Source organism: Suncus etruscus, chromosome 10 (assembly GCF_024139225.1).
Source record: "Suncus etruscus isolate mSunEtr1 chromosome 10, mSunEtr1.pri.cur, whole genome shotgun sequence".
Classification (NCBI taxonomy): Eukaryota; Metazoa; Chordata; class Mammalia; order Eulipotyphla; family Soricidae; genus Suncus; species Suncus etruscus.
The window spans coordinates 16690416-16762504 of NC_064857.1; the positions used below are offsets into that span (position 1 = coordinate 16690416).

Genomic DNA, 72089 nt, shown 5'->3' on the forward strand with positions numbered 1-72089 from the left:
GGTTTTTCAGGCCACACCCGTTTGATGCTCAGGGGTTACTCCTGGCTAAGCGCTCAGAAATTGCCCCTGCCGTGGTGGGACCATATGGGACCTTGGCTAGCGCTTGCAAGGCACCTTACCTCTAGTGGCACCTCGCCGGCCCCATACTTTCTTATTACCAAACATGGGCTGTGCTGGGGAGACTGAGGTGAGAAAAGAATATCTGGATAGTGAATGGTGGTATTAGTAGTATATGATACAACTATTCACCCAGGATATCAGGACTAAAGCTGGGCGAAGTATGAACTACGGTCCTTTGTGATATCTCCTTGACCCAAAGAGGTCACTTTAATGACTTCACTGTAATGAACTCAATGTTCCTCTGTATCTTTTAGTCCAAAATCTGGTAAGAGTTCATGGTCTAAAATCTGCATGCATGGCCTTTATATTATCTGACGATATATATACAATTGAACTTTCCATTCTAGCTTTTACATGCCCACGATATGTAGTGAAAGGGGATAAAAAGCCCAGCAAGACATTTTTCATAAAATGGAGCCATCTGTAAATTTTGCTTTTGTATCACATCCAATGATGCTCAGGAGTTACTCCTGAAACACTGAGCTCAGAAGACCATATGCGATGCTAGATATAGAGCCCAGATTGGGCTTGTGCAAAGCAGCTGCTTTACCTGCTGTACTATTTGCTCTGGCTCCACACCCCTAAATAATATTTTACCAATGTTATTATTAAGCAGAAAAAAAAAGGCAGAAACATCTGAAATAGAATATTTGGTTAATCAATACTTCTTTAAATCAAAACAAGTCAGATTCAGTATGCCCGGACACCCAAATATTTAAGAAAAGTATTGTCAGGCAGTCTTTTATTAGCAGATTCCCAATGACTGGAGAGTCAGATTCTGTTCTGAAACAAAATCATTTCACCTGAATATTAAGAACTGCCTTTTAAAACTGAGGCAGGTGGTCCCAATCTCTTGGAACTGTAGAAATATATCTTTCAATCAAATGTTACAACCTTAAACACTAGGCATTTACAAATGAGCAGCACTCTAAATTTCCCAGACTACAAACAAATTTAGAATTTCTCCTTTGTCCCATTAATAATAATAAAAAAAAAAGCCAAAAAACTTGTTTTGGGCCGGCACTAGCACAGAGGGTAGGGCATTAGCCTTACACTTGGCCAAGCAGGGTTCTATCCCCGACATCCAGTATGGTCCCCTGAGTACCGCCAGGAATGATCCCTGGACGTAAAGCTGAGAGAGTAACCCCTGAGCATTGCCAGTATGGCTCAAAAACAAACAAAAACTTAATTTTAAATCACCATTTCTCTCTAATTTTTATAGGCAGGGAAATTCACATTATGCATTCATTTGAATCACTGGTCAATTGATAATCACTGGTAATAATTGGAATGGGAAAAAAACTAACAACTAACAAAAATTAAACACATTTCAAAGTCAAAATTTAAACTAAAAATCAACAAATCTATTAATAATCTAGTCAGATTTGTTAACCTTATCTAATATGTTTTATCTTCAAAGAGGAAGAAAAATTCTGAAATGTTTCCTAAAATCTGTAAAGAATCCTAAAAGCATTAGAAATTAACATGAATACACATACTGAAGCAGTTCTCTAAGCATTACTAGGAGGTAGTTTGTGAGGCTTTTACTTCACATAAAAAAAAAAACAACAAACATTATTCCATAATTCAAAAATGTAACCCTCAAATACAAATATATTTGATATGTTAAAGCCCAAGTTTATAAAAATATTCCCCTAACCCAACTGGACTAAATTAAATGATAATGATTTATAATTAAAGAAATCTGAAATCACTCAACAAAACTCACAAAGCCAGAAGCAGTTTAGTGCTCACAAGTTTATATTTTTAGATTGGATAGATTCGTGTGTATTTTCTAAATACACAAACAAACAAGTTTGGAAGTTTACATACATGTCTTAGGACATTTATACTAGGCAGGTAAAATTACATTTAAAAAAATTGGTCTTCGTAAAAGATCTTCCCAAAGAGCTTTTACAAACAGCAGGCAGAAGAAAATGTTCTTTTATGTTTACAGTGTTTAAAATGCTGATTTCTCCAATTTCATAATGGCCTTGACCATCCCTCTTCTACTCAACCCCAAAAATTATGTTCCAATAGCCAGGGCACTCCAACTTAAGAACCCAATGTAACAAAATTTAGGGACTAGAAAACATTTAAAGTGTGCTTATCCCTAAAACATCTTCAGTTATCTAGAATTCTTGAACTTCACTCAGAAGCAGGGATACAGCAGAGAAATACTAAAGTGACTAAGAAAAAAACTTGTTAGTTTTAAGCACATGTATTAGGTACCATAGTTAAGTTTAAGGATCTGGGTGACTGAACGGCACAAAAACAGGTTCACACCTAGTTCTTCAGGTTAAAAACCATCCTTTTAAAAATGAAAATGCCACAGCCAATAAATAAATAGCATGTGCTACACTGAGGTTGAGTGTCTTACTACAGTCAAATAACAAAACGGCTGCTTTATCGGAAGGCAGGAGTAGTGAGAATATTACTTGAGGAAGGAAGAGACACTTGATTTCCAAACAGCAGTGTCAGAGATAAAAGTCTTCAGATTGCTTTAAAAACCAAATATAAAATTTGTTTAATGAGGCAGCAATAAAGTCCCCTTTATAAAAAACTTGGGCTTCAGAATCAGGTCTAGTCAAAACCCAGCTACCTGGGTTAACAGGCAAGTTGAATTAGGCAAATTTCTTAGAGCCTTTCCTCATCTCAGAGGTAGAGGCAATAGCACCTAAACTTATAAAGGATTAGATCAAATAAAACTCAATGGCACATGTAGCCAGCCAGCCCTCCCACCCCGCCTAAAAGTAGTTTGGGTATCATACACAAAAATAAATCTAAACTCAGAGCTATGTTGACAAAAATCCTAAAAATATAAATAAAACTTTTTAAAATCTAATCTTCCATCACTTTCTCCCATATAGCATTCCAGTTACCTTCAGATATTTTAGTTATTAATATAATGGATAAACCTTGGCCTTTCATTTTCTATTCTCTCCTATTCCTCCTCTTTTCTATTCCTTCCTTTCCTCTTGGTCCCAACTAAATCAGGTGTACTAGATCCTATTATGTACCAGATACTGTTCTTAGCACTTTATAGATATTAACTCATTCACATGTCTTCTCCATCAGAATGACCACCAAAATCAGTTCGTTTCCTCCACCCAAAATCCAAAACTACTTAATTCCGATTCCCCTTTCAATGTTTCTTTCTGGAAAGAAAAAAAACCCTCTAGCTCTTTTTTTTTTAAATTTGGCAAAACCTTTAGTGAACATGAAACAATGAGGACCATAACCAAGTGGGATCCATATAGAACTCATTGTTCTTTGAAAACTCTTAAGAACATCTTTTCTGGATTTGAGAAAGTCTTACTAGAGATTGAACAGGAAAGAAACTTTATACCGTAATTCTGTAATTTCGCTTCTATCAAATGCAAACTCTAAAATTTCTGATTTAAAATATAAGTTAAAAGACAAAACTTCGGCAAATATCGAACACATAATTCTGCCAGAGCTCCACAGACAAAATTATGACCATAGTTTATCTCTGAGACCAACTTCCTGAAATTGTAATGTAAGTCAGAAAAAGAATATGCTTAAAAAAATAGAAACATCCAGTAGCATACCTTAGTACTAAAACTATTTTTAAAAAAAGATCTAAAGGGAAAGGCAGTCCCTTGAGATCATGAAACAAAATAAGTTAGGCAGTCAGCAAGTAGAAAATCTGTCAATTCTGTTTCTGGTAAAATGTTTAAAGAAATTTTTATATAGGCTGAGGCTAATATATTTCAAGAGTACAAACATTTTTCCTTTGGATTACCTTTCTAAAAGCAAACAAAGGTATATTTCAGTTGACTAAAAATATAGCCAAAATATGTCACAATACAACATAAAAAGGTAACGGACACTTATAGAATATTTTAAATTAACAGTAACAAACCATCTACATCGGACCTTCTTTCCAACTAAAACCAAAACAGAAGCACAACAATCCTGTAGTGTACCAAGTGTGTATTTCAATTTACTGTATGCAATCTAACAAAAATTTGGTCATAATTTACCAGGTATACATAAATGATTTAAGCAATAAAGGAAAATTCAGCTTCAGAATTAAGTTCTTGAGGAAAAGCAAAAAATACAATAAGAATGAAGTCCAGTTTCTATGCAATAAGTGAACTGTAGTCTAATAAAGCAGATTTAGGTGATTTTCAGATATATATCTTCTCTCTTTAATATATATTTATATATAGACAGATCTACCAATTGTAAACTATGGTTTATTTTAAAGGAGGGGGATAAATGGGATGAAAGAAATCTTTATACTATACTTACATATTCACAAAGCAGAACATTTTACGTTTAAAATACTTTCATTCATAGTATCTTTGTCCAGCTAATTTCTACTTTGGACCCCACCAGAATAACATTTTATTCATTTGTCTAGAACATTCAGAAGATGTACTCTTCAGTCTTTAGAGACAAACAAACAGAAACAACCCAATAATCAACCTAAAACTTCATGTCTGTTTTACAGTTTTGTAGAGACAACTATAATCTTTTGGTGACAAAAAATGGGCCTAACCATGTAACTGTAATTTATCCTTGATTTATCCAAAGCAGAAATATTGTCTAACATTTAACCATCAGTCTATGGAGAAAGCTTATCTCTTAAGAAAAAACTTTCAAATATCAAATCTGATCAGATGGAGCACCAAGAGGACTAGGTTCAGAATACTTTGCAATCTTTCCCCTCATGACTAGAAGAATTTAGTTATTTGATATACAGTAGGAAAATACTCAATTTTATTTTTTAAAAAACTGAAAATGTCTTCAATCATATGTAATACACAACGTATTCCTCATAAATGTTGTGCACGTTAATATTAAATGTGTTCGATAATCAGCTATTCATGTCTTCAAATTACAGAAATTTAACAATTTCAACTTAATGTATCAATAATTTTTAAGTCCTGAATAATAAATTGTAAAGCTTCTCAGCACTTGAAGATTTTTGCAGATTGTTTTATCATGCCTAGCAGGGTGATTCACCTATCTATCATGGTGCAGCAATTTTAGGGAACTGAAAAATAACGGATCATAATTCCAAAACACTCAATATCCCATTAAGTATGAAACAAAAGAGAATGTTATTTTTGTGTTAATTTTAATGATAAAAAGGGCACAGGAATAAAAACCTGATATTTCACTTATATTGCAAAACAAGCTAATCAAACTGGACATGAAGGATAAATTATAAAACAATTTTTTTACTACGATTCCTATTGACTTTTTTCAATTATATTTCTGCTTTTTCAAATAGGACTGAGGTATAGTACACTGGCAAAAATAAAGAGGCAAACGAGAATAGTGCCAAAGTAACAGATACCCAAAACTGAATACCGTTTCAGAAAAGGTCATACTGTAACCATTTTTCAAAGCAGAGCAGCAGGAGAAAGTTACTTCTAAATCATAATCATTTTAGTGGTATTTGTCAACTTCACCATGGCAACTTTGCAACGTCATTCTTCATTTGTGAAGTAGTAAAATTCATGTCAAAAAAGGAAAGGGGGAATGGAGGAAGTCAGTTCATTCCAATAAATTACCTCTCCAGTTCTTATTAATATGCCCACCAGTACAAACTGAGAAATAATACCGAAGACTAGAAGGAGACTTGGTTTTAAGTTATATAGTAAATTAAAATGGAAAACCCAGAAAATTGAACCAAAGGGGTTGAAAAAGGCCCCTCACTGAAAATCTGTATTAAAAAAATAAAATTAATAAAAATAAAAATAGAAACAAAACTCTACTAGTACAAACTAGCCTGAGTGGTTTGATGGACATAGTGATTAGGTCACTGTACTCCATAAATGGATTTTTCTTCATTCATGTTAAAAGTGGCACATGAATTTAAGTTCTTTAAGATTGGGTACTGCTTTATAAGACTCAAACAGTAACTGTATAACCTATAAATAAAAAATACGTTTACTTTGATAACTGACTGAAGATGTGGGACTCCATGTAATCCAACCACGAGGTTGTTTGCTGTACAGTCTGTGCAAATATAAAAAAAATTTTTTTTGCTATAAGGCTTTGACCCTACAGTTTTCACAGCAACATTACTACCATCCAGCATGTACCATATTTTGCAAGCCTTCAAGTTCAACAATTCAAATTGTCGATTTATATTAAGTCCAAATGCAGCATCCTTGAGGAGTAGTATAGTAGGTCAGTTAGTTAATCATCTAGAGACATACAAACATCTCCTGATTCATCCCATCGAGATGGATCATTCTGCTCTTCTCCATCATCAACCAGCTCTTCATCAGCTTCTCCTACTTCATTCTCCTCATATTCTTCATCCCGAGGGAAATCTGTATCCTGTCCCTGATCTACACCTTCTTGCCCTCCTGGTTGTGATTTATCTGCACAGTCTACACAAACACCATAACGTCGAGATCCATGTCTTATTCCAACACTGGCTGCTAACATGAAGATCTTCTTACACACCATACATTTGTATTTTTTATCCTTTTTATGCACCTGGTTGAGGGGAAAAATCTAATATAAGGATACTAGAGAAAATATCATGTGCACGAGCCATTCAAATCACTTATTGAAATTAAAAACATAAGGGGCCAGGCCAGAGTAATACAATAGTAGAGTAGGCAAGGCTTGTTGCCTTGCATGTGACCAACCCAAGTTTTAATCCCCAGCATCCACCACTCAGAGCCAGGAGTACCCCTGAACAGGACTGGGTGTGGCCCACCCATTGTCCCCCACCCTCCCCTCAACTGGGCCAAAAACATACATAAATTCAACATTGGCTCTTTGTTTCATTACATTCCTTACTTTAAGCAAGTTATTTACTAATCAACCTTCCTGAAATTATATGCATTTAAAAATAACTTTCACTGACAAAAATAATTTCCCAAGAACGGTTCAATTTAATGTTACTTACCAAGGAATGTCTTTTCACATGTTCTCTGCGAGTAAACAGCTTTCCACAAATATCACAGCTAAATGATCTAACTCCCGTATGAATGAGCAAATGCCTTTTTAGTGTTCGTCTGTATTTGGCTACATAGCTACAATGCGGGCATTTTAACTTGTTCATGATTAGAGATGATTCACCTTTGAGAAACATATATACAAAAGGCACTTATTATACATTAAAAACATTTACATTAAATGCTTGCTTAGACCAAAGAAAGGGGATTCTTGTATGGGTACAAAAATTTAAAAACAAACAAGCACAAAACACTCAAATATTACAGCTTCTTAAAAATTCTGTAGGCTGTGGACTGGAGAGAGAGAGTGGATAGGTTGCTTGTTATTAGCAAGACAAATCAGATCAGGAGTTGCAGAGTGACAATACTGGTTTGCTCTGAACCCCTTCCCTATGTGATCCAAGTTTAGCATCAGGAGTAAACCCTGGGCAGACTCCTACCCACCTCAGACAAACAACAAAAAGAACTCTGTAGGGCTCAGAAATAGCTATAAGAGAAGACATGGTTTGCATGCACATGCACAAGGCCCAGAAGCTTAAATCTAGGCTGTTTAATCTAGGACTGTAATAGTCCTTCAAAGTACCACTGGCTGTAGCCAAGTAGTCCCTGAAGAACATCGGGGAGCCACCCAACTCAGTAAACATTTTTTAGAAACAGAGATGTAGGTTTATGGTGGAGCACACACTGGGCCAGATTTCAGACAAAGTACACACACATACATAAATTTTGCAAATGTTTAGTTGTCTTAAACTTGCCATTTTCCCAAGTTTCCTGTTTTGGCCAAGATTCAGGCAGTAATCCATACTTGAAATCGTTGGAAGCACCTGCCATCAATCCAAACTTGAAATCACTTGAAGTACCTCCTAGTAATCCAAATTTAAAATCACTTGAAGGGCCAGGCATGAGGCTAAACTTGAAATCATGTGAAGTACCTAATCAATTGAAAAATGACAGAATTAATGCTGGTAATAAAGATTTGTAACAATTCAATATCAGGAAAAGAGCAAAATACATCTAAATGTATTGTATTACCTGTGCATGAAGGCCAAATGAAGCTGCCTTTATAAATATTGGCTTTCAAGCATATTCATAATAGAAAGGTATCTAAGGTTGCTATGTCTAAGTATTCTATTACTTAAGACTATCTTCAAAGCCCAGTTATAGAAAAATAGTCTATTTTCAGAACAATTAGCTAAGAAATTAGTTGGCATAAAAGACAGTGTGCAAAAATAGAATAAATTGAATATAAAAAGAAGCTGGAGTTGGAGAGACAATCTTGCATGCAAGTCATCCCAAAAATTCAGTCCCTGGTACTACATGTGGTCCTGAGTTCAACAAGGTATAATTCAAAGCACAGAACAGTGTTCTTCCCTGTCCCAATAAAAGAAAACTACGTATTAGATTATTTTCTATTATTGTCTAACTTGTTTGTTGTTTCAGATGTAATGGGACAACAAGAAATGCCTGTTGGGGTTCAAAATTCCTTATAATTCCATCTTGCACGTAGCTCACTTGGGTTTGATCTCTGGCATCCCAAAGCACCACCTGGAGTAATCCTGAGTGGAGAGCCAGAGGTAACCTGGTATCATTGGGTATGTCTCCAAAACAAAAAAATAACAATTTTTAAAGGAAAATCAAAGTATAATTGGAATGGTAGTGTCTCTCTAAAGATAGTGTCTCTTTCCCTCTCCCTCCCCACTCTTGTTCTCTCTCCCATTCCCCACTCCCCCCAATAAGCTCAGTGCTTACTCTTGGAGGGCTTGAGAAACCCAGGTTGGCCATATGCTAGGCAAATGTCCTACCCACTATACTAATATGCAGCCCCCTGTCTAAAGATTTGCCTGAAAATGTATAATAAAAATGGGAGTTTAATTATTTAACAAATGTAAAACTTTTTTCATATGGTACTGGAGGTTCACATATAATAACAGAACACTTGTGTGTATTTGTTACTCAAATATATTGTGTTTCTTGAAATACTTGGAAAAACATCCAAAATTATATAGTATTCTTTATATTCTGTTTTTCTAGATATCCTACAGTAATTCTTTCACAGTATTGCTTTCTATTTACTCAAATGTAAGTAACACTGACCCTAACTGTTCTGCGACCCTACACACTACAACATCACTCCCCTGCCCCCAATCCACATCAACTTTTAAAGTTTTAAGGTTTAGGTCTGTGAATGAAGCTCTCAAAGGAATAGCACTTGCCTCACAGGTATGTGAGAGATCCCCGGGCTTGTGGGTTTGTGCCAGAGAATTTCAAAGCTACAGAAATTGCAACAAGTATCCAGATCACTCTGTGCATCTTGAACAAATGTTAATTTTGAAGGTCAGGGACAAAAAGATCATAGTAATCCAGGTTCATGCACTAACTCTCCCATGAAGTGCACATGTGCAGAGTAAAACAATAAAACCAACCACTTATTCATCCTTAAATAAAGGATGTAACTTCTGGAATTTTGCAAAGTGCCTTTGTTATTCAAAATATTAAAATTTTCGGATTATATAATCCAAGTTTCTAAAGTTGTTTAGCTAACAAGTTAGTAAGACAATCCCTAGAAACTTGCCACATTTAAGGGAACAAATAGAAAGTTCCCCTCAGTTGCATCAAAGCCACTACCATCTCTTTTATATTATGTTACTCCTGTCCCCTGTCCTCCACCTCTTTTCCCCTTCCTGTCTGTTATCACCCAATTTGGGGAACATAGATATAAACAACAGCACAAATTAGAAGTTCCCAACTGTTCTCAAAACACTTCTTGATTCAGTTTTTTTAGCCTTTGTGTAATCAAGATTTATATGCAGCATTTAGTTTGGCTCCTCAAATCTAGTGGTTCCTTTTTTATGCCTCTAACATTTTAGAGCCAAGACTAGTTAGATTAAATGAGAAAACTGCAACAGATGTTCTATTCCATGGCAGCTCATGCATCATGTCAAGAGGCACACTGTTTCCTGGATTAATACTTAATCACTTTGTTATGGTAATGTTCATCAGATCTCAAATTTATTGTAAAAATGTCTTCATTTAAAACATTTTCTGGGGTTAACTAAGTTCTGTGACAATAAATGCTTTGAATGCTATCCTTGCCTGGTGTACAATCCAAAGCACCAACAAATAAAAATCCCCAAATTTCTACAGGCATAAATAGCCATACTGTTATTTTACATCAAAGCTAAATATTATTATTAAACATTCTGATAATTACCATCTCATTCTGTCTATACTAGACAGGAAATGAGAAGAACTAATTACTTGATACTTAACAGTTAAAGAAATAGGAGCCGGAGAGATAGCAGGAGGTAAGGCGTTTGCCTTTCATGCAGAAGGTTGGTGATTCGAATCCCAGCATCCCATGTGGTTCCCAGAGCCTGCCAGGAGCGATTTCTGAGCATAGAGCCAGGAGTAACCCCTGAGCGCTGCCGGGTGTGACCCCCAAAAACCAAACCAAGAAACAAAAAACAAACAAAAAAAGAAATAAACCTCTAAATGAGTCACTTCAAGGAACCTGTTTGTTTTCAATAAGCGTTTTTAAACATCGTTACCAGATTAAAAGTGTGCATATAGTCAATCTCCCAAGGCCAAGGGAAAGAAATCACAATAGATCATCATGTACAGTGAGTACCCAATACTCAAATGCTCTTAATATGTTCTTGTTAGAGTACCTACCAGCATCACCTCCATCCTGACCAGAGCTGGCTTCCGCCAATAAATTTGTATTCACATTCCTCTCACAATCTGGTCCTGAGAGTAGAGCACCATCCAGATCTGAAAAGGAGATGAACAATCGGTCACATAACAGTCAACACAAAGTGTCACTCTTAAATTGTTTCTGATAAAGAATGATGAAAAGGTAGTTGCCTCCTTTTAGGACTGGATAGGAATGATCATTAGATCCAGGGTCAGTTGAGTGCTCTCCCTCTACCTGTCACAGGTGATCTTGAACATATCGTTCTGTATGCATCTATCATTTGACTCAAAATGAATCTAACATCATTTCATTATTATTAGCTATATTCCCTCAAACATTAAAAGTCTCTGAACACACAAAAAAAATTTTGACGCCATTTTTTAAATGTCAGTTTTTAATAGAAAACCAACCTCATCTACTTCCCATTAAGTTTCATCTTTAAGATCCCTGGTTCTGGACTGTTTATGATTTCTAACACTTGGGGCAAAACAAAATAAACTAGTTTTAAGTTTAAACAAGCATCACTTCTTCAAAAATATTTATGGTAAGTAAACAGAAACTATTTCTAGATTGGAGGAACAACAAAGCTTGGTAATAGACAATATAGATGGTTATGAGTTAGAAAATGCAACTGGTTTCACAGGAATATAAAGTTTGTGGAAAGTTTATTAATAATAGAGTAATGGACCTAAGAAAGAGAAAGTTTACATTTTGAAGAGGAAACGATAGGTATGAAAGTTAAATCTTAAAGATCTGGATAAATTGCTTTGCCAATCCCAGCTTTCCAACCATTTAACAGTTATTTTGCTTCTAATAGTAGTGGTATTCTCAAAGTGTCCTCCTTAACAAGGAGTAACAAGCTTTGTTAGTTTGGTAGAAATATTAATTCTCATGCCCATCTCTGACCTAATAAGGAATCAGATACTTCAAAGGTAGTTCCCAGAACTTTACTAACAAATTTCTAGATAATTCAGATGCTTAATAAAGATAGAGAATTGTTTGTTTATAAAAATAGGAAAGAGTTTAATGACCAAATAAACATTTTTGGCTCTCTGCCTGGCATACTGGCAAACATAGTTTTAACTATTTTTCCCCATGTAAGTTTCTAGGTAGGGTTGATGACAGTTCACTGGGTTTCCTGCTCACTTGCTTTCCTTCGCCAACAGGAGTATGAATGATCCCTGAGCATCACTGGTGTGGCCCAAAAACTAGATAGAAAAAAAACCTGCTAAAATACTTTTAAGTTGAAAATCTGAGAGATCTGGTATAAAAAGTTAGACAGGGGGCCAGAGTGGTGGCGCAAGCAGTAGGGCGTTTGTCTTGCACGCCCTAACCTAGGAGAGACCGTGGTTCGATCCCCCGGTGTCCCATATGGTCCCCCAAGCTAGGATTTCTGAGCGCAAAGCTCAGTAATCCCTGAGCATCACCGTGCATGGCCCAAAAAGCAAAAAAAGCAACAAAAAAAAAAAGTTAGATTGAAGTTTAAATCAGGAATAAAAATGTAAGCTGGCAGTATATACATAGCAAATAAAGCCAAAGAAATAAATAGATGAGACCATGAGGTTAAAAGGCAATGTTCAAGAATATTGAGGTACGCTATCTCACTTCAAATAGAAATGACATAAAGCCTTTCAAGAAAAAAGTCCTAAAGAAAAGATTAACAATGCTGCCAAGAACTCATCATAAGAACTGAAATACATGTTGCTTTCAATTTATGTCAATGAATATTGAATATCTAGGAAGTCACTGATGGTCTGATCTTAGTGACAAGGACATGTTGGTATCAGTAAGGCAAGCAGAGTGACTTTGATGTGAACAGATGATGATAATAAATTAAACTTTACCCTGTTCCCTCAAAATCTAAGTTTTTCAGAGCTGTTCTAAGGTGAAAGTAATAAATGATAAACAACAGTGATAGGAAGTCATAAAGAGAAAAAAGAACAAATTACTGAAAAGAGAAAAACTAATTTTTTAATGAAATTGCTTTAGTAGTCTGGAATCCAGAAACTTGTTTGGGATACCTAAAAGAAACACGGCAAAGAATCAGTCAGTACATACAGAAATTTGAGGTATGGCAATAAGCATTTTTTCTCTTGCTTAGAGTAGTAAAAATAAAGTGAAGTGCTTGCCTGTAGTTAAAGGTTTTTCAATCTTTTTATACCCCAAGAATTCACTTTGGTCCAATAGTAGAAAAACCACTAACCTAAAAGCAAATGGCTTGGAATTCTTTACAATGAACAAGAGTATGGATAGTAAGGCTATTTATATTGATTACAGCATACACTTTTGTTTGAGCCATAGCTCTGCATTGTAGCCCCAACATAGCTACGGAGCTATGGACCCTGGTAACTAGCTGAGAGTTACTTCAGGACACCACCCAAGTGTAGCCCAAAGACTGAAGTTTACTCACCAATAAAGTTTCTCAGTATTAAAAAAATAAAGCTCCAGAGTGGTAGCACAGTGAAAGGCTGTGCCTTGCACATGGCCGATCTAGAACCGACCAAGTTCGATCCCTGGCGTCCCATATGGTCCCCCAAGCCAGAAGTTGATTCCTGAGCACAGAGCCAGTAGTAAGCCCTGAGTATCACCAAGTGTGGCTCCAAAACCAAAAACTAAACCAAAACAAAACAAAACCAAAAGGCCATTTCTTTATAAGTGTGTTCAGAGGGCATTTAAAATTCAATAAAATGGGCTAATACAGTTTTCTATTTAGATAACTTTCTATAAATATTAGCTTTCTCTCCCAACTAGCTCCACAAAGACATGCTAGATCTATTATCAATCCTCTGGAGTATTGGAATTTGTGATCTAGCAATGTGATCCAAGTCCTGCAGCCAATCTTCAAGAACAACAAAATGATAGCCATGTAACAGATAACCTCTTATGAAAGGCATTTCTGATCAATCGCTTGGCATTTGACATCAAAAGCAATTTTAAAAATAGGTCATCTCATCCAATTTAGCCAATTTTCATAAATACAACTTATTTTAGGAATAAATATCTCAACTAAACAATTCTTAATAAACCTTTAATACTTGAAAGTATTAAACTACTAGTAATAAAATTTTAACATTATGCTGATGTGAATGGGATAGAGGCTGGGTAGCAAATTTATTTGGTGCAGAAATGAATTTTGATTTACTAGGAAGAGCACTTAAGTTATTTTTCACTCTAAAATCATAGAATTAAGTTAAATTAGCGTATATTTGTGATATTCTTATACTTTATCTTTAATCTTCTACCTTATTTAATTTCCGCATAAAGGACTGAGAAGATCTCTTTGAAAACACCAAGTGAACTTTGTAGAGAACTATTAGTGTTTTACGGGATAGCAGCCAAGTAATACCTTTCCAATGACCAGTTTTAAACGACAAAAAGCCCAGCCAATTTATATCTACATCCTCTCCAATCAACAGGTAACAACAAAATTGTACCTGGGGTGGTCAATAAAAACAATGTATGCAGTGAGGTTAAGTCCTTTTGTAACTACTATTCTATTTCACTCCACTACATGAAAAATATATTTATCTTCAACCTAAACTATTAGGAAACTAAGGTTGTCAGCAGCTGAAATGCTTACTGTACTGTATAGCCTACAGACAAGTTAAGCAATTTTTAAAAAATACACTCTGGGGCCGGAGTATTGGCGCAACCAGTAAGGCATCTGCCTTGCATGTGCTAGCCTAGGACGAACCGTGGTTCGATCCCCCAGTGTCTCATATTGTCCCCCAAATCAGGAACAATTTCTGAGCACATAGCCAGGAGTAACCCCTGAGCATCACCGGATATGCCCCCCAAAAAAGAGTGCACTCTGCAATGCTAAAAAAGGAGAGTGCATAAGTATATTTATTAAACCACCTATGTAATTTCACTTCACGGAGTTTTGCTGAATAGGGGGCCAGAAAAAACAATAGGGCTGAATGTGGTGGTTTCGTATCCCACTACTCAACTGTGTTCAAATCCCCTATCCCTTTTGCATAACCCACAGTCACTCCTAAACAAAGATTCCATAACAGCCCTTGAGCAGGACAGGGTGTGACTCTGAACAAAATATTTTTCTAAATAAACTCTTACCTCCATTTTATTAATACTCATTTTTTTTTAAAACATGGAACACTTCACGAATTTGCGTGTCAACCTTGCACAGGGGCCATGCTAATCTCTGTATCATTCCAATTTTAGTATATTGCTGACAAAGTGAGCACTAATACTCATTATTAATAAAAATTCAAAAATCTTATGTGGGAGCTGGAATTATAGTACTGTGGGTACTATGCTTGTCTTGCACAATAAGGATCAGGCTAGATTCCTGGTACCCCATTTGTTCCCCTGAAACTACCAGGAGTGATTCTGGAGTGCATAGTCAGGAGTCACTTCTGAGCACTGCTGGGTATAGACTCCAAAATAAAGCAAAACAAAAAACCCCAAAACCTTAAGTGTATCCAGAATATTAGCTATAATCCTTGACACATTTTGAGAAGAGGGAATGGGCGAGTGGAGGGCTGGAGTCACCACACTCAGTTATGCTCAAGAAGCCAGAGAATACACAAATACTCTACTAGAGCCAAATGCTCTACCAGACCCACACCCACAGCCTTTATACTAATACATTTCACCTTTTAAAAGCAACCCCTTCTTTAATATTTATTTTTATAATTCTGGCCAGCCATATATTGGCATTTCTAAGTAAAATCTTATTTATAAATTGGAAGAATCTAATTAACAAACAATGGCAAAAAATTCATTTTCTACAGGTTGGAGAGAGAGCTCAACTTTTGCATGCTGGAAGCCTGAATTCAATCCCAGCACTGTGTGGCCCCTAAACCAAAACAAACAGAAGAGCTCATTCTCTACCCAAAATATTGTGTAACAAGCCGATTTCTTCACATGGAAATAGCGATATTTACCCACTTCACAAAGTTACTTTGAAATAACAATGTAAGTAAAGATATATCATAAAGTGCAATCTACATTTGATGTTTTAAAGTGAGACTAATCTTGGTTCTTGGGTTACAGGTTTCTCGTGGGCCACAATGAATCATCAGCCTTGACAATCACCTTGTATGTATAGCCCTCCAAGTTAAGGGTTACAAGAAAAATATGCTGGTGGTGATTGCCTGACCATTTGCTTCTGGGACCCAAATTCCAAATGAGGCAGGTGCATATTCAGATTTTCTTGCACAGTAATCCAGGTTTTCTGACAGAGTGATTCAGATTTTCTTTAACAGATATTCTAAAGTAAAATATAATGCGGAGGTCTTTGAAATATCTAATGCTCATTGGTACAAAAATTCTTTGAGAGACTTAAGGCAAGTTTCCTTTTCATGTAAATATATAACCATCATTAGAGTTCCTCTTTGACTGTTGAGGGGTCGGCTCCATTGTTATCTGCTAAAGTTTTTTTCTGATTATGGTGTGACACTAGTGATGCAGAGTACTACTACTTATTGGTCTATGCTCTGGGGATCATGAAGTGCCTGGGATCAAACCCTAACCCCACATTTTAAAGTATGTACTTAGCCCACTGAGCTTCCCATTACATCGTTCAGATGTTCGTAAAAGAAAAATAAAGATTAAATTTTTATTTATTATTAAATATGCTATTGTTGTTTATTTTGAGGCCATACCAGTGGTGCTTCTGCACTTTATAATTTGGCGTGAGTTATGGGGACTATATGGAATATCGAGATCGAATCTGGGTTATAGCCCCATACAAGGCAAGCACCCTACTTGCTTGTTCTGACCGCAACATTAAATTTTTACTTAAGAACCTCTCACTGTTGGAGTCTAAAATAAAATTCACAATTACCATTTCAACCTCAACCTGCATGGCCCCTTTCAATTTTTTAAACCTTTATTTCAATTCTTAGTCATCTTGTAGCCAATGCTCTACCAGCGGGCCCTCCGTACAACATTTTGTGGCCCTGCCCTAGAGGAATCTTTCTTTGTTTTGTTTTGTTTTGTTTTAGTTGTTGGGATCACATCCCCCAATGTTCAAAGCTTACTATTGACTTTGCACTCAAGGATCACCCCGACTTTGCCTTCTGCGGCCCCCAGGTAAATTGAGTTTGAGACCCCTGGTAGACCATACCCAGCAGTGCTCAGGGCTTACTTCTGGATTCTGCAGTTAGTGGGGCCTTCTCTATAAATCATTCAACTGTACTACAGTAGCTAGTTATAAACTTCCCAGTGCATTTCCTGCTATATTTCCTAACATGAAGTGGCAATATTTCTGCTCTAGTCATTTTATTGCTTCAGATAATACAAAAGTCAAATTAAGGAACCCCTCAATTAAAAGTGAATTAGTTTACTAGGAATTTAAATTAAAACTACCAATTCCCCATTTGATATAGGAAGGTTATCTTTGAGTCCAAGAAATAATGTTTTGTGATAACTTTTCTGGAGAGAAAAGCTTTGGATTATTGCCATTTCTGGTCATCAAGAAAAACTTTTGAATTTAGAAATCACTCCTGACAGGGTATGAGGGAGAATCCTGGTCCTGCATAACTGAATCCATTTCAGCAATGTGTAAAGCAAGTGGCCAATCTCCTACGTATGTGGGAGTAGCTGTACAAGTCCCCAAACACCATTAAGTTGGCTAGGATAATCCCTTGCACTAAAAAATGTCAGCCCGGTTAGCAAAGCCAGTGCAGCACCCTCAGTACTACTTGGATGGCCACTTCATCCCCTGTAAAATTAATAAGGAGTTGCAGCCTGCAAAAGGGCAGCTACAATTTTTAAGAAATTTTACAAATTTTACAATTTTACAAAATTTAAGAAATTCTATGGTTTAGATTAGAAGCTATGGTTTAGACAACTTAATATCCTTAGCAAGCTTAATCATAAAAATATAGAATTATGGGCCCGGAGAGATAGCACAGTGGTGTTTGCCTTGCAAGCAGCCGATCCAGGCCCAAAGGTGGTTGGTTCGAATCCCGGTGTCCCATATGGTCCTGGTCCCCCCTGCCTGCCAGGAACTATTTCTGAGCAGACAGCCAGGAGTAACCCCTGAGCATTGCCGGGTGTGGCCCAAAAATCAAAAAAAAAAAAAAAAAATTACGATTATGGGGCCGGAGAGATTGCACAGTGGTGTTTGCCTTGCAAGCAGCCGATCTAAGGACCTAAGGTGGTTGGTTCGAATTCCGGCCATCCCATATGGTCTCCCGTGCCTGCCAGGAGCTATTTCTGAGCAGATACCTAGGAGTAACCCCTGAGCACCACCGGGTATGGCCCCAAAAACAAACAAAAAAAACTATATATATATATATATATATATATAGTGTGTGTGTATATATATATATACACACACATACATATATATATACACATACACACTCGATTATTCTTTTTTTTTTTTTTTTTTTTTTTTTTTTTGGTCACACCTGGCAGTGCTCAGGGGTTCCGCCTGGCTCCATGCTCAGAAATCGCTCCTGGCAGGCACGGGGGACCATATGGGATGCCGGGATTCGAACCGATGACCTTCTGCATGAAAGGCAAACACCTTACCTCCATGCCATCTCTCCGGCCCCTCGATTATTCTTAAGCTTATTTCTATTAGTTGTTTCAAAAAAAAAAATCAAGTGTCAAGCTTAAACTACTACTTACAATACTTGCCTCCCCCCCCCCTTTTTTTTGGTTTTGGGCAACACCCAGTGATACTCAGGGGTTATTCCTGGCTATGTGCTCAGAAATCGCTCCTGGCTTGGGGGGACCATATGGGACGCCAGGGGGGAATCGAACCACAACCTGTCCTTGGCTAGCGCAGGCAAGGCAGACACCTTACCACTTGTACTACCACTCTGGGCATACAATACTTGCTTTTAAAGTTAAGTATTCTCTTTGGGCTAGAGTAAGTGGATAAAATGCTTGCCCTTTACAAGCAGTTCACCTGGGTTTGATTCTCAGCACCCCAACCAAAACAAAAACCACATTTTAATCTGTTTCTCATCCTGGATAATGAGCTTCAATCAAATAGATCAATGATGAGAAGATTGAGAATGCCTGGAATCTCAGAGAATGACCAATCCAGAGACCATAATTCTGCTTCAACTGCCAACACTTTGAGTATGAAAGCATAAACTCATTTGTAAGAGCTAATAACAACAACAACAACAACAACAACAAACAAACAAAATAACACAAAAAAGAGCTAGTAACAGCTATGATCCAGTGAAGTTTAGGGCAGCATTCTATACTCAGCCATCTCTGTAATTAAGTATCTGTAATAAAGCCCATTATTCACATTTAAGTAATCAAATTTAAAATACATAGTTTTTGCTAAGTTCCAGGTTTCAGAGCCAAAATTATCAAGAATAAACTTGAGGGGCCGGAGAGATAGCACAGCGGTAAAGCATTTGCCTTGCCTGTAGAAGGACAGTGGTTTAAATCCCGGCATCCCATATGGTCCCCGTTCCCCCCCCCCCCCCAGCCTTTCAGGAGCGATTTCTGAGCATAGAGCCAGGAATAACCCTGAGCACTGCTGGGTGTGACCCAAAAACCAAAAACCAAAAAAAAAAAAAAAAGAATAAACTCGGACTAAGGTAAAAGTGGCAGAAATTAGTTTTTAAAAGCCTAACCTCTTTGCTTATAGAAAGGGGGGAAGTCCATAGATTATTTCAATATATTTTGGAGGTTATATAGTAAATTTATACATAGTCAAGGCATTAAGAAATACCATATTAAAATGGCTCATTTTTAAAACTGAAAATGTTCAGTAATTTAAATTCTGCTTAATTTAAAAAGCATTCCAGGGTCCCCAATGTTCGAAGGCAATGCCAAACATTGCCTTACTCAAAATAAGGCAGTTAGTTTGTAAATTACCTCAAGCACTCACTATTCTATTAAAGCTATTAAATGTAAGCATTCTTTTCTCACAAATGTTTCCTAAATACCCAATTTGTATGCCCCTGAGCCAAAGCACAATTATTCAAACAGAGAATATAGCATTAAACTTGACTTCAACTCCATATAAATATTAATCCATTTAATAATTTTGTGAAGCTGTTTTCTCATAATACATGAGACAAATCAAATTCAGATTTAAATTTTCTATCCTTACTTAAGTAAAATAACCTGGGGCTCACAGTGCCAGAGTAAGCAGGTAGGGCATTTGCGTTGCATGTGGCCACCTGGTGATAACCAGCAACCCATCAGGACCCCTGAGCGTTGCCAAGAGTGATCCCTGAATAGAGCCAAGTGTGGCGCAAACCAAAAATACGTTAATTAAAATAATCTGAGATTAAAAAATAATCTGAGGTTCAATCCCAGCACCTCGTCTGCATCAAGGGAGTAGTAGTAGCCTTTGAGCATAGCCCACATTAAAAAGTTAATCATCAACAGAAAAATTATCAGTTGGAACTAAGACGACATAGAGCAGGTAGGGCGCTTGCCTTGCTATGCCTCCAACTGGGTTGAGTCCCTGGCACCCATATATCCCTGAGCCCTCCAAGAGGTACAGAATTAGGAATAAACCCTGAGCACCACAGATGTGGTCTATTCCGCCCCAACACACACCAACAATATCAACTATCAAGTATTATTACTTATAAACAGCCACTTTATTAAATTGGGGGGGGCGTGGGTCACACCCAATGGTGCTCAGGGGTTACTCCAGGCTCTGTGCTCAGAAATCACTCCTGGCAGACTCAAGGGACCATATAGGATACTGGGAATTGAACCCACTAGGCTATGTGCAAGGCAAATGCTCTACTACCTGCTGTTCTATTGCTCTGGCCCCCATTAAAAAATATTTTGATAAAAACAGCTCATACACAAACTCTGCACCAATGAATAAACCCATTGAAAATTTGTTTCAGAATTCGGCAGCAAAAAGTTGGTTGGGGCTGAACAGGCTAATTAATGCACAGGTTTTGCATGCAGGAGCCCCAGCATTGTATGGTATCCTGGTAATTACAGGAAGTACCTCATGCACTGTGGCCAGAGTAGATCCAGAAAACTGCCTAGACTCACAAACTATGTCATAGGAGTAAGCCCTGAGCACCACTGGGTGTACCCCAAAGAAAAAGACAAAATTCTAGTTAGGTAGTGAGTAAAATAGAGAAACAGCGTGACATAAGTTACTCAATGATCTAGTTGATTCTTAGCCCCTACCCCTCAAGTTATTTTCAAATGTAAAAATTCTAAGGTTAGAAACTAATTTTAGGGGGCCGGAAAAATAGCACAGCATTTGCCTTGCATTCAGCAGTCCCGGGAGGGATCCAGTTTGATTACTGGCATCCCGTGTGATCCCCAGCCTGCTGAGTGCAGAGCCAGGAGTGAGCCCTAAGCGCTGATGGTTGTGGTCCCAAAACAAACAAAGTTTAAAAAAAATTGATTTTTAGGCATAAAATAAGAATTAATACCTAATTATTAGGTTTTGAAAGAATAGATCAAGTCACAGAACACATGTCCATCTTGCTCAAAGTTCTGAGTTTGATCCCCCAGCATTGACTGCATGGTGGACCCAAGCATCTAGTTTCAACATTAACAGGTTGATGTTAATAAAACAACATTAAAGTAGTTGTTTACAGTCATCAGAATTAATAACCTAGAGAAGTCAATATTACAAGCAGGTAAAGCAGTTTGTAGACTAAAAAATTCACGATTGAATTATGCCCACAAATGTTGTCACTATGTTTGAACCAGGCTGGGCTCCAGAGACTCACTCTGTACTCAAATAAGATGTAAATGAATGAGACAGATGTAAGCCAAGCCATGAAAGACCATGAATCCACTGGCCCACTCCGCAGCAAACTGGCCTGTCTCAGGAGAGGGTGGGCCAAGCCCCTGCCTACTGAAGCCAGGCCTGCTGCCTCCATCAACCCCTCTGATTCTCTTCGAGGACACCAACCTGATCAAACTTGAGGTATTTGGACAGTTATCACCAGGGTTTTTGTTTTTGTGTCTGGTTTTGGGTTTTTTGTTTTTTGTTTTTTGTTTTTTTTTTGAGGAATGCAGGTACCATTCCCCTCATCCTCCACATTCTTATTCTTCCAGGAGGCCTGGCGGCTGAGAACACATGCCTAAAAGCTGCAGTATCAGTAACAGTGTTTTGAATTGCTGAACAACTTCATCTGTTTAATGCTGTCATTCCTATAGGATCAAAATAATTTAACAGAATGAATATAACAAGAGCGGACTAAACCTTCTGCACCATTGTATTAATGATTTCAGTGGAGATCCAATAAATTTCAAAAAGGAGCTGGCTTACTGTACTTTTTATTTCTTTTTTTAACTTTTTTCTCTTATTTTTTCTTTGTTTTTTCAATAACTTTGCTTTGACTTAACTAGAAACATTATGTTCAACTATGTCAACTATGTGATGCGTTTTCTTTAAATAAATTTTTTAAAAAATCACGATTACTGGGGGCCGGAGAGATAGCATGGAGGTAAGGCGTTTGCCTTTCATGCAGGAGGTCATCGGTTCGAATCCCGGCGCCCCATATGGTCCCCTGTGCCTGCCAGGAGCAATTTCTGAGCCTGGAGCCAGGAATAACCCGAGCACTGCCAGGTGTGACCCAAAAACCAAAAAAAAAAAAAAAATCACGATTACTTTGTAGATGCTTAAGTACAAAACTATTTGTTTCTGGAAACATTTGGAATAGGGAAGCAGTTCAGCAGTAGAGCACTTTCCTTTTATGTGCAAGGTCCTAGGTTCAATACCCAGCATAGTAAAAAACAAAAAGACCATTCCACTGAAAAATAATTTTATCAACATAAAGAAAATTAATGCATATTCAAAAATGTGGGGGGTCATATAAACATTTATTGTTGAAAGAGACTCATTTTTTAATCAACAGGGCTACTGATTAGTTGTAAGGTTTTTGAGCCATGTCTAGCTAGCAATTCTCAGGGATTATAGCTGGCTATGCAATCAGGAATTACTCCTGGCATGATGCCGGGGACAAAACGAAATGTGGGGGATCAAACCCATGCAAGGCAAGAACTCTACCTACTATACTGTTCCTCTATTAAAACCTTAATTGTAAGGTTTTAATAATGACCTTGGAAATGGCCTAGCATTGGTAAACATTGACCCACTCTATTTTGTATCTATCAAAATCTGCTTGGAGAATAGTTCTCAACATTGTATCATTGTATGTGGTAATTTCAAGGTGAAACTCTCCGTGTAAGGTAGTTCAAAAAAGTACTTTTACATCGGCACTTAGAAGAGAAAAAGGGAACTTCAAGAACTTTTTTAAATATTTGAAGGGGTATCAGATTAGAGGTTAGTTAATAAGAAGTGGTATAATTATGAAGTTTAAGACAAGCAAATTGTGGCTGAATATGAAATAACTTTTTTTGGGGGGGGCAGGGGGCATACCCGGCAGTGCTCAGGGGTTACTCCTGGCTGTCTGCTCAGAAATAGCTCCTGGCAGGCACGGGGGACCATATGGGACACTGGGATTCGAACCAACCACCTTTGGTCCTGGATCGGCTGCTTGCAAGGCAAACGCCACTGTGCTATCTCTCCGGGGCCCATGAAATAACTTCCTAATATAGATTATTCCACACTGGTACTGCTTAGTCTAAGGCTGAAGCTGAGGTTATCAAACTAAATACCAGTATTTGTAAGAAAGTACAATGCAAGTTATTTAATAATTTAAAATACCTTTAGTGGTTTCCTAACCCAAGAGAGGGAATTAAGATGAGCCTTAGAGTTATGATTTTATTCAGATTACTTAATTTTTATAGTATTGCTAAAAAAAACTTTAGAGATTAGGAAAGAGGGCAGAATTCTATAAAATCTGGACTCAATGAGCACTACTATTCTATCAATGGAATTTCCAACCTTTGTTGATAGTATAATACAGATGTGGCGAACAAGTTCGACACAAAGAGCCAAAATTTTAAAGTGTGAGAGTCAGAGAGCCACACCACACAGTGACCTGCCAAAACAGACAAACACTCACACAAAAGCATCTAATTTGAACAATAATCTATTAAACACATATTGCATTTTGCCATTTTGAGTGAGGGTAAAAATCCTGCAGTGATGGTGAGGGTGTGCTGCATCCTCCACACTTAAGAACTCACGGCAAGATGTGACACAACATGTTGACACATGGGTCCCCCGTGCAATTGTTTCCGAGGGATAGGAGAGGGGATGATGCAGACTGGGGGGCAGGACTACGCACTCAAAGGTCTCTCCTCAGAGGGCCCTCCTCAGAAGCATCAGAACAAAATCCAAACTTGGCAAAGAGCCACAGTATACAAATGATAAGAGGCAAAGAGCCGCATTCATTCTGGCCAGGAGCCACATGCGGCTCAAGAGCCGTGTGTTCGCCACCCCTGGTACTATAATGCCTGGAGTGTTTTAAGAATTCTGGCATCCAGGCCACATTCTAAATAAACTAAATCAGAGACACCTATACATGTTGAGTTTTATTAACAGGTGAGGGCTGGAAAGTGCACCCAATGGGCAAGAGAACAATCTTTGCAGGAAGGCCTAGGTTTGACACCAAACAACATATGGTTCCCTGAAGCGTTAAGAAAAGACCCAAGCAATAAGCCAGCAGTAGCACCTGAACACAGCTAGAAGTGACCCCCACCCACCCAAAAAAAAAAAGGATAATGTCCAAAAGGACATTTTCTTTTTTTTTTTCAAAGGACATTTTCTTTTGCAAGCAGTTTAGACTAAGACCTACTATTAGGGCCAAGAAATCAATTGAGTGGTTTTAAGCACTAGCTGTAAAGGCAAAGAGCTTAACTGAAGCTAGATAGATACAGAGGCAATTAAACTGTTCCAGGGTATGAGACTAGAGCACCCACTTAGGGTATATAAAATCTAAATATAGTAACAAGGTCCAGTATAGTGGGAAGGACATTTGCCTTGCATGGCAGACCCAAGTTTGTTCCTCAGCATCTCATATGTTGCCCTAAAACACCCTGATCATAGAGACAAGAACATATGAACACCATCCAGTGTAGTTCAAGAAACAAACAAAATAGCAACAAGATCCACAACTCAATATTAAGGGTTGACAATAAAGCTTACTGGGACATATTCCAGGAGTGTCCTTTGAGTAACACCAAGTGGCCCCAAAACAACAAAAAAACTAACAAAAGAATGTATTGGTTGCTTAATAGGATTTTTTATTGGTTTGGGGGCCACACCCAGAGGTGCTTAGGGTTTTCACCAGATTTCAGAGATGACTCCTGGCAGGCTCAGCGGACCATATGGGATGCCAGGGATATAACCAGGTCGACACCATGCAAGACCAGCACCCTACCAGCTGTGTAACACTACAGCCTGTTTAATAATTCTGCCATCAACCACTACCCAAATCTAAGCATTCCCTAGACTAGATTGTGTGTATAATTACTGGGGGGAGGGGGTTTGCGGAAACATTACTCCACAGGGTTCCCATTATATTCTTAAATGATTAATGCATATAGCAGAAGACAACATAGCTCTAACTTTTCAGAACTGCTTTAAGCTTTTGTGTCAAAAATAGTTCAATGGGGACGGAGAGATGATAGCACAGCAGTAGGGCATTTGCCTTGCATGTGAAAGGGACCATGTGAATCCTGGCATCGCATATGGTCCCCCAGCCTGCCAGGGGCAATGTCTGAGTACAGAGCCAGGAATGGTAGTACTGGATGTGACCCCAAAACTAATCAATAAAAATTAAAAAATAAATAGGTCAAGGGGCTGGAGAAATATGGAGGTAGAGCATTTGCCTTGCATGCATAAGGAGGGTGGTTGGAATCCCAGCATCCCATATGGTCCCGAGCCTTCCAGGAGCAATTTCTGAGCGTAGAGCAGGAGTAACCCCCAGCACTGTTGGGTGTGACCCAAACAAAACAAATAAAATTGCTTTTGGGGTTTTATTGGAGAAGATTTGAGTAGCATTAAGGGCAAAGATCAATACTAAACAGTATTCACTATACATGCAGGCTGATTCTTACCCCTTTTCAATTTTTTTAAACTTTTGTTACACTTGCCTGTGCTGGGGCTTACTTCCTGACTCTATGCTCCGGAAAGGACTGGTTTGCAAGTGCAACTTCTGTACTCTCCCTCTTCTGGTCCTTAAGTAAAATTCCTGCCACCAAAAACTAAACTCAAGCCCAATACATTTCACAGAATTACTATGGCATTTTGCCCTTTAGGAACCCAAAATTATCCCATTTAATAGCTTTACATTGCCACCATCATGTATCTTAAGACATTGAAATCAAGTATCAAACTGAATGCAAAACAAGCCTAAAAATCCTTTAAGAGTACTTCAATTAAGATGCTTTGCCTTTCAAGTGACTAACTCAGGTTTGAATTCCTACACCACTTATGGATCCCCTCTAAGCACAACCAGGAATGAGCCATAAGCACAGCTTGGTATGGCTAAAAAAATCAATTTAAAAAAATATATATGGGAGATGATGTTCAGTATGGCAGCATTTGCCTTGCATTTGAGGTCCAGTGTTCGACCCCCAGCACCAAGATGGGTAAAACGTCTGAGGCAGCCAAGATAGCACAATGGGCTTCTTCTGTACATGTTGTGCATAATGGAGGTCAAGATTTGATTCCCCATACTATATGCCCATGTTCTCCCCATTATCAGGAACAGCTCCTGAGCAACACTGGTTGCTTCCCCCAAATTATATGACAGCATTAAGTGTGGAGTTTTCAGAGGAAAACCTTGAGCTAAGTAGGATGCCTCTTCAAAAAATTAAATTGGGCACAATTTAAAGCAAAGTTTCATTTCAAATCTCTTCAAGGTTTTCAAAGTTTTACTACCCTATTTAAAAAAAATCCAAACAGGGGCCAGAGAGATAGCATGGAGGTGGGGCATTTGTCTTGCGTGCAGAAGGACAGCGGTTCGAATCCCTGCATCCCATATGGTCCGCGAGCCTGCCAGGAGCAATTTCTGAGCATAGAGCTAGGAGTAACCCCTGAGCACTGCCAGGTGTGACCACCACCCCTCCAAAAAATACCCAAACCACAAATGTGATATACCATGATAGGGGTATATACATTTAAGAGAAGAGAAAGGACCATAATAGGGGTACATACATTTAAGAGAAGAGAAAGGTGAGAAACAAAGGAATTACAGGACACACTTAAAATATCCCAGTTTAAGGCCGGAGAGATCGCATGGAGGTAAGGCATTTGCCTTTCATGCAGGTCATCAGTTCGAATCGGGGTGTCCCATATGGGCCCCCGTGCCTGCCAGGAGTGATTTCTGAGCATGGAGCCAGGAGTAACCCCTGAACACTGCCGGGTGTGTCCCAAAAACCACACACACACACACACACAAAAAAAAAAAAAAAATCCCAGTTTCTTTTCAAATTTGTGGTAAGAATAACTCCAAACAAATTAGAATCATCCCATTGTCATTTGCAAATCCCATAAAACATTATGTTTAGTGCTGGAGTTCATCAAGCTGAAGCTCATTTTTGCATGGGGGAGAGGAGGTGTAAATTCAATCCCGGGTACACTTTTTGGTAACCTGAACACTTATCAGGTATAACCCAATCCTGTTCATATATATTAATGTTTAAATAACAAAACAAATAAAAAACAAAAACAGGGCTGTAGCACTAGCATAACAGGAGGGTGATTGCTTTGCACTGCAGTTGACCCGAGTTCGATCCCAGGCATCCCATATGGTCCTGAGCCTGCCAGGAGTGAATGATTCCTGAGCCTAGAGTCAGAAATAACACCTGAGCTCCACAGGGTGTGCTTCCCTCAAAAAAATCAAACAAACAAAAAAAATATATATATAAACCAAACCACTGAGTGTAAGATTAACTAGGTCTCAAGAAAGTTGTAATGTAAGGAATAAATTCTATATTATACTATATTCTAATATAAAGTGAGCAGACAAAAAAATTAGGAAAGTCAAAGGAGTCCATATGCCACATTATACACATAGAATGTATGTATATACATATGCATTTACATAAAAAGGACAGATTAACACATCCTTTCAGAAAACTACCTACACGTGTCTAGTCAATGAACTATGATACAATTTGTTCATTCAAATTGCTTCCCATTTTCTTATTACTCAAATTTAATATGCTTACTTGTACTTCAATTTTACAGTAACTAGAATTAGACTGAAAACTCAGAAATCGTTTGTTCATTTCTATAAACTAGATTTTTATCTTATATTAACTAGATTTTATATTCACTAGAATTAGGTTGAAAAATACTTAGGAAACACACACACAATTTACCTGGTTCCTCTTTGATGAACGATAAATCTTCTTCTGGATAAGCAATAGGTGGTTGCATCATTATACAATCTTCTAAAGTTGTTTCACTATTAGGTGGTATATTATAAACAAATCTCTTTGTAGTTTGGTTTTTCCTCCTTGTTTTGCCAGTTTCTTGAATTACCTGGGATCCCATATTATTCCAAACAAAAACTTTTGTTTGACTTTCAGATTCATTTTCAGCCAATTCAGAAGAACCATCCTGGACCCAATTACTGTCATTCATTTGGTAGTTTTCTATTTGGCCCTCGTCGATATTACAACCATCATTTTCAATTTTTATATTACTTGCCAAATTGGTAAGATTCCTTGTTGCCCAAAAAGTGGCAATTTTTTGATCCCGTGATGAAGGCAGACCATCTCTGTTAACAGGTTTTCTATTATTATAGTCCACAACTACAGACTCTGGAGCTTCTGATTTAATGCTTATATTTAAGGCATCTTTAATGAAATTTCGGCAAGTTTGAACAACTTCACTCATTTGAAGGTAGCTGGCCACTGTCATCACTTCAATGGCATTTTGGCTTGTGAGCACCAGGTTACCAGAATATAAGAAGTCCAAGATGACTGAGAAACCTTGAACTGCAGCAATATCTAAATGGGTAGTATTGTTTTGGTTAGGGCTTTCTTTGTTTGAAAAGCAATATAAAGTCTTAAAGAAACGGCTGCCTGCAACCAGGATGTTCTTGTGAGCTTTAAAGACTTTTCCGCTCACCACGATGCTGACATCACAAAGAATACCTTTCTTCCTCTGTTCATTTAGTTGCCGAAGAAGTTGATAGCAGTAAGAGTTCTCATTTGGCCTACTATTAAAGTCACAGTATCCTTCCTCTGATGGTATTTCTGACTCCTGTAATTGAATAGAAAACATTATTAAATGTCATTTATTTTTTAAAATCCCCCCCAACCCAGATAACAAGCATCAACACACCAACTTTTTCAAAAGCACAGGCCATTATAGTAACTTGTTAGCAATTATTGTGTACTTTGTCAATTAGGTGTTTACAACCTTAGATTGTAAATAAACAACTCGGTGCAAATCATTGCTCCAAGAAAAATCATACACATCTGAAAAGCATCAGCAGGATTTTAACAAAAACACCAGCTGAGGTCAACATATTAGTACAGAAGGTAGAAAGGGCCTTTGCCAACAACCTGGATTCAATCCCCAGCATCCCATATGATCACCTGAGCACTGCAGAAGTGATATCCTGAGTGCAGAGCCGAGCCTGGAGTATCACCTGAGTATTGCCAGGTGAAGCACGCCTCCTTTCCCTAGAATAAAAAGACCACCAGCTAAGACCATAAAGAATTTAGAAAAGCCATCTTCTTATATAAAAAGTAACTTTCATTTATAGTTATCAGCTCACATTATCATCATAAATGAAAAAGAAGCAGTATTCTTTTTTTTAATTCAACTATTTAAGCAGCAATAGGATAGGCATTTAATGCTACTGAACACCATTTTTAAAAAAGTAAAGTTCTGGAAAACACTGAATCAAAATAGCTTAGGTCAATGAAATTAAATCAAAATAGAGACAAAGTTAAAACCATAGAACATAGGGTTTAAAGAAAACGCTCAATGGATTGAGTGCATGCTCTGCATGCATAAAGTCTGGGTTTAATCACAGACAAAGCATGAATGACAGGTGTATCCCTCAGCATCCAACACCATTGTGGTCCAAACATCCTTCTCAAAAATGAACTTTTCCCCCAAAATACCTAATAGGAAAAATGTACTTTGTATCTATATTTAACGTAGTAGCCTCCAAAAATACCCTATTTTCAGGACCAGGAAGTATAGCAGTGTAAGATTTGATCACCAGCATCACATGGTCTCCTGAGTACTGTCAGAGGGATCTCTAAGCTAAGAGCCTAAGATCTAAGTACCACAGAGAGAAGGGTTCATTCCTGTCACACCCAAACCGGAACTACAGTATATCTCTGTGGTAAATAATTTTAGTTTAAATTCCCATGCTCTAATCTTTAATGTTTACAATTTTTCCTTTTTCCATATGCTATTATTATGGCTATTTTGTACAACTAAAAGGTTAGGGAAATTTAATATAGGATAAAGTAGAAGGATTTCGATTTTGGGAATTCACTTTAACTTATAGATGTCCTTGGTGGAAATCACAAATTCCCAAGACTTGCACTGAATTATATAGGACTAAAAATGTTTGCAACTTGATTTTCTTGTGTAGTGACTTGGTAAGTAAATTTCCAATGACAATGAAAGTATGTCCTCAATACTTTGAACAATCCCTGGAACATTAATGTACTGCACCATCAATTTTTTTTTGGGGGGGGGGTCATACCCAGCATTGCTCAGGAGTTACTCCTGGCTCTATGCTCAGAAATTGCTCCTGGCAGGCTCTGGGGACCATATGGGAAGCCAGGATTCAAACCACTGTTCTTCTGCATGCAAGGCACACACCCTACCTCCATGCTATCTCTCCGGCCCGCACCATCAAATTTTTCCCATCAGGAAAGGGCATAGACCTTTCTATTATAGATAATGACTGAAAATACTGACTGTAGTCATAAATTCTTCATATTTTATTACATCCATTAATAGATCTGCTTATATGGGTAGGGAAAAGCAAAGTAAAATACGAATAACTGTAAGCAGAAGGAAAACACTATTCTTGAAAGGAGGGAATTGGGAAAAAATTGAATATAAACAACATTGCTATAGAATTACAACAGAATTCTGAAGAAAACATTCCAAATGCTGTTAGGGCTGCTAATCATCGTTATGCCTCATGTAGCCCATATCAGGGCTATGGCTAATTACAAAAAATTATTGGCAATAGTTCGAGTAATACAAATACATAACTAAGCTTAAAATAATCTCAATTAAATGAAAGGAGACAGGAGACTTTGTGTAATAGATATTTAAAGATAAGAGAAGTCATCTAAAAGAATGAAACTTATTTTACACAGAAACAGAATACAGATAACTAGTTCAAAACAGGAGTGTACAATCAGCATAGAATGAAGCAAAAGAATTAGAATAATTAAAAAAAAGAATTAGAAAAATTTCTTTTAATTTTTAACTGACTCCTCAGCAGCCTCTGTTATCACCCACAATGTGCTTCAACTTCAAGAGCATAGTGGCCTTCGAGCATTCTAATCCCATTCCCCAACATTCTATCATACTATCCCTGCTCTATTTAGCTATTTTTTCCTCTTAGGGAAAACAATCTAATCCTCAAAAAAATAATCTGCAGTTACTTAGAATGAAGTATTTAAAGAACACTCATTAAGTGATTCTCAAGTTTGTTTTTTATCTTTGCCATCGAAAAGTAACTAGAGTCTAAAAAATATTTAATCTAAGATGTGGCATAAATAAACTAGTACGATGTAAAACTTCATCTCATCTAGAGCAAAAAATGAGAATATTTAGTACTTGCATAAATAGGTAATGAACTAAGTCAATACTAAAATGCCTATAATAAACCACATACTGTTAGTTTAATTTTCTATAAAAGCATCAGTTTACTTCATCATTTAAAGAAAGACATTTTATTAATGTATTTACCTATGCTCTCACCACTTATAAGAAATTCCAGCCTTTGGTGCATGCCTGAAACTTTGATTCACTAAGTATACCGTAACTGTGACAAAGCTTGTTTAGTTGAAAAAATCCAATGGCTACTGCCTGAATACCTGGAAGAAGCTAAACATCCGCAGCTCATAGTGAAGAATATATGGAAGCATTGAATTGTCTGCATGTCAACAACTATCTATATCAAGTAACACAAAATACATTTAGAATAAGGTGTTTATGTGTCATGTAATCATTTAAGGCTATGGTTTGAATTTTCTGGACCAGTATCAATTTCTCAGTCTCTGCAGTATTCAGAACAAATGTCCTAAGTTTTAAAAACAATTCAACAACCTATCCACTAAATTATTTGTCCTTTGTATATTTACTCAAAACTACAGAACTATTCTCTAATTACCATTATATAAGATCATTTATGTTGTGCTTTCAGAAACAACACCAGCAATTTTTTTTTCCCTACTGATTAGAGCATTATTACACCTTGTTGCCAATTTAGGACATGCCCTTCACAATGAAGAGTTTATAAAAAAAAAAAAAAAACACTCCGTGGGGCCGGCGTGGTGGCGCTAGAGGTAAGGTATCTGCCTTGCCAGATAGCCTAGGACGGACTGTGGTTCGATCCCCTGGAGTCCCATATGGTCCCCCAAGCCAGGAGCGACTTCTGAGCGCATAGCCAGGAGTAACTCCTGAGCGTCACCGGGTGTGGCCCAAAAACAAAAAAACAAACAAACAATGAAATCTGTAAAGTACTAGTGTTTCTGTTTCTGGTTAACATTCCCTGTCTATTCTTTGTCTATAAGTAAGAAGTATCACTGATAAGTAAAAACTATAAAGATGAAGAGTATATATCTGTAACTGGTCATGGGAATTTTTTTCTATGCCCTTTCCTAAAAAGCAAAAAAGCCAGTTTAACCCAGATTACTCCAGATTGGCTAAATGATGAAATTTTATGAAAATGGATCTTCGGATTTCAAAAATAAATACAAAGCAAGAAACTTCAGTATATGTATGTGTGTGTGTGTGTCTGTGTGTGTATAAAACAATCTGCCTGTACATGCAGATGCATGCATATATGGATATACACACACGTACACACAAATAGTCTTTTCCATTGGGAAGGGGGGAGATACCAGTAAGCAAAATCCTTTTATTTTAGTAAAATACTTAGGGATTAGATCTATCAATATAGAAAGGTGTTTATTCAATTGTCTTCTATTTAATTCCCAGGGAAGTTTAAAAATTATATATATTTTGTTTATAAAATCTTAAAGTTTCTAAAATATTGAAAATCCTGTGTGTAGTTATTTATTTAATAGGCATTAGGTGAATTCTATTTAACCAGGTTCTACACTGGGAACAAAATAAATTTTGTTCTCAAATTGACATTATTAATGGAGGAAACTTATGTACCAAAAGGGGTAAGAAGTTTGTGCAAAGGGTTCTAAGAGAGCAGAAAGAATGCATTATCTAATCCAGGTTTTTGGAGGCAAAGGCATTTAAGATGCTTTTTGGAATTTGGGCAAAACTTAAATTAAAAATCCAATTTTTTAAGCAATCTAAGTCACTGGAATAGCAAGAAGGAAAATAAAAAAAAAGAATTAACATGGAATACAGCATCCCCAAGCTAACTTAAACGCAAAATTGCACTTCTAAACATTTCTGGAGCAGAGTACCTTTATAGTTTTCAAATTTCCAAGAGATGTGAATCCCCACAAGATTAAGAATCACTACTTTAAGGTGCCTTACCCAGCTTTAGAAGCAGAATGATCCTGAAAGGATCAGCAGACACAAGCAAAACTGTGGCAGTAATTTGGAGTATTTTAACATCAGGGAACAAAGACTGCAACTACTGTGACCAGTTTGGAAGCAACTGTTAATCATGCAACATACTTGCAAAACAAGGATCTTGGAGAAAAATGAACTAGTGGGGGAAGGGTTTAAAAGCAGAGCATGGAAAAATATTTAGAAAGGAAAATGAAGTGTTTAACAAGTGGGGAGCTTGGGTCGAAAAAGAAAAAAAAATCAGGGTGTCTTCAGTCATCTAGCAGGGGAGCTAGCTAATGCCATGAACAAGTAGAGAATCAAGATTATCCCCTATGGGGCCGGCGAGGTGGCGCTAGAGGTAAGGTGTCTGCCTTGCAAGCACTAGCCAAGGAAAGGACCAGTTTGATCCCCCCCAAGCCAGGGGCAATTTCTGAGTGCTTAGCCAGGAGTAACCCCTGAGCATCTAACGGGTGTGGCCCAAAAAAAAACAAAAAACAAAACAAAAATAAGATTATCCCCTAGTCTCTCCTACCACTGGGATGGGAGTGGAAGAGGAGCCATCTGTGGTCAATTTGTAAATTATAAATAAACAGATAGATGATAGATATAGATTAGATAGATAAGAAAATGCTGTGTAGTTAAATAACAGCATCTACTCTTCTGCTCAGTTTTCCTTTGATACTGGATTAGTAGAAGCCATTTATCTGATACAAACATCTAACGTGTAAACTGAGTTATTAGAAAGATGGTACGGTTGGGGCCGGGAAGGTGGCGCTACAGGTTAGGTGTCTGCCTTGCAAGCGGATGGACCACGGTTCGATCCCCCGGTGTCCCATATGGTCCCCCCAAGCCAGGGGTGATTTCTGAGTGCATAGCCAGGAGTAACCCCTGAGCGTCAAATGGGTGTGGCCCAAAAACAAAAACAAAAACAAAAACAAAAAAAGAAAGATGGTAAGGTGGAGAGGTAGCTTGCTTTGCATAAGGTAGACTCAGGTTCAATTCCCTACATCCCACATGGTGCCTGATGCACCACTAGGAATGATTTTTTTAAATGCAGGGACAGGAGTGACCCCTAAATAACACAGGGTGTGGCCCCAAAAACAAAAGTGTAAACCGAGGGACCAGATCAATAGTACAGAGTAGTGTGCTTGCCTTGCACACAACAGACTGGGATTCCATCCCTTGTATCTCAGATGGTCCCCAGAGCCCAGCCAGGAATTGACTGAGCGCAGAACCAGGAGTAAACCCTGAGCACTGCTGGGTGTGCTCTATCCCCAAGTATAAACTGAAAGCTTTAATTTTTTTTTTTAAGTGAACCCACTGAAACTGTATCTAGGGCTGGGGAGTTGGACAGAACATAGCCAGCTATGCGCAGGATCACTATGGCAGTACTAGGGGAGAACCTAAGCGTGTCAACTAAATCAAATTTTATCTCCTACATTCTCTCTAGTTTCTGAAGCTCCATATTTAAAGCACACCCATAATTTCCACACCCGAATCCAATTTAAGAAAAAAAAATTTCAATTTCTAGAATGAGGTCAGAGAAAGCTACCACCAATATTATAAATTTACCTACTTATAATAGATAAATGCCTGCTAGTTCTGGCAAATTCTAACAGTGGGTAGAGAGAAAAGACAGGAAGGTTCCTGATTATGTCTGATCTTGAGTGATGGCATCATTCTCCTAGTTTAAGAGTGTTGTTCCCAGATTATGGGGGAGGTGAGATGGGATGCGGGTGAGGCCTTTCTGTTTGACTGTAGCTGTCTGACAGGCTGACCTGTTGCTCTCACGGTGTCTGGGAATGATGAATCCCTTGTGATTATGACACCTAGACAATATTGACACTAGCAATAGGTCTTATCAGCTCTTTCAAATTCTAAACCCCCATACACATTACAGAGGAATCTTTGAAAAGTAACGTTAGAGGAGGGAAGGGGGAATAAGCTGAGGGGTAGGAACACTGGTGGAAGATGTGGTGTAACATTGTATGCATGAAACCCTACCATTAACAGTACTGTACATCACAGAGCCTAAAATTAAAAAACAGAAGCAACTTTTTACCTATTTTTGTAATAGTTTTCTTTTAGACTGCTAATAACCTGCCCATGAATTAAAAAAAAAAAAAAAACATTTTAACACAAGATTTGTGTGTCAAATTAGACAATCATTGCTGTCTAGTTACCTACTGAAGCCAGATTTTTACATCTTACTCAGCCAGATACTAGAGAGTATCTTCACTTTTTAGACATTTAAGATATTAGTTTTCATTTTGCTCTTAAAGGTTCCAACTGCACTGTGCCTGGAATGCCTCTCCTCTGAGTTTTACACCTAGTCTTTTGACAAAATGAAGCTCAAGAGCCAATTTTACCAGTTTCTCGCCCTTCACAAGTGGTTACTAAGGACTGGAAAGTAAGCTCAATTGAGTGGGTGAATACTTTGTATAGGTGAAGTCTGGGTTTGTGATTCCTCACAACTCAGGATTCCCTGAATACTGGGGAAGTAAGTTTCCCAAGAATGAACACCACTGGGTTCAAATACTCAATACTTTCTTTCTTGGAAGGGGGAGTGGCTAAGAAACACTCCTAGTTCAGTGCTCAGAAATATCTCCTGGCAGGCTCAGGGGATCTTCTGTGATGTCTGGGATCAAACCTGTGATAGCAACACCCTACCCACTGTGCTATTACTCTGGCCCGGAGTTCCTAATTTTCATTATAATCACAACATAGTTATCTTGAATTTGTCTCTCCTTATTAGGCTCTAAGTTCCTTGAGGTTACTACCCTGCATCAAAAGAACAATGAAATTCTAAGAAAGAAAAAGACAATCTTAGACACAACTAACTATAAAGGAAGTCAAAAACACTTAAAAAGTGGCAAAAGAGCAAACTCAACAGGCAGAGAGCGTTCTGCATACAAAGACTGGGTTTTATCCCTAGCACTGCAATGCATAGTCTCCAGAGCAGACATAAAGAAGCTCCCATCCCTCACTCACTGTCAGGTGTGGCCCAAATAGCAAAAATAGAAAGAAGTTCAAAGACACAAAAGAAAATAAATGCCAGCGCCCATTGAATCTCAGTGATTAAAACAAATGTTGAAACTGGGTACTATTAAAAAATGTTTATTAGGGGCCTGAGCAGTGGCGTAAGCGGTAAGGTGTGTCTGCCTTGCCCGGCTAGCCTAGGGCAGACCTAGGTTTGATTCCCCTCTCCCCCCAACCCCCCCCCCCCCATCCCCGTCCCATATGGTCCCCCAAGCCAGGAGCGGATTTCTGAGTGTAGAGCCAGAAGTAACCCCTGAGTGGTGTGGCTCAAAAACAAACTAAAAGGTTTATTAAATTGTTCATAGGCTCAAAAAAAAAACTGATCATAGGCTCATCTTTAGTATGAATTTTCAGTAAAACTCTTCTCACTTTTTCTCTAAATTGTTAAGAACAAATACATTAACCTTTGAGTCTTTTACAAAATGCAAAAAAGGCTGGTAAATCTGTTTGACCTTTGCTTTAGTTGCTCAACTCATATATTACAACTAGTAATTTTAGATCACAAATTTGAATTCAGTATTTACCTCTTAGAAAAGCAAGCAGAATGTGTGCTTCTATAAATATATATTTTCATATATATAAGCTAGGCAATGAAAATTTCACAATTAATAGAAAGTGCTTTGAATAAAATAAAGTGGTAATTTTGAATAATGGTAACCATTATTCAAGTAACTTTGAAGTTTTCTAGATCAAATGGACAAATCCTGAATGAGCTTGAAATCTAAACTGATCGTAAAGTTGCTACTCAAAAAAATCTGTGCTGTGTTTTACATCATCAAACATACAGAGATCTCGTAAGTAGAAGGTTCAAAGATTCCCAAGCACACTTGCAGCCTTTTCCACGAGGAAGCAGTTCTTAGCAACAAATAGGAGAAAAATGTCAAACTTTAAAGAGTATGATTAAGATCTTCCAGAAATTTAAATGCTTTTAAGACAGGAAAAAGTTAATGCAAAATAATCCAGGAGCCTCAGAAAACTGCTCTTTGGAAGCAGCAGGCCCTGGTGGTTCCCTCAGAAGAGGCTTCCAAAAAAAACTTCAAAACTAGAATCACTGAGACATAAATGTCTGGGCACCACCATATCCATATCTTGTTACAGCTATCTGTGATTAATGGTTAAAGTAATGATTGATCACGGTTATCACTTAAATGATTAAGTTGGTAAATATGCTTTGCATATATTTAGACAGACAACCAGAAGCTGGCTCATTTATTTAACAAGAAAGTTGAGGATGAGGACTTGAATTAAGAGTTCAATCCTGGGCCCGGAGAGATAGCACAGCGGTGTTTGCCTTGCAAGCAGCCGATCCAGGACCAGAGGTGGTTGGTTCGAATCCCGGTGTCCCATATGGTCCCCCGTGCATGCCAGGAGCTATTTCTGAGCAGACAGCCACGAGTAACCCCTGAGCACCGCCGGGTGTGGCCCAAAAACAAAACAAGAGTTCAATCCCACTGCTCAGACTGTATTCTACTGCCTCCTACAGGAAATTAGAAGCTATAAGGGAGGGGATGGGGGTCAACAGAACCAGTAAAGAGCCAACTCTTGAACTCATCGATTCATTAACAAGACAAGAGATTCCTGAAGCTACCTGTAGTCAACAAGATCCCTAACCCAGATTAATTAGAATGAAAACAGAAAAATGATTAGGAGCTATTCAAACAAAACACCAAAATCTAATCAAGAAAACTAACACACAACCTTAGACAAAGACCTACGAAACAGCGAGCTCCTGAGCTCCTCGGATAAAGTTCAGAGAAAGGGGTAAAGCATGCAGTTTATCTTAAAAAGGGGGGTGGGGGGAATTTCAAGGAGTCAAGGGTAAAAGGAACATCCAGCGATCAAAGTTTAGATGATTTCTACCTAGGAATAAATCCCCTCCAGTAGATAGGTGCCTAAGGGAAGATATAACCATGTAAATCTGCATAAGATTATCCAATTAACTTCCTCAGAATTTGGGTCTACTAAGCAGCTATAATTTGCCTTCTCATTCAGAATTGACTAATAAGACCATGTCGAGGTGTAAAACTGGCCCACCTTATAGTAAATAAAAAATTCATTACAATTTTCCCTCAAGATTTTCTAACCACCTTATCATCACTTAAATTTTAAGTTCCCACTTTAATAATCTCAATACATTAATAGCTCAAGGCATGACTTAAACCCATAAAAACCTTCAACGTCTTTAAAATGGGAACAAAATCCTACTACAGTCCATAAACGGGAACGAAGTGATTACTATGTAGATTTCGGAAATATTTTCTTTCACTTCACAGCTAAACTCACAAGGCCAGTAAACTGCAGGTCTCCTCTTTTAGATTTAAGATTTACTCCAAAACACGTTCTCTGCTCCCCCGACCCCCGCCCCATTACATTCTTCATAGGCCCTCGTCTAAATTGTCAGCAAGGACTCTATGACTTAGTACAATTTACTTAACCTTTCTGGACCTCCTATCTTGAAGTGACCTTCTTTCTAAAACTTAGGCAATCAAAATGTGTGCAAAAAACCATCGCCACTGTACACAAGTGACCCGATGCATGAAAGCTGAGGCCTTAACTGATGAGAAATTTCTGCGCTATGAGGTTATTGAACCGTACTTTTAAACAGTATCTGTATTCTTCCCTGCAAAATCACTCCAATAAACAGGTTCCTATGTCAAACCTAATTTCCGAAAACCAACTACAAAGAGTAAAAACCCCACCCACTCTCACAGGTTGTCTTGAAAGTTTTGAAAGATCAACATGTTTGTTTCGAAAAGGAGGTATCACAAACGGCAAGCTGCTTTTAAGACAAAAGCAGTGAAACAAGAAGTGCCTGTAGTCAGTACTCTTTCTAGTTTTCTAAACTCTCAGGGATTTCAGAGTTTGGTAAATCCAAGGTCTTATTGGACTTCACATTTTCACACGGAACACTTGGAATATACCAAACTGAATGCAAACCACACGTAGCAGCTTTTCTGAAAAAATGGAGAAATCATTTTTGTAAAAAAATCTCAGCGCAGAAATCTGGGTAGGAGGAAGTAAAAAAAAAAAAAGAATTGCAATGATCTACCAAGCGCGTGTCTAGTTGAGAGAAAAAAAAAAGTTCAACGAGGATGAAATGAGCCTCCAAGAAGAGTTCTCCACGTAGCTTCCTCCCCACTGACACGCAGTCATCCTATCATGGGCTCCTAAACCTGACATATATATATATATATATATATATAAAAAAAAAGGCATTTATTTTCTGCTCCGGCTGACTGTTTACCTAAAAGGAGCAGCATCAAAGGTTGGGGCAATTGTTGCACTCGCGCTTCAAAGAGTTGCCAGATCCGACTTCCAGCGAGCAGAGCAGAGCAGAGCAGAGCGGGGCTGGCTTTTTCAAAACCTCGGGAGCTATAGCGAGCTAGCGAGCGGGCAGCCGCCTTTTCCGAAAGTCACAGCTAATAAAGTGGTGACCGCAAAGGCAACCTTTTCGGATTAGACCCTTTGCATCTCGGCTTTACGAAAATAAATTAAAAAAAAAAAAAAAAAAAAGCTTTCTTCTGCGGACTGAGTCCAGAGGCAGAATGGGGAGAGTGAAAGAGAGGAGAGAGGGGAGAGAGAGAGAGACAGAGAGAGAGAGGGTGAGAAGGACTTGCAAGGGGACAGGGAGACCTGGGGAGAAAGACACGGAGGGAGAGAGGGAAGGGAAGAGAGGGGAGACAGGGGGAGAGAGATGGGTGGAGAGGGGGGAGACAGAGAGCCAGAGCCACAGACAGAGACACGGGGCGTCTCGACTGCAAGTGTCTCTCTCCTTCTCTCGACTGCCAGTGTCTCTCCTTCCCTCGACCCACCCCGCCCACCCTCCTTCCTAGAAGGCCCTAACTTGGGACCGACTCAAGTCGCTTCCAGGCTCCAAGTCCCCGCCGGCCCGAGGAGCAGCGGCCCCGGGGACCCCAAGAGGGCTGGGCTGAGAGGCAGACCTCCCCGCCTAGACACCCCGATTCCCCCCGAGAGCCGCCTCCAAGCCAAGCCCCGAGTACCTGGACGTGGGCTTCGTGCAGCCGGTGCTCGGCCGAGACGTGGTGCCGGAGCAGCAGCGTCTTCTTGTAGTTGCGCGTGCCCCGGGACAGCTCGTCGTGGCCCCCGGCCGGGCCGGGGTGCTCGGACCCCGACGACGGGGCCCCCCCGACCCCGACCCCGCCGCCGCCCGGGCCGTCGTCGGGGGTCCGCTGGCACCAGCCGCAGAACATGAGGCCCGTGTCGTGCGAGTAGCGCAGCCAGGGGAAGTCGCGCAGCCAGGCCGGCTGGAAGGAGCACTGCAGCTTGAGCAGCAGCGACTTGGGCCGCGCGAGCAGCGGGAGGTGCGGGAGCGGGGCGCCGTCGGGCTCGGCCTCCCGCTCCGCGTCGCCGTCGGGCCCGCTGCCGTCGCCCAGGCTGGCGGCCTCGGCCTCGGCCTCGCCCTCGTCCTCGCCGTCGCCGTCCGCGTCGTCGTCGTCGCCGTCGGCCGTGCTGCGCTCGCTGGCGCTGGGGCTCGGGGGCGACAGGCCGCCCGCCAGGCGCAGCAGCTCCAGCTCGGACCCGCGGCCGTTGAGCGCGCGGGAGGCGCCGCCGCGGAAGGCCAGGGTGCGGCGGTTGCGCTCGGCGAGCGGCGGAGCCCCGGGGGCGCCCGCGGCCGCGTCGGGCAGCGGCGGGAGGAGGCCGGGCGGCGCGGCGGGGTCGTGCGGGGCGGCGTCGGGCGGGGGCGGCGGCAGCAGCGGCGGCGGGTCCTCGGCGCTGGCGTTGGCGGCGTCCGCTTCCTCGTCGGGCCCCGCGCGGCCGTTGAGCGGCGGCGGCGGCGGCGGCGGGGCGGCGTGCGGGAAGGCGGGGAAGAGCGCGGGCGGCGGCCAGGCCGCGGCCTCCCCCTGGACGCCCCCGGGGCCGGGGCCGAAGACGCCGCCGCCGCCCCCGCCGCCGCCGCCGCGGAAGGCCAGCGTCCTGCGGTTCATCTCGCTGAAGGACGACATGGCCGGCCGGGTGGCGAGGGGCCCCGGCGCGTCCCGCCGCGCGGCGTCGCCCCTCGGGGCCGGGCTGCCCGGCCTCGGCTCAGCGGGGCCGCCGGGCGCCGCGCCTCGGGCCTCGTGGGGCTCGATCGCCCGGGCGGCCGCTTCTCGCTCTCGCGCTCTCGCCTCCCGCGGGGCCTGGCGACCCCCCGAGCCGCGAGCCTGCCTCCTGCCTCCTCCTCCCTCGGTCCCTCCCCGAGCAGAATCTTGAGGCGCTTCTGAGAATCTTGAGACGCTTCCCTCTCCCGGAGAAGCCGCGGCCGAGCTGGGCGCGATCCGGACGAGCCAACGAGGCGCTCGGACGATCGGGAGGCGAGACTCTTCGGGAGAAGGCGAGGAGGCGCTGGGGATCCCTTCCCTCCGCGTCTCTGTCTCCTCTTCTCTGTCTGTCTTTCTCTCTGCCGGGCCCCGCCACGCCAAGCACGCCGCCGGGGAGCGCTCGCTGGCTGGCTGGCTGGCTGGCTGGCTTCCGTCCCTCCGTCCCTCCGTCCGTCCGTCCCTCCGTCCCCCCGCGCGCCCGTGCGCCCGGCCGGCCCGGCGGAGGTCGAGCGGCGAATGAACAACGGACCGAGCGCGGCCCACAATGCACCGGGCGCGGCCGCGGAGGGGCGAGGGCGGGCGGGGGGAGGTGGGAGGTGGGAGGTGGGCGGGGGCCGGGCCTGGGCCGGCGGCGCGGGGTGCGGGAGGGTGGGGTGGGGGGTGGGTGGGGGGCGCCCGGGGGACCGGGAAGGGGCCGGGCCACGCCTCGCCTCGCCTCGCTTCTTCCAGGCGCCTCGGGCCGGCCTCCGGGCGGGGGTGCGGCCGCGGGGAAGGAAGTCGGGCGGGCGGGCGGGCGCAGGGCTGAGGGGCGTGGGGGACAAAAGGCCCGGAGGGGCTGTGAGGTGGGGGGGGGGTCTCTGCTTGGCCAGTCATTCAGTCGTTCCGTCCATCAGTCAGTCAGTTTGAGGGATGGGGGGGGGACAAAAGGGCGAGCGGGCTGAGGGTGGGGGTCTCACTCAGCCACTTGGTCATAAACAGGGCCCTGAGGGGTGGGGGGACAAAAGGCCGAACGAATGAAGGAGGGCTGTCCTTTGGGGGTCCCCGTGAGCCAGTCATTCAGTCGTTCAGTTAAGTCACTGAGGCTGAGGGTGGGGGCGCAAAAGGGCCTAGCGGGCTGGGGGTCCCAGTCAACCAGTCGTCCAGTCAGTGGACAAAAGTGGGGGGGGGGGACAAAAGGCTGAGCAAGTTGGGGTGCCTGTCAGTCAGTCACTTGGTCATCCAGTCGTGCAACTAGTCCGTCAGTCCGAGGGGTGGGGCGCCAGGCCAAGAGGGCTGAGGAGGGGGGCTCAGCAAGTCAGTCAGTCGTTCAGTCAGAGGGCTGAGGGGTCTGGGGGACAAAAGGCTGAGCAGGCTGAAGGTGGCCGGGTGCGGGTCTCAGTCGGTCACTCAGTCACTGGACTCAGGGACGATCGTGGGGGACAAAAGGCCCGGTGGGGTCCCAGTGGGTCAGCCAGCCAGCCAGCCAGTCGGAGGGCTGAGGCTTGGGGGGACAAAGGCCGGCCGAGCGGCCTGAGCGCAGCCCACTTAGGGGGCCCCAGGGCGTGCGCAGCCCAGGGCGGCCCGGCTCAGGCTCAGGCTCAGGCTCCGGCTCCGCAGCCAGGGACGGACCGACAGCTGATCCGAATGTCAGCCTCAGGCAGCCCGCACTCACCCGCCCCCGTCCCCGCCCGGGCCCGGGACTCCCCGCTGCACGGTGCCCGGCTCTGCCCGTCTCCTTCTCCCTCTCTCCCAGCTGCTGCCACTTCACCAGACACTTTTTGCTTTGGGCCCCGAGAGTGCCTTGGGGAGTTGCGCTTGCAAAGCCTTGGCAATTATGTATCTGCGGGGTCGGGGTGTGGTGGGTGCGGGTGGCTGGGGGTGGGAGGGAACCCTCAGAAATGAAATTTTTATTTTTGCTCTTTCACAAAGCCATGCTATGATAAAAACAAAAAAAGAAACTTTAATTTAGGATATGTTTCATTTTGCATTTCCACGCGCGAAGGTCCCACGCTGCATTCGGCCCGGCTGCATTGTGCATGCCGCAGCAGCAACTGCAACCCCCGGGCCCAGCCAGCCAGCACCCCGAGTGAGCGAGTGAGCGAGCGAATGAGTGAATGTGAGCGAAAAAGGGACTTTCAATCAAAAGGTCGCACACGTGCGTTCGCCGGGAAGTATTGACATGGCTGTGACATCATCGGCAGCCAATCGGAGCCGCGCGGCCGTGTTTATATTCCGACCCACCACCTGGTGAGTATTACAGTCTGTCATAACGTTATAAATATTAGGGAGGGTTTTCCCCATCGCGGGGAGGAGTCAGATCTGCTCAAGAACCTTCGCTCGCTCGCTCGCTCCCTGGCTCGCGAAGCTCCAACGTTGGGTGTATTCGAGTGACTTTTCCAAGCAGCTCCTACATGGGCCCCGGTGGAATTGAGAATCTTTTGGGTGGAACTGATGGAGTTGGAAAGGAGAGGCCTAGAGGCCAGGTTTTCAGGAGGATTTGCAAGGCGCAGCCCTCTTGCATTCATTGCTTTTATATTAGTTATATGCATTTATATTCATTGCTCTATATATTTTTTAAAAAGGCATTTGACAACCTACGGTTGTAAGTTTCTAAAGTAGTTGGAGATCACTTAAGTATTTTTTTTCAATGGGAAGCACCTTTGAAATTAAAAATAAATTTTTATTTTTTATTTGGAACCTATTTCAGGTGAAGGAAAAGATGTTCGTTTAACTAGGGAGGAGCTCTTTACTCTTAGCAGGAATTCTTTTAAGGGATAGAGATAGTACAGCCGGTTGGGTGTCTGCCTTGCAGGAGGCTGAGCCAGGTTTGATTCCCCAGAACCCCCAGATTGTCGCCCCCAAGATAGCTATGAGTGAGTGGCTCCTGAGTGTAGAGCCAGAACCCCCTGAGCACTGCCTAAGGTGGCGCCCCCCTCCTTGAATAAAAGAAAATGACTTTAGAAGTTTATTCACCCAACTCCGTGTATTAAGGATAAATATTGAGTGTCAGGAAAAGGATTTATGTGGCAAATTATATTTTTACATTGATCTGTATTAGGTTATGTAAATAAATGTATATATCCCTTTACAGTTAGTTGTTGTAGAAACTTTACATTATAGGTACCCCAGCAAAGCCGGGAGTGATCCCTGAATGCAAAGTCAAAGGTAAACCCTGGAGGGAAAAGAGAAAAAAGTTTAGATGTTAATGGATAGTTATGTTTTCTAAAGACCATGTGTTGTCATTTTTACACTCTAGTTCTATGATCCTTGTTCTCCTCAGAAATTTCTTTGTTACCTGGCTCTGCACTCAGAAAGAACTCCTGGCAAGCTCAGGGAACCACTTGGGATGCTGGGGATCAAACCCAAGTTTATCTGAATGCAAGGCAAATACCCTGCTTATTGTGCTATGGCTCCAGCCCCCAGAAATTTCTATTTTAAAATATCAGTATTTAAGCATTTTAATACACAACATAGAATATGATACAGCTTTCAAGATTATCTATGAAAACAGATCTTTAACTGATGTATTTAAGTGCTATTTGTGGGAGCCAAGAACTATCTGAAAAGGTTGGAAAGTTTACTGGCATGCTGGAGCCTCTAATTCAAAGGAACACTACGAGGTATGCTCCCCCCAAAAAAGATGTAAATTAGTATGGCATCTTTGAGGGTGGTAAATTGAATTTTTAGATAATAAAAGTATCAATTGTTTTAATATTTTGAAATAGACCTACTGCATTTAATGCATTTTTCACATAGTTCATTGTAATTTTATGGGCCAGACAGAGAGATAGTACAAGAAGAAATGGACATCCCCAATTTATCCCCATGCTCCCCTATGTATGATTGGTCCCCTGGTATGACCCAAATCCCCTGAAATGCTTTTTATTTTTATGTTGCTATTGTTATAATAACCAAAAAGTATTTCATTTCAACTTTGTTTTATTTCTAAACCATTTACTGTTTTAATTCTTTACAGATTACTTAACTAATATAATTATATATACATATATAATAGGTACTCTATAGTAACATGTGGAAGTAGTGGTTTTGGTGTTTGCTTTAAACCATTAGAATCAATAAAAATGGTGTTAATATCAGGACTGCCTTTTTCTCTGTGTCATAAATTTTACCTTATATTTTGTAATATCCACATTGGCTCCCACTTGAAACGCCATTTAAACAAGCTGGAAAAGTGGTAAAAATAAATTAAATTCTAGGATCACTGAACTCCTAAAAGGCAAATATTGTGGGTTTGTAATTCACGTGTATGGGAGTATGCTTTAACTCATTTTACATGTTCAAATAGATCATTCAGTTGTCAAATAAAAAGCACATCACTAGAGGTTGGAACACCCTCTTCAAGGGAACTTTGGGTCAAAGAAGGGAATCTCCTCGTCTGTAAATGGAGTTTTTAAGAATTCCCCATCCCTTCTAGTCTCTTACTAGCAGCATATAGAGATCTGTTCTCCCCTCTACCCCTTATTTTTTTTTTACTGTTGGGGTTCTACCACCTTTAAGGGGATTCCCCTTATGGTTACTAGGGGAACCCCTCAATTGAGGGACATCCCCAACCTATTTGTCTGCTAATTTCCCTTTAGGCCATGTAAAATGGTAGGTAACCTTAATACTAGATTAATATAATACTGATGATGCCTCACTGCTCTGTCTGGTCCAGTGTGTCGTTAGTTCAAACATCACTGTCCTGTGCTACTTGGCCGAGGTATTTAGCCTATTTGGTTTCTGAGCATAGTGGCCCATGATTCCATCTACAAGGTTGACTGACAGATCATTAGCCAAAATTAAGTACCTGAGAATAGAGACTGTATACACTCTTATATTCCCTATCACAATCCCAGCCTGGCACTTACAAGCCATTACAAGTAAATGTTGAGTGATCTACCATATCTTCACATGTAAACTTTTTTTTCTATTTCTTACTTTGAAAAAAGGCAGAGTAAAAAAAAAATACTTGTTAAAATTATGTAGCCGTTTCCATTGTATTTACATCGAAAGTAGTAATAGTCATTCAGACATATGATGAGATTTTTTTCAGCCCTTAAGAGAGGGAATTTCTGGGCCTGAGAGATAGTACCAGTGATAGTATCAGATTGAGGTGTTTGTCATGCAAACAGCTGACCTCAATTCCTTTCCTAGCACACTGGGTGTGAACCCTAAGGGATGATGGATGTACCCAAAACACAAATAACCCCTGGAGGAGGAAATAATGTCATTTGCGACAATATGGATGAACTTGAAGGTTATGCTAAGTGAAATAAGTCAGACCCTGGACCAATAATACATGCCACTTAACATGGAGAATGGTTGTTTCTCAGGGCTTAAGGAGAGGAAGAATTAAATACATATGATCTTTTGGTTATTCAGTGATCTGGGTAATAACCCACTTGACTGGTGTGTATGTTTTACATGATGGAGTCCCTGGTTTGATCCCCAGTATCACATGTTCCTTTGAGCACTGATAAGCATACACTCCTGAATACCAGTCTGGGAGTAGCTCCTGAGCACTGCCGTTTGTGGCTCCAAAACAAGTTATATGTAGGGACCAGAGAAACAGCACAGTGGGTAGGGCAACTTGCCGTGTGTGGTCAGACCAGGTTTAATCCTTGCCATCACATATGATCCTCTGAGCCTGCCAGGAGTGATTCGTGAATACAAAGCCAGGAGTAGCCCATGAGCATCACTGGGTATGCCCCACAAACAAATAAATCCCCAAAACACAAGCCCCAGATGATACTATACAGATGTATAGTATCTGTGTAGTATCTTTCCTATAATTAACAATGTGTCATGTAATTGCAAATTTACTGAAAGATGTGAGCTCCCTGCTCCAGCAGCACACACATAAAACAAAAAATGAGACATCGGGGCCGGCGAGGTGGCGCTAGAGGTAAGGTGTCTGCCTTGCAAGCGTTAGCCAAGGAAGGACCACGGTTCGATCCCCCGGCATCCCATATGGTCCCCCCAAGCCAGGGGCAATTTCTGAGCACTTAGCCAGGAGTAACCCCTGAGCATCAAACAGGTGTGGCCTGAAAAACCAAAGAAAAAAAATGAGACGTATTCCATGTTGTGCATACTACAAATAATATGTGAGCAGGAGAGGTAGTACCAGATGGAAGGGCGCTTGCCTTGCAGACAGCTGCACTAGGTTAGAGCCCCAGTATCACTCAAGATTCTCCACCCTCCACCAGGAGTGATGCCTGGGCTCAGAGGCAAGAATAATCCCTGAGCACAGCCGAGTGTGCCTGCTCCCTCTCCCTGAAAAGTGTGGGCAGTAGGAAACTTTTGGGGTGCTAGTAATGTTTACTGCATAGATTGTAGTGATAGTGTAAAGGATAAATAATCTCATCAAATTATAGGCATAAATATGGGCGACTTTTTGAATGATGATATCTTTAAAAAGCTGTAAGCAAATACAGCAATGATAACTTACATAGTAGATTATAAGTGATATGTCTTAAGTACCATTTAATAGGTAGTTTATGATGAACTACAATTTCTTCATACAACTTCCTTATAATTCAAATAACTATGGATGTAACCACATTATTTAACAAATGGGGAAATGCAAGTACAAAAAGTTAACAGATATGCTTGAGGTTATTAGATGAAGACAAAAGAGGTGGGGCCAGTGAGATAGTATAGCAGGTAAAGTGCTTGTCTTGCATGCAGCGACCAATGTTTGATCCGTGGCATCCATTTGCCATCCCACGCCCCTCTGTCCCCAGTCTTCAGGGGAAGTATCTGAGCACAGAGCTAGGGGTAAACCCTCAATACTGCCAATGTCACCCCAAAAATAACAAAAAGAAGCATCTAAACATAACAGGAACAATTCATTCAATTAATTTTCATTGAATACAAACTTTGTTAAATTCTTATACTCTAACATCCATGGTATCCAGAACACATTGGCATGGTTGTAGACAGATAGGTAAGGCATCGCTGTAATGCACTTTTGATAATAAGAAAAGTTTAAGAAATGGGTCGGAGAGATAGAGTGGTAGGGCATTTGCCTTGCACGCAGCCGATTCAGGACAGATGGTGGTTTGAATTTCTACATCCCATTTGGTCCCCTTGCCTGCCAGGAGTGATTTCTGAGTGAAGAGCCAGGATTAATTCCTGAGCGTTCCCAGGTGTGGCCCCAAAACAAACCAAAAAAGTTTAAGAGACTGAAGGTAGGCATTAAGACTACATCTCTTTTACACACAGGAATCCTAAGCTCTTTGGAGCAGAAGGCACCATCCAGATGCAAAATGGCAAGGCTCTGAGAAGGGTGGACCCCAGGAAAAGAGAAAGGTACAGAAGAATCTATGAGATTATGAAAGGAACATCAACAATACGAGTAATGAGATTATAGAAAAAAACATAAGCTTTTCAGACCGGAACGATAGCAGTGGTAGGGCATTTGCCTTGCACGCTGCCTGCCCAGGACAGACCTGGATTTGATCCCTAGCATCCCATATGGTCCCCCAAGCCTGCCAGGAGCAATTTCTCAGATGAGAGCGAGAAGTAACCCCTGAGAGGCACCAGGTGTGGCCCCAAAACCAAAATAAATAAATCAGCCTTTTAAGGCTTTCCTATGAAAAAAACGGCCAAATGAATTTTTTTTTAATTAGTCACTGTGAAATTACAAAGTAGTTATTCATGATTGAATTTCAGGCATACAATGTTGCAACAGCAATGTATGCAAAACCCTAGGAAAAACTAACTATGGAAGAATTGCATGAAAACACTTCTCCCAACCTGAGAAGGAATGGAGTCAGTCTGAGGTGGAGAGGTTGCTGCCAACCATTGTGCACTGCAGCAAGCCTGGATGGGTTACCCCGTCCCAACCCAAAGGGTACTTGGGGCTGGTCGGCAGCTGAAGTGCAGAGCTGAAGAGATGTACTTCTACGGTGGCTAGGCCAACATTTGAACCTGTGAGAGTTGGGAAAGGAAGAGATAGAAAGTATCTAAGCCATCTCTCAAACTATATTCATGTAGTCTCTACATTGTAGAGACTTACCTTCTCATACAAAATTATAGCTTTTATGGCATTATTTTTCCTTCATTTTTATCTATGATTTTTTTTTCAAACAGTTTGAACTCTTTATTGATTTATTGCATTAGTTGCTTGTTAGTTACTAATTTTGTAAGGTTAATAAATAACAAAGATTTTACTTTAAAAAAAATGAAATACCTCTCAGGATATCCCTGAAATGATTTGGAAACATAACTTGGGAGCAGGGCTGGAGAAAAGATAGTGTTGCAGCATGAGAGAAAAATAGAGATCATCCAATCTGGAAATATACAACCACTTCATAGTTTCAAAGAATCCTCAGATCAGATCCCAGCTGCCAACCTCCATGCAGAGGGTCTTACAACAGAATAGGAAGATGACAGTGAAGATTTCGAAGAGGAGAGTCATGACGGTACAACAGCTCTTACAGAACTGTGAAAGATTTAAAAGAAATTTCGAAAAGACTGAAGAGCAGGCCAAGGAGAAAGAAAAACAAAACTGAAGAAGGAAAGGTTTGTGTGGAAAATACGCTGAGCCCTGTCACCCTGTCAACCCTCCTCAATCTTGCAGGCCTCGACACAACTTCAAAATTAAAAGGAAATGAAAAGATAATGTTTTTATAACTGTGTAAATGGCATGGATGAAAAGAAGAAAGATACAAAATTAGTCAGTGATACATTGTGATCTGAATTTTACAAAAAGTTAATGGAGAAATATATTAACTAGTGCAGTTTGGGTTTTTTTGTTTTGTTTTTGGATCACACCTGGCAGCATTCAGGGGTTACTCCTGGCTCTGGGCTCAGAAATCTCTTCCGGCAGGCTTGGGGGGCCATATGGATTGCCGGGTTTCGAACCACTGTCCGTCCTGGATTGGCTGCATGCAAAGCAAACGTCCTGCCACTGTGCTGTCTCTCCAGCCCCATTTTTCATTTTGTTTGTTTTGTTTTTGTAAATAGTGCAGTTTTGTGGTCTTCACTAAAAGTTGTAAAATAAGGGGAAAAGAAAAGAAAGCTCCATGGGCCAGAATGATAGCACAGCGGAAAGGCATTTACCTTGCACGTGGCCAACCCGGGATGGGCCCAGGTTCGATACCTGGCACCCCATATGGTCCCCCAAGCCTGTGTTCTCTCTCAAACATCCTCTCCTTTCTCTCCTCTCACATCTAAGTGAGTGTCAATGGCAAATATTTATGTTGCTTATTTTATTTAGGCTCCTCCTGCTGAGGTTGGGCCTGACTTGATGTAGACCAGGCAATTTCCTTAAAGCTGGTGAGTATAGAAGAAAAGTCAACTAGTTTACCTCCCACATTACCCACAGCAGGAGCCACTAGCCATATAAGTTTAAAATATGGATTGACTCATGGAGGGGAGGACTCAGACCTGGAACACATACAGGGAGCACTAGGTTCAGTCCCTAGCACCAACTTTGACGTGTTCTTCCGTAAGACTTTGGGGAAAGAGTTCTATATTCATTCTTTTTCCTATAGTGAACCAATTTTACTTTGCCCTTCCAGTTAAATGCAAAAGCTTGAAAAGACAAACAGCAGGGCTTCTTAGAAAGTACCAGTCCTCTGTAAGCAAATGCCTTTATTTTTAAGATTAATGTAATAAAATATTTAAAAGTTTTTTTTTTAATTTTAGGTACCGTGTTTTACATTACTGCTAATGATAGGGTTTCATGCATACAACTTTTCAATACCACACCCTACATCAGAGTGTTCCCCCTTTTTAAGCTTCCCCCACAAAAGCAATACTTTAAAAAAGATTAAGTACATGCATAAATTCAGGGAATCTTCTATCTCATTAAACCATACAGTCTGGCCTTGCCCTGTAATCCATTCACTGTAAAGCTGGTAATCTTTTCAAAACCCACCCACATCTCACAAAGGTTTTTATACAACCAAAACACTGGGGTTTTTTTTGTTTTTTGTTTTTCGGGGCTGCTTGAGTGTCACTTCAGGGGTTGTTTCTGACTGCTCAGGGGACTACGCAGCATTAGGGATCAAACCAGGGCCTACTGTAGGCAAAGCATGGCACTAGCCTTTTAAACTATCATCAGCCTTTTAAACTTAGCCCTATCAAAACATGTTTAAGAGACCAGAAGTAGGGCTGGAGAGAACGTGCAGTGGGTATATGCAAAGCTGCTTGTCTTCCATATGCCTGGCCTGGGTTCAATCTCCAGCATCCCACATGGTTCCTGAGCAAAGCCAGGAGTAACCCCGGAGCATTTGTGTGATCCAAAAGCCAAAACAAACAAACAACAAACAAACCAAAACTTGAAGTAGCCAAAGAGAGAGTACATCTGGTAAGGCACTTGCCTTGCAGGTTATCACTTTGGTTCAATCCCCATTACCCTCTTTGTTAGGGCTAAGCCCTGAGCACTGCTGAATATAGCTCCAAGTCTGGAAAAAGAGTAGGAAAAAAATTCAAGCAAATAAATGCTATTTGACTTTTATCCCTGGGACTAAGATGATTCCTGAAGAGCAGAACAAGATCTGGCTGCTCTGCACTATCCTACCCTCTTCCTAGGTCAGGTTCCTTCTCTCTCCCCCTTTGCTCATTACAGAAACCAGCTCTTGTTCCTTAATGCTTGTCTGTGTCTTTTGCACAGAGTCTTCATCGTAAAGCTTTTCTACTTAACTCCACATTTATTCTTGGATATCATGGGAGCAGCTTTTTCTGACAACCTGTACTTCCAACATTTGCTATCTTATTTGAAATTCTCCTAATATCTGAAAATTCTTCATTGAACTTACCATAGATGAAGTTTTTAAATGTATAATATTTTATTATTAAATGTGCCATAGAGCCAGAGAAAAGGCACTTGACACTACCCAGTCATTCTCAGTTGGAATCCCAGGAACCACATACAGTTCCCTGAGGACAGAGCCAGCACTAGCCCCTGAGCATGACTGGGTGTAACTCCCTCAATAAACAAACAAAAAACTAATTACAAAATTAATGGATTTATGAGGTCAAGGACCACTTCTGGTCTTGCTGTATTTCAGCTTCTAGAAAGTTACTATGATAAAGCAGACAACCAGTAAGGATTTGTTGAATGAATCAGTACATGAACATGCAAACTTGAAAACACTAGGTCTACATAACCTTTAACTTTCAACAGCCCTTTTATTTTTTGTTTGTTTGGGGGCAGCATACAGCAAGCAGTACTCAGATGCTAGGCTAGTCCTGGGGATTATTTCAGGAGGAACTCAGCATGTTGTGCTTGAGTCTAGAGGCTAACCAGGGCCTCCTGCATGCAAAGCATACACTCCATTTGTTGACCACTCTTTCAACAAAAAATCAAAGCATATACTTTTACTGAATAAGTAGAATTCATGTATGTTCTTTCAATGTTGATATGTCCATGTGTGATATCTGAAAACTATTTGTATTCCTATGCTTATAGCTCCAGGTTTAGCAAACAAGTTATGAGAACAGTGCAGGTTCTGGACAAGGGTAAGTAATTAAAAAGGTATGGTATATACACAATGACATTTTGCTTAGCTATAAGAAAAAGTGATGAAATTTTGTCATTTGCAATAGTATGAGTTAAACTATTGAATATGCACCTCATCAAAACCTCCCCCCAAAGACCCAAAGAAGATCCAAAGCAATGAAATCAACAAAATCAAATGACAACTAACCCTGAATTCTGACCATAAACCTAAAACTATAAAAGTGGGGGGAGAGGGCTTTAAAGGACTGTGGCGAATGCTGGTCCACTACTAGTGATGGGTGTGATATGGTAATTCACAGTGGAAGATGTATTAGATTATAGCCACTTAAAATGGATTATGACCATCTTAAACCTCTCTGAGGTTTGTTGTCAACTGAAAACATTGTTTATTTTTTGTTTTCTTTTTGGGTTTTTTTTTTTTGGTTTTTTTTTTTTTTTGGGTCACACCCGACACGCTCAGGGGTTACTCCTGGCTCTATGCTCAGAAATCGTCCCTGGTAGGCATGGGGGACCATATGGGATACCGGGATTCGAACCACTGTCCTTCTGCATGGAAGGCAAACGCCTTACCTCCATGCTATCTCGCCGGCCCCAGAAAACATTGTTTTAAAATAAAGTTCATGATTTATTATGAGTGAATGTTTTCTTTATATTCTTATTAGATATACCTATAAATCCAGGGGCCACACAATTTTTTTTTTCTGGGACAGGTCCAGAGAGAGCTCAGTATCCTGCAGAAGATTTAGATTTGAGCTCCAGCATTGCCTAGTCTTTCATGTCTCCCTAGTCTTTCATCAGGTGTTAGTCCTCAATTCTAAGCTGAGAGTAACCTCTGAGCACCATCAGGTGTGGTATCAAAGAAACCAATAAAAATCTCAAGTGGGGATGGGGCCGGAGCGATAGTGCAGCAGTAGGGCATTTGCCTTGCATGCGCTGATCAGGACAGATCTGAGTTCAACCCCTGGAGTCCCATATGGTCCCCCATAGCCAGGAGTAACCCCAAGCACAGCCCAGTGTGACTCAAAAAATCAAAAATCTCAAGTGAAATAAGTTTAAGAAATATTGTGCTGGGCTGAGAAGATAGTTCAATGCTATATACTTTATATGTGGTAGCTGTGGTAGCATGAACTCAATACCCAGGATCCTCACCTAGCACTAAATGGAGCTACATCCTTCGCAGTACTATTGGGCGTGGTTCAGAAACCAGAGGAGGGGAAAAAGAAGCTGAGTAGTAAAGCATAGTGTCTTAGAAACAACATTAAATAAAAATAAATGAAAGTGAAGAATTGTTTAAAAATAAGCATGTTGAAACTAAAGCTAAAAGAGGAAATATAAATCATGAGATGGTTATTTACAAAAGAAACCAAACCCATCATCCCAAAGATAGTGTGATATTATACCTGGTGTTCACGGGCAAGGGTACAGTCAGGGACTGCATGTAATAACTTCAAAGAAAATGTAGAATACTTTCTAATCCAGTGCTTTTCACACTGGGGCACACAGAGAGTTAGCCCTGGAGGCATACAAAGAATTTTCAAGGGGTACGTGACCATTGATGTCAAGAGAATTTGTTGTCAAGCTTTCAACTTCCTTATGCACTCTTTCCTAAACTGATCTGCTGGAAATCGCTTCTTTCAAACTGGATTTCCTTTTCTGCCTCCCCTTGCACAATTACCCACTTTCAACTAAAAAAAAAAGTCAGTTCTTTTACCCATTCCTAGTTTTAACCATCACATTTCCCCAGGAAGGGGATAGGGCACCTGAGGCAAGCAGAGAAAATAATTGTCCCTACTTACTTGGCAATGACACTTTGCAATTTAGTGGTTTCTGGCTTTTGCTTTCAACAAAATGAAACGAGTCAAGTGTCACTTGTTCATTTAAAATAATTTTCAGTGAACATCACTAATGTTTCCCTACACATCTTAGATGTTTAAAAGAATTTCGTGATATAGCTAAAGCCAAATAAATAGTTTATTCCTAACAAAAATCAGCAGTTGTTATTAACAACTGTTCTCACAATGGTGGAGGGAAGTGGTCTGGGGGAAGATTTGTTGTTGGAATATTGTATACAGGGAACCCTATCATTAACAATATTGTCAAGCACAGTGACTCAAAAAAAAAAAAAAAACAACCCAAAAACAACTGTTCTCAATATGTTTATAAAAGAAAAAGGCAACAAAATTTAATCCTATTTTCCCTCTAGCAAAGCCATGTTGAAAATAACAGCAAATAAGAATCAGGAGGATCAGTCCATGGTAGGAAGTTTGCCACAGGGTAGAGAATGAAGTTAGGGTAGTGAGCGGACCACTGTCACAATGATAGTTGGAACTACTCACTTTGGACAAGAGCCGGAAGCTGAAAGAATAAAGTGATATGCATGGAACCCCTTCATTAGCAATAGTGTAAATCACAGTGTCAAAAAAGAGAAAGAAGTAAAATGCCTGCCTCAGAGGCAGTCCAGGGAGGTCCAGGTGGGAGAGAAACTAGGGACACTGGGAACTGGAAATGTGCACTGGTGAAAGGTGGTGTGTACATTCTATGACTGGGACTCAACCATAAACAATTTTATAACCACAGGGCTTAACTAAAGTAATTATATAAAAATAAATAAAACTGAAAAAAGAAAATAACAGCAAATAATGGCTTTTCAATCATTATTTGAAATACACCATCATTAACTTGAACACACAAAAACAGTTGAAATTTTACATCATTCTTTGATGTAAAAAATCCCCAGTTTTAATTTATAAAAATTATATTTAATATATTTTATTATATCATAGTCTCTTGGAAAGCATGTGCTCCAAATCTCATTTTGTGGCCCAGTTTGATTATTTTAGTGTTTATACATACATGAGATCAAAGGGTATTTGTCTTTCACTAATTAATTTTCTTAGTATAATGCCCTCAAGGTCAATCGTTATAATAAATTATGTGATTTTTTATATTCCTCTTGTGTGAATATATCACATTATTTATATATCTATACATTGATGGAAACTTACATTATTTCCCTGGAAAATAAGTGTAAATAATTATATCTATATAGTATTTAATGTAATTGCACTAAGCATAGGGAGAGGGGAGTCTCCATTTTTTCCTCTTCCTATTGAGGTACTGTGATTTACAATACTACTAATGTTAATGCAGTCTCCCTCTTTCCAGGTTTTGGGGCCACATTAAGAACTAGAGGGCTGGGGCTAGAGACATAGCATGTAGGTAGAGCATTTGCCTTGCATATGATGATTCAAATGTCAAATGGTTCTAAGGTCAATGGTTCAAATCCCGGCATCCCATATGTTCCCCCCGAGCCTGTCAGAAGTGATTTCTGAGCATGGAGCCAGGAGTAACCCCTGAGCACTGCCGGGTGTGACCCAAAAACCGAAAGAAAAAAAAAGAACTGGAGGGCTAATCCTGGCTCTGTGCTCAGGAGCACAGACTGCTTTGGAGGACCATTCCCGACTGTATTTGGATTTGAACCTTCTACATTATAAAGCATGAGCTCAGACCTTTGAACTTTTTCTATATATTCTACTGCCTTTGTTTTCTTTGAATAAATACCCACAAATAGCCAGATATGGAATTAGTGGAACATACTTTAGGTTTTTTATTTTTTTAATTTTTAGAGAGAGCACAGCGGTAGGACATTTGCCTTATATGCAGCCAAACCAGGAGGGACCTGGTTCAATTCCCAGCAATCCATATGGTCCCTCAGCCTGCCAGAGGCAATGTCTGAGTGCAGAGCCAGGAGTATCCCCTGGCACCGCTGCGTGTGCCCCCCCCCAAAAAAAAATAATCATCAATCAATAAAGTTAAAAATAATTTTTTGAGAAAATACTTTTATCCAAGTTTCCACACTAGCCACACAAATTTGCCATTCCATTTCCAGTACACGAATATTACCCTCTCTCCAAACCCTCACCAGCACCCTTCATGTACCTGCTTCCTCTGTGTAGATCTCCTGTGGAAAAATACCTATCAGATCTACTGTCTATTTTGCCTGGACTGATGTCAGGGAACTTACTATTGGGGTTTAGTTGTAAGAGTTTTATGGTTTCAAGTATTACTTTCTTTTTTTTTTTTTTTGGTTTTTGGGCCACACCCTGTGACGCTCAGGGGTTACTCCTGGCTATGCGCTCAGAAGTTGCTCCTGGCTTCTTGGGGGACCATATGGGACGCCGGGGGATCGAACTGCGGTCCGTCCTAGGCTAGCGCAGGCAAGGCAGGCACCTTACCTCCAGCGCCACCGCCCGGCCCTCAAGTATTACTTTCAAGTCTTTAACCTATTTGAGTTCATTTAAATGTGTCCAATATATGATAATTTGTGTTCAGTTTTTGGATGTAGGTGTCTAATTTTTCCAATATATTTTATTAAAGAGACTTCTCATTTCTTTTTTGTTTTTGTTTTTGGGTCACACCCGGCAGCACTCAGGGGTTACTTCTGGCTCTGGGCTCAGAAATCGCTCCTGGCAGGCTCTGGGGATCATATGGGATGCCGGGATTCAAACCACCATTTGTCCTGGATCAGCTACGTGCAAGGCAAATGCTCCACCACTGTGCTGTCTCTACGCCCCCCACCCCCCGCTCATTTCTAATTGTGTATTCTTGGCCCTGTTGTGGTAATCAATCAGCCACATATATGTGTTTTATTTCTGGGTTTCTGTTTTGTTTTATTGGCATATGTTTATGTCAAATCATACTATTTTGATTTTTAGAGCTTGGCAATATAATTTGAAATTGGCTCAGGCTGCCATCAATTTCTTTTTTCTCAAGATTACTTTAACTATTTAACTTGTGATTCCATAAAAAATTTTATTGATTATATGAAAAATGCCATTAAAATTTTGGTATTACACTATATAGATTTCTTTGAGCCCTTTGGACATTATATTTTATTTACTTTTAACTAAAAAATGTTTTATCTGAACATTTTAATACTAATTCTTCCAATGATTGATAATGAATTATCTTTCCACTTAAAAAATTGTTTTTAATTCTTTCATTAAGGGCCAAAGTGATAATACAGCAGGTAGGGCCTTGCATGTGGCAGATCTGGATTTGACAGCTGGCACCCTGAGCACAGCCAGGATTAATTCCTGAGTGCATAAAGCCAGAAGTAACTCTAGGCCATCTCTGGGTGTGACCCAACAACAACAACGAAAATTCTTTCATCAAGATCCTGGAGAGGTAGTACAGGGGTTAAGATGTTTGTCTTATAGAATGCTTGTACTCATTTGGAATTAAAAAAAAAAACACAGTGTGGTAATAAAATCCATAGAAAATAGAGATGAGGGCCATGATCACCAGTCCATGGGAGGAAGATTGTCACACAAATAGTGGGGGAGTTAGGGCTAAGAAGGGATGTCTATGACAACAATAGTTGGAAATGATCACTCTGGACAAGAACTGGATGCTGAAATGAGATTAAGTAATGTGCATGATACCATTTCAGTAACAATATTGCAAATCACAGTGTCTACCAGGAAAAAAAAATAAAAGAGGGAGTAAAAATGTTTTTTCCTGGAGACCAGCTGGTGAGGGCTGTGAGGAGACTCTGGGCAGGAGGGCTCTGGGGACATTGGTGGTGGGTGGTGTGTACTGGTGAAGGGCAATGTACACTGACTGAAACTTAATCTTGAACAACTTTGCAACTGTGATAAAGAAAAACAACTATGCTATGAGCAACTTTGTAAACCACACTGTTTAAATAAAGTAAATTAAAAAGAGATGTTTGTCTTGCAGACAGTGGACCTTCCTTCAATCCCTAGGACAAAATTTGGTTCCTTGAGCACCACTAGTGTAGACTACTCCCATTACCAAATAATATGCCATCAATGTCCTGTAGTTTTTCAGTGTATTGATTTTTTTAATACCTTGTTAGCTAAATGCATTCCTAGGTATTTTACCCCCCCCCCTTTTTTTCCCCCTGCTTAAGGCTTATTCCTGGCTTTGCACTTAGGGATCATCACTCCTAGAAGTTTTTGTTTAGTTGGTTGGTTGGTTTTTGGGCCACACCTGGTGATGTTCAGGGGGTTACTCCTAGCTATACTTCTGAAATTGCTCTTAGCTTGGGGCACCATATGGGACACCAAGGGATCCAACCGTGCATGCAAGGCAAATACTCTACCACTTGTGCCACCGCTCTGGCCCCTCTTGGAAGTTTTTGAAAGACCTTATGGAGTGTTGGAGATTGAACCCAGCTTAGCAGTATGCAAGACAAATGCCCCACCTGCTGTACTATCTCTCCACAAATTTAAAAATACTGAGAAATATAAAGGGGAATATTTTTACAAAATAGAGTATTATGAAATTACTGATGAATCAAGAAAGTCAATTACTAGGTAGTTTATGGGCTCTGCCCATAAAGATATATTTAAGTTTTCTTTTTTGGTCACATCTGGCAGAGCTCAGGGGTTCCTCCTGGCTCTACGCTCAGAAATTGCTCCTGGAAGGCTCAGGGGACCATATGGGATGCTGGGATTTGAACCACCTTCCTTCTGTGTCTAAGGCAAATGCCCTACCACTGTGCTATCTCTCCGGCCCCTATAAGTTTTCTATTGCATCGAATCTAGGACTTAATAACTATATAAGATTGTTCCAAACAAATACAATTTGGTTTAGTGAGAGATAAACACATGCATTAATATTTATGTCTTTATTCCTTAAAATATGTACAATTTGGTATGGGAATATGGAAGATAGAGTCTTGCTGGTTTGGAAAATCAAATTATAAGGAAAGATAGATCTTTGGAAAAGATTTTGAGATACATATACATATTTGACAAACTAAAATAAAATTTACTGTGTCAGGAAAGCTTGGTCAATGTGTTCAGGAGAAATGTTTGAGGTGAGATTTGAAAGGAAAAAATAATGAAGGAACAATAGACACAAATATTTCTATCTTGAAAAAAGTCGAGAATTGGAAAGATAATTTGGCTGGGGTAGCTAAACCCAGTACTACTCAAGAAAATGATAGACACCTAACAATTTTCTCAATAGTCTCCTAAAGCTACACTTCCACCAGTCTTTTAGCAGTCAGGCACTAAGGATGCTGCTATAGCCTTGCAAGGCACTATTTACATTATGAATGGTAATGGTACTCTAAAAATAAAACCCATAACAAAACACATAATGATAAAGTTCTTCCAAACATTGTGATCATACAAAAGAAAATTTGAGGCATTATTCTTGCAGCAAGAGCCATAGAGAATGTCTGTGTCATTTCGCATGTATTCTCAAAAGGTGTAGGCTAGACTGTGGGTGGAGAAGAAAACATCTGTAAGTACCTTTGGATAAACTATGTAAAGTTGTACTGCTTACAGTGGCTCAGTAGCATCATCTACATGTAAAAAGACAGTTAATGTATGTGACTTAGTTGTTTTCCTGTTGGCAAAATTTGAATTGAGTCATTATCTAAGCTTGGTAAGTTTTGTGACTGTTCTGAGATGGATTTCCTCAGGTCAGTCACAGTCAGTGTTGTACTATGCAAAGTTACTATGCCTCACTGGTCAATGGAACAATTGGGCTCATTGAACAAGTACAATTCAGGTACAGCCTATTTGTTTCTTCTGTTTAAGTAGCTTGACCTAACCACTGTGGGATTCTACTGCTAACTCAAATATTTCTGGATTTTCAGGTTTGCTCAAGAAACGAATCATCAACTTTTTTTTTTTTTTTAGTTTTTGGGCCACACCCAGTAGTGCTCAGGGGTTACTCCTGGCTCTGCACTCAGAAATCACTCCTGACAGACTTGGGGCACCATATGGGATACTGGGGATCAAAACTGGGTCTGTCTCAAGTCAGCTGCATGCAAGGCAAGCCCTACCTCTGTGCTGTCACTCCAGCACCACAATTATCAACTTTTTTATTAAAGATTTATCTTCTGCTCAATTTTAATTTAGTTAGTACAAATATATCAAACAGTCACCAGTCACACCTACATTTTTACTGTTGAGAATAACACTCCTATTCTGAGAATTGGGAATAGTACCTGATTATTTCTAGAATCTGGTCTTCCCATGTGTTGTATGGCATTAATAATATAATGGTTGTAGAGCCAAAGTAATAGCACAGTGGGTAGGGAATTTGTCTTGCAAGTAGGTCAACTGGAGTTCGATACCTGGCATTACCTATGGTTCCCCAAGCCTGCCAGGAGTAACCCCCTGAGCGCCGTTGGTGTGAACCAAAAAAACCAAAATAATAATAATAATTATGATAATAATAATATAATAGTTGATGCCTCATAAAACTGTTGTGAAAATGTAATGAGATGACATTTGTAATGTATCTCATTTTGTAGTAAATATAACTCAACGAATGAATGTATTTAATTTTACAAATATTTGCTATATGTCAGGTCCTGTAATACATACTGGAGATAAAAATGAGAGCAAGAAGAGGTGTAGTCTTTGGGTCAGAAAGATACTCACATTTGTTTAGAGCATACTTTTGAATGAAATAGGCCCAGGTATAAGTTCCCACAGTTAGATGGTCTCCCAGCTAGGAGTAGCCTTGAGTACTGCTAGGGATGTACCAAAAACCATAAGAAGCAATGAAAGATACTAGACACAGTTCTTGTTCTTAGGAAATTTACAATTTAATGAAAGATATTAACAATTACATAAATTACATACTCACAAAACATATATAAAGAAGGGAAAACAGGGGATGGAGCAATAGCACAGTGGTAAGGCGTTAGTTAGCCTTGCACCAGCTGACCTGGGAAGGACCCGGATTCGATTCCTGGCATCCCGTGGTCCCTGAGCCTGCCTGGAGTGACTTCTGAGTGCAGAGCCAGAAGTAACCCCTGAGCACTGCCGGGTGTGGCCCAAAAGAAAAATAAAAGGAAAAGCAGAAAAGAATTTAGAGCCTTCACATATTACAAAAAGTTTTCTAGAATGATCAAAGACGTTCCTGGAAAAGTGACTTGAGCTGATATTTTAAGGATGATTAAGAGTTAATTCAGTGAAATGGAATAGAAAGATGGCCCTCGGGCCTGTGATCATCATAGACTTGAATGGTAGAGAACAAGCCCAAGTGGTAAAAGGAGTTGAAAGACCAGGGGGCCAGAGCAATGACACAAACAGTAGAGTGTTTGCCTTGCACATGCTGACCTAGTATGGACCGCAGTTCAGTCCCCTGGCATTCCATGTGGTCCCCCAAGCCAGGAGCAATTCCTGAGCTCATAACCAGGAGTAACCCCTGAGCATCACCGGGTGTGGCCCTAAAACCAAAAACAAAAAATGGGATTTAAGATAAAGTGTTTACATTTATGTTTAGGGTTCTATAGCAGTTTTGTCTTTTTAAAAGACATTAAGGGGGCATGAACAAGGACAAGTGTTAAGGTACTTGTTTTACATACAGCAAACAGCAGTTTGGCCCCTGGTACCACATAATCACCACTGAGCACCATTAGGAGTGATTCCAGAACACAGAGCCAGAGGTAAGTACAGAGCACCACTGAGTTGTAGACCCCAATACTGGCAGGTGTGACATAAAAATAAAAATGAGGACTGGAGTTATAGTACATTTGCCTACCTCGTGGTTGACCTGGATTCAATCCCCGACATCCTATATATTCCCCAAGCCTGCTATGAGTAAGAATAACCCCTGAACACCACTGTGTGTGGCCCCAACCCTCTCCCTAAAAAATCCCCCAAAATAGCAAGAAAGAAAAGAAAAGAAAAAAGTACAACAAGAAAGCAGCTAAAGGGCTTCTGTTTTTCTCTTTGTTTTAGGATTTGTGAATAAGGTTAGGAAAGGACAAATGACATAGTACCATGGTGTGATTTTGATTTTAAGATCATCTTGCCGTTAGATAATGGATATGAAAATGAGAAGAACTACACAGAGGTTATTTCAAGAAACTGAAATCTTAGACTTTATTGATAATAGTGCCATCAGCGAGCAATAGGCAATTTTGAGAGAGATTGGAGGGAAATTTTAGGAATGTAGCTCAATAGTAAAGTATATGCTTTGCAATGAATGAGACCCTATCACCGCTAAATCAAATGAAAATTTGTGCAAATGGTTGATGGATTGAATAGAGGCATTACTAAAGTATCAAGAGTAGAGGATAAAACAGGTTTCACAAACTGTTGTAACTCAGTTGTTTTTAAATGGTAACTATTGACTCTATAACTTGATCACTTCAATATTAATACTAACTACTGTAGGTCTATTTGGTTTTTTTTTTTAAGCCACACCCAGTGGTGCTCAGGGTTTGCCCCAGACTCTGTATTCAAGGATCACTCTGAGTGGGGCACTGGGAATTCAACCTGGGTCAGATGCCTGCAAGGCAAGTCCCTTACTGCTCTACTATCTCTCAACCCCCTAACTACAGAGATAGTACTGGAAAAAAGGCACTATCTTAGATGTGGCCACAATGGTTGTGATCCTAGTTCAAATCTCTGACACTACATATAGTTTCCTGACCACTAGACCACCACTAGGTTCACTGCTGGGCACAGAGCCAGGATTAACCAGTGAGCTCTCCTGGTATGGTACAAAAAAAAAAACAAAAATATTAACTACAGTTTTACATTTTCAGGATAATTTTCATGAAAATTCATGAACCTTTATGAAGGAGCCATTAGTTCAAGTTGGAAGGTCAAGGAAATATTCCTAGGACTGAAGATAAGAAATTGAGTACAGAAAAAAGTCACAAGTGCTGTTCCAAGAGGAGTGAAGAGTACTGAGATATAAAAAGCACAGTGGAATAAACAAAGTAAAAATATTTTAAAATTAACAGTATTTGGGAAGTAACAGGAGATGATCATGGGTAAATGAGGGGCCAAGTGACAGAAAGTAACACACTTTAAGGAGGAAACCCACTTTAAGATTTAAACAAGGAGGGAGCTGTGGCACAGCTCTAGGGCGTTGGCCTTACATGTGGCTGACATAGGAAGGACTGTGGTTAGATCTCCTTGAGGTCGCATGTGGTCTGCCAGGCCGGGAGCGATTTCTGAGCACATAGTCAGGAGTAACCCCTAAGCATCACTGGGTGTGCCCCCCCCAAAAAAAAGATTTAAACAAGGATATGATATGAATTGCAGTTGGGTTTTAGATTAAAATAAAAGGTTCAGGGCCCGGAGAGATAGCACAGAGGTGTTTGCCTTACAAGCAGCCGATCCAGGACCAAAGGTGGTTGGTTCGAATCCCGGTGTCCCATATGGTCCCCTGTGCCTGCCAGGAGCTATTTCTGAGCAGACAGCCAGGAGTAACCCCTGAGCACTGCCGGGTGTGACCCAAAAAAACAAACAAAATAAATAAATAAAAGGTTCAGAGCATTTTATATGCCAGAGAATGAAATGAAAATGGAAGAAACAGGATAATCAATTATTATAATATTGCAGAAGAATAGATCCAAGGTAAAAAGTCTAGTGTCAATAAGACATTTTGGTTTTTTGTTTGTTTGTTTGTTTTTTTGTTTGGGTCACACCCGGTGGTGCTAAGGGGTTACTCCAGGCTTTGCTCTCAGAAGTCGCTCCTGGCAGGCTCCTGGCAGGGGTACCTTATGGGAGGCCTAGATTTGAACCACCATTTGTCCTGGATCGGCTACGTGCAAGGCAAACACTCTACCTACCCTATCTCTCTGGCAACTGGAAATCATGTGGATTTGGAAATACTTAGATAGGTGGAAATTATTAGCTTATAATGAGCAACTGAAACCAGAGTAAATTAAATAGCTAAGAATATCTACAGTGAAAGAGAAAAAAAAAATTGAAAAATACTCCTGTGAGCCAGCATTAAAGAGGGCCAAGAAGAGACTCCTAAGGTTTCTGATCCAATAATCCTTATCCTCAAAAGTACTTTTTGTATCTACCTTAGAGCTTGCATGTTGTAATGAAAGTCTATTTCTTCTGTTCACTCTTGAGTCAAGTTAGAAAGCAGCTGTTCACCATCTTGTATATAACAACCCTTCCTATGCTTGAATACTGTTATTAAGAAACCTAGTAGTCTTCTCTAACTTAGGCGAAATAATTTCTAGCTCCTATTTTCCCAACCCTTTAATCATCTCTGTGAGTCTTTGTTGAATTCCTTCCACTTTCTCCACGTCCCTCTTGAACTTGTGGAGCTTGTTGCTAGATATTGTACTTTTCAAATTCACTGTGAGCGTCATAGAAAACTGTTTCTTACTTTCTTAGATGATACCTTTATGTACCCCCTGTCCTCTGCTTGGGTAATAACTGTAAGATTTCTAATAAATTAGTTTGCTTTAGCTTATTTATATCTAACATTTGCGTATTCCTGTTCAACATTAAGTCTCTGTTAATTTGATATTTCAAATTGATAACTTTCATTTTTCATGGGATGAATTTTTTTTTTTTATTTTAGTTTTGGGGCCCACTGGTGCTCTGGAATTAATCCTGGTTGTGTATTCAGGAATCTCTCTGGCAGGGCTCAGAGGACTTTGTGGAATGCCAAAGATCTAAGCCAAATGCCAAATCAGCCATATTACAAGACAAATGCCCTACCTGTTACACTATCTCTCTGGCCCAGCATTATATGATGAATTATATAATTATATGATGAATATAAATAAATTGACCTATCCCATATCTTGTAGATATCAATTTGGATATTTTTTTTAAGTGGGACCAGAATGACAGTACAGCAGCTAAGGAGTTTGCTTTGGATGCAGTCAACCAGGGCTGGATCCCTGACATTCCATATAGAATCCTGAGCATCAATAGGAAAGAATCTTAAGTGCAGAGCCAGAAGTAACCTCTGAGTACTGTCAAATGTAGCCCAAAACACAAGCAAAAAAAAAAAACATTATACTTTTTATGTACTTGTCTAGATGATATAGATTAAAGGTATATTTTTGGGGAGTCTGGATCGCTATCTCAAAGGACTGAGCTCATGTTTTGCATATGGGAGGCCTGGTTTCAACCCCCTACAACTGCCTAAAGCAACTCTCAAGCACAAAGCCAGGAGTAGTTCCTATGCAGTCACCATGTGACCTCAACACCACCCCCCAAAGAAGTTTCTTCTTTGTAATAATCCCTTTTCCTGTGTAAATTTTTATGTCTGACTAAGCTGTATATGGGGAGGGATCTTTGCTGTTTTACTTATCTCACTGTACAGCATTCCTAATGTCTGCATCCCAATCCTTCTATGATCTCTCTCTCTCTCTCTCTCTCTCTCTCTCTCTCTCTCTCTCTCTCTCTCTCTCTCTCTCTCTCTTGTTCTTTTTGTTTCTGTGCCACAGACAGAGTCACTCAAGGGTTATTCCTTGCTCTGCGCTTAGAAATCACTTCTGGCAGGCTCAGAGGACCATATGGGATGTCTGGGATCGAACCCAGGTCAGCCTGCTTGCAAAGCCCTACCTGCTGTGCTATCGCTCCAGTCCCCTTCTGTGATCTCTTTGAAGGAAGCACATGAGCTCGTTTCTTTTTATGTTCTGAGTTCATTTTTTTTTTGTCTCAAGGAGAATCATGTTAAGATGATGCATTCAATCAAGAGGAGTAAATCAGGTCTTGCCCAGCATGGCACTCAAGTTCTGTATTGCTTGCCAGCTCCAATTGATGAGCAGTACTTTAGTCATTTCTGAGCAGTGTGACTAGAAGGATAATGCAGCAAAGTCCTGGATCATCCAGAAATTCTGTAGTCATGTGGAATTCTTAGGAATTAGAATTATAATTGTGAGAGAAGCTTGTTTGCCATGGATGTAAGACATAGGAGGAGAAACACAAATTTACTACATTTGCCATTCAAAGCTAGAGCAACAGGAGTCTATACTTTGTTTTTTTTGGTCACATCTGGTGCCACTCAGGTTACTCCTGGCTATGTGCTCAGAAATCACTCCTGGCTATGGGCCCAACGAGGTAGCACAGCTCGAGATAGCACAGCGCGTTTGCCTTGCAAACAGCCGATCCAGGACCAAAGGTGGTTGGTTCAAATCCCGGTGTCCCATATGTTCCCCCGTGCCTGCCAGGAGCTATTTCTGAGCAGACAGCCAGGAGTAACCCCTGAGCACAGCCAGGCTTGGCCCAAAAACCAAAAAAAAAAAAAAAAAGAAATCACTCCTGGCTTGGGGAACCATATGGGATGCTCAGGATCGAACCCAGGCACATCCTGGGTCAGCCTCATGCAAGGCAAATGCCCTACTGCTGCACTATTGCTCCAGCCCCCATGGAGTCTTATACTTTTATTCCTTATAACAGTATTTATATTTTAGTCCTTTATTCTAGACCCTGACCAGTAATATCCAATTCCTACAAAAAAGGAAACTGCACTTTGCTCACTTTATAGATCATAGTGATGACAACAGAGGTCACAGCCCAACTTAAAAAAAATATCTATCCACCCACTCATTTTGCCCAATTGCACAAGGTCTATTTTTAGAAGCTCTTGGAAATTGTGTGAGTGTTAATCTGCATGGTTGCCACACACAGTTTTGAAATGTCACTGCCAGAGTTTCGTTCATGGTTCTTTCTTTTAAACTCCTCAGAAAATATTTATTTTTAGTTTTATTCAAGATATATTTGACATAAAGCATTAGTTCCAGGTGTGCGACAGAATGACTTAATATTTGAACCTACTGAAAAGTGATTGAAATTATTTTGACTTGCTTTAAAAGGCAACAAAATAATAGCTTTTGTTTCTATAAGTCAAATAATAGAGCTGTCACCTTAAAACGTTCCACACGAGGTCCAGAGATATAATAAAGCTGGTAAGGAGCTTGCTTTGCCTTCACTTGACCTGTGCAGTCTCTGGCACCCAATATAGTCCTCTGAGCACCGACAGGAGTGACTCCTGAGTGTAAAGCCAGGAATAACCCCTGAGCATTGCCAGGTGTGGCTTAAAACAAACAAAACCATTCCAGAAGAGTCTTACGGGTCTATTGCTAATTGCTACTTTGCATATTGTCAGCATTTGATTGCATATTGTCTAGGAGACAGTTCATGTGATGACTGGTAAAAAAAATGATCTGAAATATAAACTAAGGTATAGAATGATTTGGGGGAAGACCATAATCAGAAGTTCTTGGTGACTTCTCCTGGCTCTGTGATAGGGAGTCAGTCACTCAGATGGTGCTCAGGGGACCATGAAGTGCTAGGAATCGAATCTGAGCTACCTGCATGCAAAGCATGTACTCAGTGTATTGAGCTATCTCTCTGGCCCAAGAGTTAGAAAAAAATTGACAAATAAGGATGGTGGGATTATTGGTAAGCCCCTGGAATGTTAAAAAAAAAAAGTTCTAAAAAGCTGTCAACATATTCTATTTTAGATAAAAAGAATTAAGACTGAATCCAGGGGCCGGCGTGGTGGCGCTAGAGGTAAAGTGTCTTCCTTGAGAGTGCTAGCCTAGGATGGACCGCGGTTCGATCCCCCGGCATCCCATATGGTCCCCCAAGCCAGGAGTGACTTCTGAGAGCATAGCCAGGAGTAACCCCTGAGCATCACCTGGTGTGGCCCAAAAACCAAAAAAAAAAAAAAAAAAAAAAAAAAAAGACTGAATCCAAAAGATTTACACATGCATAATAGTTGCTACATATAAAATCCAGAATTAATGGTTGATATGAGTAGTGAGTGGAGAGAAAACTTGACATGGTTTTGACTAAATTTTCTTTGTCTTGGGGGCTGTGTGTGTGTGTGTGTGTGTGTGTGTGTGTGTGTGTGTGTGTGTGTGTGTGTGTGTGTATGTGTGTTACTGGGAAGCTGACCCTGGTCTCCTACATGCAAGGCAAATACTCTAAGCCACTTCTGTGGCTCCTTTAACCCTTTTTATTTTTTCTCTATTACCCACATTCATTTTCTACATCTTGCAAGTTCTCCCTTTTTATTCATTTTATGACCCATTTCCACTCTCAACCTCTGATATTGCTGTCCTAGTTCAGGCTCTAATCCTCTCACATCTTGAATAACAAATATTCCAGTCTCTGTTCTGGCCCTATCCATAGTTTACTACTTGTCTCCCTATTAGAAAAGTTCAGTGACTTTTCATTAGTTATAAGATAAAGTTCAAGCTTTTTAACATAAACATCAAGAATGGGCCCAGAGAGATAGTAAAGAGTTTAAGGCACTTGCCTTGCATACTGACCCCAGGCTCAATTGACGTGATCTGGGAATAACTTATGAACATTGTTCAGTGTAGCCCTCCCACCCTACCTCCCAAACAAGAATTCTATGATCTGAAGCCCATCTAACTTCCTACTTTAATCTTTAGTTATCACCACTTCTTCTTTGGGTGCGGGGACTGCTGTTCAAGTATTTATTTAAATAAGGCATAAAGAGATAATGGAAACACTCCCACAAGTTCAAAGAATAGGGGTCCATGGGAAACACCCTCTTTCACTTCCTGTCTTTCACTTACTCTTCTAATGCTTCTCTCCAGTCCCTCTTTCTACTCGTCAACATTTGGCCAATTTATAATTATTCTTTTTCATTTTTAAATGTTTTAATTTAATTTTTTAATTTAAATTAAAATTTTAATTTTTTAATTTTAATTTTCTTTTTTTAAATATTTTTTAATTGAAACACCATAAGATAGAGTTACAAAGTTCTTTGTGATTGAGTTTGAGTCATACAATGTTCAACACCAGAATCCTTCATCAGTGAACATTTGCCTGCCTTCCCCTTCCCTCCTGCCTGCCTCCATGGCAGACATTTTTCTTCTCTCTCTCTCTCTCTCTCTCTCTCTCTCTCTCTCTCTCTCTCTCTCTCTCTCTCTCTCTCTCTCTCTCTCTCTCTCTCTCTCTCTCTCCCTCCTCCCTCTCCTCTATTTTCTTCCTTTTAGACACTGTAGATTGTAGTGTTGTTACTGAAGAGGTATTATGCATATCTCTTATATCACTTTATCTCTTCAGTTCTTGTCGAGTGAAATTTCCAACTATCGTTGTCATAGTGATCACTTTTCTGTCCTAACTGCACTCCCCTGCTATTTGTGGCAAGCTTCCTACCATGGAACGGTCCTTCTAGTTCTAGTCTTTAGTATCTCTGGATATTATTACCATACCAACTTTTTTTATATCTCACAAATGAGTGTGATCATTCTGTCTATCCCTCTCCCTCTGACTCATTTTATTCAGCATATTGCTCTCCATATCCATTCATGTATAAGCAAATTTCAAGACTTCATTTTCCAAACAGCTGCATAGTATTCCATTGTGTAGATGTATTATAATTTATTTATTCATTCATTTGTTCTCAGCACTTGGGTTGTTTCCAGATTCTGGCAATTGTGAATAGTGCTGAGATGAACATAGGAATGTAGAGTGTTTATCTGCATTGTGTTTTGGACTCCTAAAGTATATTTCTTTTTTTTTTTTTTGTGGTTTTTGGGTCACACCCGGCAGCACTCAGGGGTTACTCCTGGCTCCATGCTCAGAAATTGCTCCTGGCAGGCACGGGGGACCATATGGGACGCCGGGATTCGAACCAATGACCTTCTGCATGAAAGGCAAACGCCTTACCTCCATGCTATCTCTCTGGCCCCCTAAAGTATATTTCTAGGAATAGTATAGCTGAGTCATATGGAAGCTTAATTATCATAGGCTTTTTATTTTAGGTATATCCATATAGTTTTCCAAAAGAGTTGGACCAGTGGCCTTCCCACCAGCAATGAAATCAGAGTCTCTTTCTCCCCACATCCGTCCCAGCACTGATTGTTCTTATTCTTTATGGTGTGTGCCAGTCTCTGTAGTGTGAGATGACATTTTATTGTCACTTTAATTTGCATTTCCTGATAATTAATGTGGTGCATTTCTTCATTTATATTTTGGCCATTTTTTTTTAGAAAGTTTCTCTTTATATCTTCTCCCAGTTTTGGATGGGATTATATTTTTTTGTCATGTTAAGTTCTACCAGCGCCTTATATTTTTTAGGTATCAATTCTTTATCATATGGGTATTATATGGATATTGGCTGAATAATTTCTCCCAACCAGCAAGCAGTTTTTACATCCTGGTCACTATTTACTTTGAAGTGCAAAAGTTTCTTCATTTAATATAGTCCTCTTTGTTTATCTTTGCTTTCACTGACTTGGTCAGTAATATTCCTTTTATGAACATGTTTTAAACTTCAATGTTATGAAAAGTTCTTCCTACATTTTCCTCTATGTACCTATGGTTTCAGATTTGATCTCAAGGTCTCTAATTAATTTGATTTGACTTTTGTGCACTGTGTTAAAAAGAGGTCCTAGTTTGTTTTGCTTGTTCTTATTTTTTGTTTTAGTAAGTGACCAGTTTGCCCAGTCCCACTTGTTGAAGAGGCTTTTCTTGCTCCACTTCATATTTCTTGTTTCTTTATCAAAGATAATTTTATAATATACCTGAGGACTTGTCTCAGGATATTTAAGTCTATGCCATTGATATGAGAATCTGTTATGATCCCAATGCCATGTTGTTTTAATTATTACCACTTATTAGTACAGTTTGAAGTTGGGGAAAGTGATGGGAAGATGGTAGATCTAAGGAAAAAGACTCTATGGCCCCTGGTCAGCCATAAGTGGCGACTATCCCTTTAAGGGTGAAGATGTCAGTTACCAGAAGCCCCCCCCCCCCCCTTATAAATGCTGCAGAATGGCAGTTGGGGGATGGGGTATATAAAGATGGGGCTGAATAGCTGAGGAGCTAGGAGACTCTATTGCAGCCACCCCTGCTGGACTGTTCCTGCTGGGTGGTTACTGCCAAATTGCTGGAGAAACTGTTGGCTCCTGTTGCCTTTTGCCACCCCTCCTACTGGTTAAGGCTTAACAGTAACTGGGAAACCCCATCTCCTTTCCATATTCTTGGAAAGTTCTTGTTCCAGATGAATTTCAAAGTGTTTGATCTATTTTTCTGAAAGATGTCATGGATACCCCTTATAGGAATTGAATAAAATCTGTACAATGCTTTGGGGGAATATTGCAATTATAATGATGTTAATCCTTTTGATCTATGAGTAGAGTATGTTTCCATTTTTTTATTTTGGTGGCACTCAGGGGTTACTCCTTGCTCTGTGCTCAGAAGTCACTCCTGGCAGGCTTGGGAGACCATATAAGATGTCAGGATTCAAACCGGGGTCCATCCTGTGTTGGTTACATGCAAGGCAAATGCTTTATCCTGTGCTATCGCTCTAGCCCCAATGTTTCCATTTCTTTATGTCCTCTTTTATTTCTTGAAGTAGTGTTTTGTAGTTTCTTTGTATAGGTGTTTCAACTCTTTAGGTAAATTGATTCCAAGGTACTTAATCTTCTGGCTTAATTGTGAATGGGATTATTTTTTAATATTTCTTCCTTTCCTTCATTATT

General features: G+C 40.3%; 1 protein-coding gene and 1 non-coding gene across 2 annotated transcripts; both read right to left on the reverse strand.

Moving 5' to 3' along the window:
- Window positions 1-5348: 5348 nt before the first annotated feature.
- ZBTB10 (zinc finger and BTB domain containing 10) lies at window positions 5349-43680 on the reverse strand. Its single transcript, XM_049782427.1, has 12 exons — window positions 43533-43680; window positions 42808-43251; window positions 42611-42672; window positions 42357-42514; window positions 41930-42201; window positions 40363-41681; window positions 29176-29262; window positions 27949-28837; window positions 10746-10844; window positions 7829-8005; window positions 7025-7197; window positions 5349-6606 (listed from the first exon to the last, which is right to left on the reverse strand). Exons 1-12 carry the CDS (start codon window positions 43678-43680, stop codon window positions 6301-6303), a joined length of 4134 nt encoding a protein of 1377 aa, XP_049638384.1. The 3' UTR covers window positions 5349-6300.
- LOC126021676 (U6 spliceosomal RNA) lies at window positions 14870-14971 on the reverse strand. Its single transcript, XR_007500170.1, has one exon. It is a non-coding gene; the product is annotated as a U6 spliceosomal RNA (small nuclear RNA).
- Window positions 43681-72089: the final 28409 nt, after the last annotated feature.

What these genes read in the sequence shown, in the direction of transcription:
- ZBTB10 (XM_049782427.1), bottom strand. Translation starts at nt 43,680, where the DNA reads ATGGGGAAAACCCTCCCTAATATTTATAACGTTATGACAGACTGTAAT. An exon ending in TGCATTGTGGGCCGCGCTCG is followed by an intron (nt 41,682 to 41,929) that starts GTCCGTTGTTCA and finishes CTTCTCCCGAAG; the next exon opens with AGTCTCGCCTCCCGATCGTC. An exon ending in TCAGGATGGAGGTGATGCTG is followed by an intron (nt 8,006 to 10,745) that starts GTAGGTACTCTA and finishes TCAATTGATTAG; the next exon opens with GTACTTCACATGATTTCAAG.